General features: G+C 47.5%; 1 protein-coding gene across 3 annotated transcripts; it reads left to right on the forward strand.

Annotated features, from left to right (window-relative positions):
- Positions 1-1,453: 1,453 nt before the first annotated feature.
- LOC142587466 (uncharacterized) lies at positions 1,454-57,107 on the forward strand. 3 transcript variants are annotated; one of them, XM_075698510.1, is made up of 5 exons: positions 1,454-1,594; positions 37,424-37,566; positions 37,656-37,738; positions 47,826-47,912; positions 56,574-57,107. In XM_075698510.1, the coding sequence occupies exons 2-5, from the start codon at positions 37,512-37,514 to the stop codon at positions 56,595-56,597; spliced, it is 249 nt and encodes an 82-aa protein (XP_075554625.1). In that variant the 5' UTR covers positions 1,454-1,594; positions 37,424-37,511; the 3' UTR covers positions 56,598-57,107. The 3 variants fall into 3 exon arrangements, with proteins under 3 accessions (XP_075554625.1, XP_075554624.1, XP_075554623.1); XM_075698509.1 differs by lacking the exon at positions 1,454-1,594 and adding an exon at positions 1,668-1,727; XM_075698508.1 differs by lacking the exon at positions 1,454-1,594 and adding an exon at positions 9,613-9,800.
- The last annotated feature ends 14,982 nt before the right edge of the window (positions 57,108-72,089 follow it).

Consider the following 72,089-nt stretch of genomic DNA (forward strand, 5'->3'; position numbering starts at 1 on the left):
ATTATTCACAGGATATTGTGTTCACTGCTCACAGATAGTTACTCTCTTTTGGTCATGAGATTTGGAACTAGTGTCACACCTCTTTCGTTTGAAAAGGGTATACACGTACTTTTGGGACGTTTATTTCAAACCCATTCACATCCGCCTATTAATACAATTTTCTAGCGGAAGCTGCACCTGTTGTTTGCAGATTTGTTGCGTGCAGTTTTCAGTTACAGCTGATAGTGATTAGCTTGTCAGGCAACACCCCACGGACTGTACAACCTCTGTCACCTATGATAGCCACACCACCGGATGACACGGCAGTGTCCTCGCGGTCTTTAAGAAAAATAGCATATCCTGGAAGAAAATTTATTTGCCTATGTTTGAGGTGCGTTTCTTGAATGCAGAATACACTGGGACTTAATTTGCGAATGAGCTCTTTAACGTCTTTAACGTCCTCAAGATTGCGAAGCAAACCTCTAACTTCCCGTGCACTATTTGAGTGTCCAGGATAAAATAGTTTTCTGCCATTTGTTTTAAAAAGAAAGTTACCTTACAGAGCGCTTTGCGGGCCCTGTGATGCGGAGTTTCTCTGTTTTGCAGCAGTTGAGAGATTCACACCGCTGCTTAGGAGCTGGCGGTGCCGTCTGGCTGCGTGTTGTGTCCATCGCCTCATAGAGTTTCTCACTATATTACCTAGAGGGACATATGGCGCTGATGCGCTGTGGTGTGCGTGGGAATGCCGGTATATTGTGACTTGGAATTGACATCCTTCTCGGAGAGCCAGGACAGCTTGAAGACGCGCCTGGCAAGCACCGTTCCGTCTGTTACAATCATTCATTGCCTACTAAAACAGCATGAAAAAACTGTTTTAGCTTTATTATTGCACAAGAACATGTTTTGGTTAACTATGAGGACTTGTTATTGCATGTACAATTATATTAAACGTAAAAAGTACCAGCGGGCTGCTAAAATTTCAGGAAGGACGACTGGATTCGCGCTCGTTTAGGAACAGTTTGTCGTATGTTCTTGCTTTTCTTCGCTTGGTTATGCATTGTAGGAGAATAAACTTCGTTGGAAGATGTAATATGCCTGAATGGAAACATTTTATGAAGATTTTACTTTGTGAACGCGGTATTTGTGTTGCCGTTTCCAAGTTTTCTACGAAGCCTTTTACAACACCAGCCAACAACAAAAGCCTCGCAGACACATATACCGTCATTCCCATGGCGACACAAGGCCCCTTAGGAAACTCCCTTAGACAATGGCGCCAGATTTTCCTCTAGGCGTTATAGAGAGAAACTCTATGCATCGCCTCTTGTAATGCGCTGGATACACGCTCTTGCTAGGTAGGAGCTCTGCTCGACGTGAAGGCCTCGACACGTCAGACAAGACCTTTGAGGTCATTAGCCCGGAGGTCGACGATTCCTTTTGCCGGGGCTGCGGAACAGCGCTACCTGCAGCCTTTAGGGGGGCGGATGCCGTCGCTGGCGGCTCACTGCTTGTGGGCCGGACTGCCACCGGAAGCCATTGTGTAGCTGCCCCCTGACGTGCCACATCGGCAAAGTTGTTCTTTGGTAGGTACGGTACCCGCCTGCAAGCTTCCCTAAAGGTAATGTTTTTCTTTACTTTGATCCCCGAAATTTCTTTTTTTCTTTTTTCCATGACGGGCAGGACCACGAGTAAGCGGCATGCTCCCCATGACTGTTCGCGCAGCGGAGAGAGTTCTCACAGTGTTCAGGAGTGTTCGTGAGCACTGCATTTTGCATTAGTTTGGCAGCCCTTGCAGTTGCGTGAACTGTGACCGAATCGCTGTGCATTTGAATCATTGTAGATTGTGCGTGACCTACTCTCTGACACGGATCTTTGCACAACATGCCTCGATTGTCTCTGGCAGCAGACCTGAACGGAAGATGATAATAAGGTTCTTTGACTGGCTTTATTTCCCGTCGCGCCTCGTCTTAATTTGTTTGAAATTGATCACATCTTGCTCTTTCCAACCTTCCAAAAGTCCGGCCTCTGTCAGCTCCACCAGGTCGTCATCAGAAATAACGTTGGGGATGGTGTTCATAGTTGTGTGTGGAATCACGATAACTGAAATGTTCCCGAAAAAGACAACGTTGTGTCGCTATTCATGATATCTTTACAGCGAAGCTGTATATAGCTAGCGGATTCGTCCGTCCGTCTACCGCCTGCACGCCGAAAACTCCTCCGGCGCAACCCCATGCGCATGAGACAAAGAAGAGAGGCTCGCGACTGGCAGCGCCAGTAGTGGCGTCATTGCTCTCTATCGCAGACGAGTAATGATGATGATGTGTGGTGTTTTGTGGCGCAAGGGCCAGGTTTGGCCAAAGAGCGCCATGACAAATGGTAGTGTTAACGATGTATTATGGAAGATGTGATTTGGCTGTAAAGTGGCCTAAAAATAGTCGCTGTAAAGTGCGTAAAATCTACGTGCTATAAAATTATGGCGATGATTAATGACGAAGACTGTGAAGATTAAAATCCATCGTAAAAGAATGATGCATTGTTTAAAGTATGCGAGACGTTAAATTGCTAACAGCACTACAGCCTCGCCAGAGCCCTTGAACCACAAGGGCCTAGAGGCATGTGCTTATTCAAAATGATTATCGCAGCGGCATCCTCTGAAGAGAGGAAGCGCTACGAACGTGTGGGGCTAATAACATGCAACACAACATCTTTCAAAAAACCTAAGACGGCGTTGGTGTCAAAGAGTGGTTCTGGACCAAGTAATATAACAGGATGAAGGGGGATGTGGTGCCTGTATGCTAAGAGAAAATGTTTTTTCTTTCGGGTTCGGCTTCCCGACACTCCAGTAGGACGTGGAGGACGGTCAGCCTCTCCCCGCATCTACCACAGGTTGGAGGCTCGTTTCCCGTAAGTAAGAAGTTATGGGTGCCAAAAGTGTGTCCTATTCTTAGACGGCAGAATAGGACATCTGTCCGGCGGGATTTTGTTACAGGAGGCCAGAAACCTAATTGTGGCTTTATTACATGCAGTTTATTATTTATTTCTTCGTCCCACATGCGTTGCCAGTGGTTTCGTAGTTTCCTTCTTAAGAAAGTCTTCAGGTCTGTGACAGGGACCAAAGCAGTAGAGTTAACTGCATGCGATGAGATTGATGTGGCCATCTGGTCGGCTAGAACGTTTCTCTCGATGCCCCTATGTCCAGGCACCCAGCATATGATCACATGTTGGTTAAATATATATGCTTTGCACAGTGCGGAGTAGAGTTCAATAAATACTGGATTTTTGTGATTACAGAAAGACATCAAGGCCTTCACAACACTGAGGGAGTCCGTATATATAACTGATTTCGGGAGTTGTGATTTGTTTATATGCTTTACGGCCGAGAGCAGTGCGTAGGCCTCAGCCGTAAAGATACTAGTTTCCGGGTGCAGTACGTCGGATTCCGAGAAGGATGGACCGACGGCTGCATAGGACACCCCCTCGCGCGATTTCGATGCGTCTGTGTAGAACTCGGTGCAAGCATACTTGTACTGGAGTTCCCGGAAATGCATTTGGATTTGGATATCTGGAGCATGCTTTGTGACTTGCACAAAAGATATATCGCATTGTATGAGCTGCCACTCCCAAGGAGGTAGCAGCTGGCTAGATGCATTTGGCGAAGCTCGAGGAGTGGAACGTGCATTTCATTACTAAGCTCCCTCACTCGAAGCGAGAAAGGCTTTCTTACGAGGGGCGATTATGGAAAAGTGTAGTGCAGGTCATATCGTTAACAGTGTTAAAACATGGATGTTGATGATTGGATTGTATTTTAAGGAAATATGTAAGGCTGATATAAGTTCTCTGTAGAAGGAGGGACCATTCATTTGATTCCGCGTATAAGCTTTGAATCGGGCTCGTTCTGAAAGCGCCAGTGCCTAACCGGATACCTAGATGGTGAACAGGATCTAGCATCTTTAGCGCGCTCGGGGCGGCAGAGTGATAAATAACGGCGCCATAGTCTAGTCGCGATCGAATCAGACTTTTATAGAGATTCATTAAGCACTTCCTGTCACTACCCCATGTAGTCTGGGATAGAAGTTTGATTATGTTCATTGTTTTTAGACATTCTTCTTTAAGATTTTTAATGTGGGGGACGAAAGTGAGTCTGTAGTCAAGTATGACACCTAGAAATATGTGTTCTTTGTTAACAGGTATCTGTTGTCCATGCAGTTCTATGCAAGGATCTGGGATAAGTCCTCTCTTTCTTGTAAAAAGAACACAAGAGCTTTTGTTAGGATTGATCTTAAATCCATTCCTGTCTGCCCACATTGACACTTTGTTCAGGCCATGCTGTACCTGTCTCTCGCAGACTGCGAGGTTACAAGATCTGAAAGCTATTTGAATGTCGTCCACGTAAACAGAGTAAAAGATGGCGGGTGGTAGTGACGCACGAAGCGTGTTCATCTTCACGATAAAGAGCGTGCAGCTAAGCACGCCTCCCTGGGGTACACCAGTTTCTTGTATGAAAGGACGTGACAGTACATTGCCGACTTTTACCCGGAATGTACGATTGGACAAGTAGTTTTTTATTATGTTTAGCATATTGCCATGAATGCCCATTTCTGACAAGTCTCTTAAGATGCCGTAGCGCCACGTTGTGTCATAGGCCTTCTCCATGTCGAGGAATATGGATAAGAAAAACTACTTGTCTACAAATGCGTCCCGGATATTTGCTTCTACACGTACAAGATGGTCAGTTGTTGAGCGCCCTTCTCGGAAGCCGCACTGATAAGGATCAAGCATTTTGCTCTGTTCAAGGAAAAAGATGAGTCGCCGATTTATCATTTTTTCAAACACCTTACAAATGCAACTTGTGAGGGCTATTGGGCGGTAACTTGCCACTGAGGAAGGGTCTTTTCCTTGTTTCAAAACAGGGACCACAATGGCTTCCTTCCACGCGATAGGAAGGTACCCTGCATCCCAGATGGTGTTGAAAAGTGTGAGTAGTGTAACTTGCGTATCGGTGTGTAAATTTTTGAGCATTTCATACATGATTCGATCCGATCCTGGTGCGGAGCTCTTGCATGCGCTCAAGGCAGCTCTCAATTCAGCAATACTAAAAGGACGGTTGTAAGGCTCATTCTCTCAACTTTTTCTTGTTAATGGCTTACGTTCTTCTGTTTCTTTGTATTTGACGAAGGATTGTGTGTAATTTGTTGGACTTGACACGCTCTCAAAATATTCCCCAAGTGAGTCTGCCTGGTCTTCCAGTGTATCTCCCTGCGTGTTTACCAGGGGGAGTGAATGTGTTTGCCGCCCTCCAATCCTATTTACTCTGTTCCAGGCTTTGGCCTCATCCCTAAACGAGTTAATACTTGATAAAAACATGTGCCAGCTTTCTCTTCACGCCTGCCGGCGGGTTCGCCTGCCTTGGGACTTTATTTTTTTAAAGTTCATAAGATTGTCTGCAGTGGGAGAAGCGCGTAGCAACGCCCACGCCTTGTTCTGATTCTTACGGGCGATCCTACATTCGCTGTTCCACCACGGCACACGTCGTTTGCATGCCAGACCACTCACTTCGGGTATGCATTTTGATGCGGCATCTATTATGAATGATGTAAGATATTCCACAGCAGCATCAATTTCTAAAGAAGACATGTCGGCCCATGAGATGTTAGTGAGAGTTCGAAAATTCTCCCAGTCGGCTGTGTCTATCTTCCACCTAGGAGCTTGCGGAGGATATTCGTTTTCTTTAGATGTTCTTATCAGTATAAGGAAGTGGTCGCTCCCGTAAGGATTGTTCGTTACTTCCAATTCGAGTTCGGGCAGTATGGACGGGGAAACTATGCTAAGATCTATTGAAGAAAAGGTTCTGTTTGCTAGGGAGTAATACGTGGGTTTTTTCTTATTCAGTAAGCACGCACCTGAAGAAAAGAGGAACTGTTCAACGAGACGACCCCGCGCGTCTGTACGAGAGTCGCCCCACAGGGAGCTGTGCGCATTGAAATCGCCGAGAACAACATAAGGTTCTGGCAATTGATCTATATAGGATTGAAATTCTTGTTTTGTTAATTTGTAATGTGGGGGTATGTAAAGAGAGCTAATGGTGATGAGTTTGTTTAGGAGAACATCTCGAACCGCCACTGCTTCGAGAGGCGTTTGTAGCTGTAAAAGTTGACACGCAATGCTCTTATGGATAACAATGGCGACACCGCCCGGTGATGCAACAGCATCATCGCGATCTTTGCGAAAAGTTATGTACTGTCGGAGAAAGTTTGTGTGTTTGGATTTTAAGTGTGTTTCCTGTAAACACAGCACATTTGGATTGTGTTGGTGGATTAGTTCTTGTACATCATCAAGGTTTCTAAGGAGACCTCTGACGTTCCATTGTATGATTTGTGCATCCATATTTAATGTAAATTAGTGCTGTGTGTACGGAAACGGAAAGATGCCTTAGGTTACAGAGCCCTTTCGAGGCCCTGTAATAGGTGTTTTGCTCTTTCTGAAGCGTTCGAGCGATTCTCGACGCTCCTTAGGCGTTTGGTGCGCCTTGGGGACAGGTGCAGTGTCCATTGCCTCTTGTGAGGCTCCGGACACGTGCTCTTGCGAGCGAGAGGTTTTCAGGGGGAGTCCCGCCTTGGAGGGCAAGACCCCTGCGCCCACCAGCCCGGAGGTCGATGGGGCTCCCTGAGGGATTTGGCTGTGCTGGCCGTTGCCAGCGCTGGAGGGGGCCTCGGAGGTTGGGGCAGCCTCGGCTGCGCCCACCTTCAGTGTCGATGGCTCCGTCTGCTCGGTTGGCGGAGCAGCGCTAGCTGCAACCACCGTGGGGGCAGATGGCGTGACTGCCGACTCACTGACTGTGGGTCGGACAGCCGCCGGAGGCCGTTGTGACGCTGCTCCCTGACGCGCCACATCGGCAAAGGTTTTCTTTGGCAGGTATGCTACCCGCCTTCGTGCCTCTTTGAACGATATATTCTCTTTTACTTTTATAGTCACAATTTCTTTTTCCTTCTTCCAGGAGGGGCACGACCGCGAGTACGCGGCGTGGTCCCCGTCACAGTTTACACAGTGTAGAGAGTTCTTACATGCTTCAGTGGCGTGTTCAAGGGCACTGCATTTGGCGCATGTTTGGCGGCCTCGGCAGCTCTGCGAGCTGTGGCCAAAATGTTGGCATTTGAAACATCTCAAGGGATTCGGCACATACGGTCTTATACGAAGCTTGATGTACCCGGCCTCGATTGACTCGGGCAGGGCACTGGAGTTGAAGGTGAGTATTAGGTGTTTGGTCGCAATTTCTTTTCCGTCTCGCCTCATCTTGATTCTTCTGACATTTATGACATTCTGTTCGCTGAAGCCCTCCAAGAGCTCAGCCTCAGTCAGCTCCAATAAATCATCATCGGAGACTACGCCACGGGTAGCATTCATGGTACGATGAGGAGTTACTGTTACTTTGGCGTCACCAAATGAAACTAGATTGGGTAGATTTTCATATTGTTTCTGGTTGCGGAGCTCCAAGAGGAGATCGCCGCTTGCCATCCTGGATGCTTTATAACCTGTACCAAAAACTTGGGTAAGAGACTTGGACACGAGGAATGGAGAGATTGTTCGCACGGGTTTGCCTGGTGTTTCAGAGTGCACTACATGGAAACGAGGAAAAGTTTCTTTTTGGCGGGCAAAAAATTCAAAGACATCATCGGTGCGCCCCCTCTTGAGGGAGCGATCAGGTAATGGGGGGAAAGAAGAAGCCATAAGAGATTGTGATTTCGGCAGTAACGCCAGCCACCCACCGTGGAGTCCTACAAGGGGACGCTGCAGGATCCGTAAAACACGGCCTGCAAACGCCAGCAGTACGTTACCACTATAACCAAATACGAAATAACCTAGGTTGGCTATTCACACAAGGTTAACCCTTGCTGCCTGGAAAAATTGGAAGTAAGTGGAAGCTAGGAGAAGACAGGAAAGATAAAAAGTGAGAAAGACGAAGATTAGAGGAAGAGAGAGACAGGAAAAGGCAACTACCGATTTCCCCCGGGTGGGTCAGTCCGGGGGTGCCGTCTACGTGAAGCCGAGGCCAAAGGGGTGTGTTGCCGCCGCCGAGGGGCCGTAAAGGTCCAAACACCCGGCATTGGCTCAACCCCCCGGATCCCCTTTTCCCCGGACACGGCTAAGCCGCGCACGGCTACACGCGGGAGGGTCCCGCCCTCGTGTGCTCGGGTCCGTGGTGTCGCAACACACCAAACGCCTGCTGACGCAGACGCCCCTGCGGGGTCGCAGATGAGTACCCGCGCAGCAGTGTCTCTCCGGCTCCGAAATGGGTAGTCCACGCGTCATACTTTCTCCTGAGCAGTAGGCAGGTTTCGGTTTAAAATACCGCGAGCCGACCGGAAACGAGCTCGTCTACACCATGCCGACGCTGCAGGCCGTGCACCAGAACAGGCCCGTGCAGCTGAGAACAAGCAGCGACCGCGCACCGAGGTTCCTGCAGCCTACCAAGCCCTTGTTTAATCAACCGTGGGGTTTAATCGAGTGATAAACAACAGGGCCGCACGTTGCAGCTTCGTTGGTTAACCATCTCTACGGAGTGCTTGGGCGGCAATTTTCTTATCCTGCAGGTATGAAAGAAGTTCGCCAGTCGCTAGATTCGTATGTTTGTCATCGGGGCCTGTGGCATCACTTAGACATTTCGCGACAAGGAAAGCTCATATGACTCTCACGCTCTTTTCTGGTTTTTCAGAGTGTACCACATCGTAGTTGGGAAAGTTTTCTCCGTGGTGGCCCAATATTGAAATATCTCGGTACGCCCTCGTTTGTGAGGGCGACCAGAGAGTATCCAAAAGGAATTTTGCATAAAGAGTCTTCATCGTTCGGAGGCAATGCTAGCCACCCACCATGGAGTCCAACAAGGGGACACTACAGAAAGTGCAAAACACATCCTGCAAGGATCAGCTCTACGTTACTGCTATAAGCAAATATGGTTTATCCAAGGTTAGCTACTCACAAAAGGTTGAACATTGGCGCCCAGAAAATCAGAAGTAATAGGTTGTGTGTAGGAGACAGGAAAAATAGAAAGTGAGAGGAGAGACCAAGAGTGTACAGGAGGACAGGAAAAAAAAACGACTGCTCATTTCCTCCAAGTGGGCCGGTCTGCAGGAGCCGGCAATGTGAAGCAGAGGCCAAAGAAGTGTGTTGCCTCCGCGGGGGGCATTAAAGGACCGTGCACCCAGCATCGGCTCAATCTTCAAGATGCACTTTTCTCCAGACACAGCTAAGCCGCGCACGGCTGCACGCGCGAGGGTGACGCCCTCATGTGCTCGGGTATGTGGTGTCGCTGCACACCGAACGCATGCCCACGTAGACGACCCTGCGGAGTATTTAATGATTGGGCACATTCGAATAGAACACTTCAATGTGCGCGATTTATATTCTATTTTTTAGAGAACGAGATGTTCAAGAGCCACTGCAAAGCGCAAGAAAATGTGCCCACGAGAAAGAGAAACTAAAGAAGCCCAACTGCCGAGCTGGCATTTCGGCATTTGATCTTTATCTTCTAAAATGTCGGGTCGCTGTCCTCAAGCGACTGTGCTTCATGGGCTGGTAGCAAAAGTTCAAAAGTTGAGGGCTTTTATGCTTAACTTTTTTCAGTACACGTCTTCGCAGAAACAACACACCGAAAAAGCTTTAAAATTCTGCAATTGATTTGCAAGCAATATCAAAGGCGTTCTCGAGCAAGTATGCTGGCGCTCAGATTTTGTACAGCCCTTATCCTCGTTTTCTTGAGCGTCAGGAAAACATATTCGTTTAACATCAAGGACCTGCGTGATGGTTGTAACACCACTGATCTCAAAAGGGTAAGCGAACTCGCCACTATATATATTTTTTTCATTTGAAAGTCCTATTAGTATTATAATGAAATGCAATAACCAAGTTGCACTCAACAGTCTCTACTTCTTCCGGCGCTTTGCAGGATGTACACTTGAGGGCATTGTGGCAGTCAGAGAAAGAGCGCAGATAATTCAGGCCAGCCCTCGCAGACACACGTACGGCTTTGCCATAGGTGGATAAAGGCAGCATAACAAAAGGTATTGAGGTGCTAAGGGAAATAACTACATAGCCAGCAATTTAATTCGTAGATCTAGCACATAAATAGAAAAAAAAACAACGCCTGCGAAATGGCTAAGTAGTCGGCCATGAATCATGAAACCGGCGAAACTAACAAGCCAGGTCCAGTCGGCTAAGCTGTGACCGTTAAAGAGGCAAAAACTGCTACATATCACTAAGCTGAATATCGAAATAATTAGGAAGCAAAAGATGAAAACGTAAAGAGTTTAAACTCGCAAAGAAGGGTACTGGGCATTGGCAGGAACAAGATGTATGCAGGCCAGGCACAACAGATAGTGCAAATATATTAGTAAGTTAGCAGGACGTGTTACTGGGGAAGTTAGTTCATACTAAGCAATTTTAGAACAAGTTTCTATATATGGGCTGTCATTGTAAACGGAATGAACAATCGAGTTAGCGCTCTCCTTCCCTTTCTATTTCTATTTTGCGTTAAGTGGCCGTAAGTTTTATGGTCTCAAATTGTTCAGTTATCGGTAAGTAGCGTGATCATTTACGCAGCAAAGAACTTATAAAGTATTTAATACAGCAGCCAGGCCCGGCACAAAGCCGCGATTAAAGCAGTTTGCAGAAAATGATTTAAATCCCCATCAATAATTAGCGTTCAGCTAAGAACTATCATGCGAGATCTGTTGCCGAGAAGAGCACAGATAGTAAATATTGTAAGTCGGAATTTTTCAATGATGGCGCAAGCAGTAGGGCTTGAGAACATCTGCGAGGGAAGTACGCAACGCCATTCTGCGAAGCCGTTGCCATTTTACTACTGTTTAACTAGGCTATCGGTCTTAGGTCATACATAATAGGCCTGTGAAGTAGGTTATTGATGTAATTGCACCCGTTATAGCGCACCATCGACGACCTTGGTCTCTTTTTCCACCGTAACACGACTCCTGGAAGAAAAAGCACCACCTAAGTGCTTCAAACGGGGCCGTCGATAATCAACGTTCTTAGACATATTTCAGTTTCACATCTCCGCTCGGGAGATGGCCGAAGTGGTGGTCACGCGAACTAGCGGCGCTGCGATCGCGTCTTTCGTCACTTTTTGTTTCGTTCCTGATAGAAGTTATTCCATTTCTGGTAGATTTCTGGTTTCCATTTTGAGAAGTAGTTATTTCATAGTTCTTAATTTTGAGCCTCTTTGTGAAAATTTGTCATATCTGAGCTAGGTATTGTAAATGCGTTTCTGGTAATGAACTTGAAACTTGACTTCTGCTTTCACTTCTGGTTTCATGTTGGTTGCACTGCATCGTCTGCCGTTATCCTTCTCCGTTTTGTAGGTGTTGTGTGATGCGTCGTGATTTGCTCTCTTGAAAACCTTATTGAAGAAGCGTTTCCGCGTCTCATGACAGCAAAAATCTCCCTATGCCATGCTGTTTTCCCCGGCTGCACCAGCGGCCTGAGACACGATGCCGCTGGTCACCATTTTTTGGCACTGCCGCAAGACGCTGGAGAGTTTAAAAGTTGGGAACGCATGCTACACCTAAAAGACAAACGCCTCACAAACAAATCAAAAGTGTGTGAACCCCACTTTGAGGACGGCAACATTTTTAACTACTACAAGCATGTTGTGGGCAACAAAGAAATATTGATTCCCCGCGGAAAATGGATGCTTGTTCCCGGCCCACTTCTTCGGCTCTTTCCTGGGCTGCCTGAGCACATCTCAAAGCCAAAAAATGTGAAGCGAAAGCGACGTCCACCAAAACAACGAGCGCAAGTGCCGGCAAGTACATCGGGCGAAGCTTGTAGTGACAGCGCTTCAACTTCAAACCTGCTGTTGGGCTTGGAAGAAGGAACTTGAGAAATATTGACACGTGTACTTATATTTATAGTGCGACTGCGTTTCGCCGCCTAACAAATGTTATCGCACAGCGCGGGACGCGTCTGCATGTATCCGAAGTTTCTGGAAAGTTATCGATGCTTTTATCCGCTGTCTGTTGTCGCCGAACCTTGTGTTGTCTGATTTCATCGCCTGACGCGAATGGTGTATAACTTTGTAGAAGGCACGCGGGTCCCATCGATTAGTCTGGAACATTCGACGACTGCTGTATAAAAGCCGACGCGCTTGACCCGCTGATCAGATTTTCGACGATCGCCGACTGTGTTTGCCGCTATCGTTGTGCTATAAGTGTAGCCTGTTTTGTGGGCACAGGTTCGCCCAATAAAATTTAGCTTTGTCGTTCACAGTATTGCTACTGTGTTCTTCAACGTCACCACCACGTGACATCTGGTGGAGGTGTTAGTGCGTTCATGTACCGAACGCCCCCGCAAAGCCGCGTTCCAAGCCCGAAGCCCGAGGACAAAACCAACATCGCCCAAGACCACCATGCTAGCCGCAGACTGCAAGGACTGCCCCCAGAGCACGGACTTCTACCTGAGTCGACAAAGGAGATCGTGGTCAAAACAACCCCAATGGCTGCCCCAGCGTCCCCCGTTATCCTACAACAACCTCGGGACCCACCGGCCTTCCACGGAGCAGCGACTGAAGACCCAGAATCCTGGCTGGAGACCTACGAATGAATCGCGACTTTTAACAACTGGGACTCCGACGACAAGCTGCGGCATGTATACTTAGCCTTAGAATGCCTTAGAAGATGCCGCCAGAACGTGGTTTGAGAACCGGGAGTCGACCTTGACGACATGGGACCTCTTCCGTAGCGGCCCCCTGCGCACCTTTACGAGCGTCGTGCGCAAGGAAAGGGCCGAAGCCATGCTGGACGCCCGAGTGCAGCTACCTAACGAGAACGTTGCCATCTTCACGGAAGAAATGAACCGTCTTTGCCGCCACGCCAACCCGGATATGCCCGAGGAGAAGAAAGTCCGCCTTCTCATGCGTGGTGTGAAGGAAGAACTTTTCGGCGCAATGGTACGAAGCCCACCGAAGACCGTAGAAGAGTTCCTTCGCGAGGCCACCAGCATCGAGAAGACACTCGAAATGCGGAACCGGCAATTCAACCGCCGTACAAGCTCTACCCACTACGCAGGAATTCAATCACTGGCCACGGACGATCTGCGCGAGACCATCAGGGCCATTGTGCGCGAAGAAGTGCGCAAGGTCTTCCCTCCGTCGCAGCCTCAAGTGGCCTCGATCGCCGACATTGTGAAAGAAGAGGTGCACCGATCGCTTGGAGTTCCTGAGGTGCAACCAGAATCACCACAGCCCCAGCCGGAAGCGATGACCTGCGCCGCCCTCGCACGCCGTCAAGGCACCGCTCCGCGACCGTACCAGGGCCCTGTAACGCCGCAATTCCGTCGTCCGCCGCCGCCGCCACCAGCACGCCCACCCGTCGCCCACCGCACCTACGTGAGGAAGACGGACATTTGGCGAGCCCCCGACCACCGCCCGCTCTGCTATCACTGCGGAGAAGCCCGCCATGTTTACCGCCGATGCCCACACCGCGACTTGAGACTGAAAGGGTTCGCCGTCAACGCGCCGCTTTCACAGCTTGGCGAGTGCCCACGTGACATCGCCGATTACCTCGCCGCTACTCAGTGGAGCCCTCGACGGCCGTCCCGTTCGCCGTCACCTGGCCGCTACCTGTCGCCGCAGCGCCGACCATACACCAGCCCTGCCCGGGGCCACTCTACGAGCCCATATCCGGAAAACTAAAAGCAGCAACCGATGGAGGTGCGGTTGCTGTTCGTCGAACTGACGAAGATCCTCCGCCGCCGACGAAGACGACGAAGACACCATCCCGACGACATAATAACGACACGCCGCCGTCCCGACGAAGTCTGGGCGACGTTCCAGCTTCAGTTCAACACGACGCAGCCGTGATCCGACGCCGAGACCTAACTGCAACGCCAGACTAAAAACCACCGACCTCGACGTGCTTCTCGACGGCCACGCAGTCACCGCTTTAGTGGACACAGCAGCCGATTACTCCGTCATGAGTGGACCCATCGCCGCGCAGTTGAAGAAAGTTAAAACTGCATGGGAAGGCCCTCAAATTCGAACCGCTGGAGGACACCTCATCACGCCGACTGGAAACTGCACGGAAAGAATAACCATTCATGACAGGACTTACCCTGCTACCTTCGTTATCCTCCAACAGTGTTCACGAGACGTCATTCTCGGTATGGACTTCCTGAACCAACACGGCGCAATCATCGACCTGAAGTCGAAGTCAATAACGCTGTCGGAAGATAAAGCGATACTGCCGGAGAGCCCTCGTATTCACCACGTCTTGTGTGTGCTCGAAGACCAAGTGAGCATCCCGCCTCGTTCCAGCATTATTTCGGTCGGCACCGAAATACCCGCTGCCGTAGAAGGTGTCATCGAAGGCGACCAACGTCTACTGCTAGACCGTGAAATTTGCGTCACAAGAGGGATCGTTCGACTGCATGGAGGTAAAACTGAAGTATTGCTGACAAACTTCATCCAGGAGTTCAAGCACATCAACAAGGGCACGACGATCGCGTATATCGAGGAAATTCTGGAAACCAGTAATGCGTTTGTCCTCTTGGATTCGGCCGCATCTACCCCGACGACCATGGTTCCCGAACCAGACTACCACATTAATCCAGGTCTCCCCGTGATTAAGCAACAGCAGCTCAGAAGTCTGCTCCGACGATACACAGGCTGCTTTTCGACGTCGTCGAGGATTCGAAAAACACCAGTCGCCAAGCATCGCATAATCACCGACGAGTACGCTCCACCACTCCGCCAGAGCCCTTGCCGAGTTGCGCCGCGAGAACGCGAGGCTATAAGAGGACAAGCCGACTAAATGCTGCGCGACGACATCATCCAACCGTCGAAGAGCCCGTGGGCATCCCCTGTTGTCCTGGTGAAGAAAAAGGACGGCACCTTACGTTTCTGCGTCGATTATCGTCGTCTGAACAAGATCACGAAGAAGGACGTATACCCCCTCCCACGGATAGACGACGCATTGCATCGGCTCTGCAACGCTAAATACTTCTCCTCGATGGACCTCAAGTCCGGCTATTGGGAAATAGAGGTCGACGAAAGAGATCGCGAATAGACCGCCTTCATTACCCCAGATGGCCTCTACGAGTTCAAGTTTATGCCATTTGGACTGTGCTCGGCGCCTGCAACGTTCCAGCGCGTGATGGACACGGTTTTAGCAGGATTGAAACCTGTCTCGTTTACTTGGATGACGTCGTTGTATTCGCCGGAAATTTCGACGATCACCTTAGGCGGCTTGCCACAGTACTAGAGGCCATCAAGTCATCAGGGCTCACTTCGAAGCCAGAAAAGTGCCGCTTCGCTTACGATGAGCTTCTGTTCCTAGGCCACGTCATCAGCAAGTCTGGAGTCCGCAGAAGACAGCTGCCATCGCAAAGTTCCTGCAGCCTATCGACAAGAAGGCAGTGCGTAGATTTCTTGGCATGTGTGCCTACTACAGGCGATTCGTCAAGGACTTTTCACGCATCGCTGAGCCGCTGACACAGCTAACTAAATGTGACGTCGAGTTCAAGTGGGAAACGACGCAGGCCGACGCATTTCAAGAACTAAAACGACGCATGCAGTCGCCGCCCGTACTTGCGCACTTCGACGAGCACGCCGATACCGAAATCTACACTGACGCCAGTAGCCTAGGCCTCGGTGCCGTCCTAGTCCAGAGAAGATGGATATGAACACGTGATAGCTTACGCTAGCCGGTCTTTGTCAAAAGCGGAAGGCAATTATTCTACAACCGAAAAGGAATGCCTCGCCATCGTTTGGGCTACAGCGAAATTTCGCCCTTACCTATATGGCAGGCCATTCAAAGTGGTCAGCGACCATCACGTATTGTGTTGGCTAGCTAACTTAAAGGACCCTTCAGGACGGCTGGCACGGTGGAGCCTCAGACTACAAGAATACGACATCACTGTAACATACAAGTCTGGACGAAAACACTCAGATGCTCATTGCCTATCACGCGCCCCCATTGACCCGCAGCCGCAAGATGACGAGGATGACGACGCTTTCCTTGGAATAATAAGCGCACAAGACTTCGCCGAACAGCAACGAGGAGACCCGGAGCTAAAAGTCTTTAGTCGAGCATTTGGAAGGGCACACCGACGTTGTCCCTAGGGCATTTAAGCGTGGACTATCTTCGTTCGCGCTTCAAAACAACCTACTCGTGAAGAACTTCTCGCCAGTCCGCACCAGCTACCTTCTTGTTGTTCCGTCGGCGCTGCCTCCAGAAGTACTGCACGCCCTACATGACGATCCGACCGCTGGGCACCTCGGTTTCTCCCGGACGCTATCGAGGATGCAAGAAAGGTATTACTGGCCGCACCTAACCGCCGATGTCGCCCGTTACGTCAAGACATGCCGAGACTGTCAGCGACGCAAGACACCACCGACAAGGCCAGCGGGATTACTACAGCCGATCAAGCCTCCTTACCGACCTTTTCAGCAGATCGGGATGGACTTCTTGGGACCGTTTCCGACATCAACTTCCGGAAATAAGTGGATCGTCGTGGCCACGGACTATCTCACCCGCTTCGCTGAAACTAAAGCTCTACCGAAAGGAAGTGCAGCCGAAGTGGCGAAATTTTTCTTCGAGAACATCCTGCTGCGACATGGTGCTCCAGAAGTCCTCATCACCGACAGAGAAACGGCTTTTACAGCAGAGCTCACACAAGCCATTCTGCAATACAGCAAGACAAGTCACAGGAGGACAACTGCCTACCATCCGCAGACGAATGGTGTCATGGAGCGCCTGAACAAGACCCTCGCCGACATGCTAGCAAGTAAGTCGACGTCGAGCACAAGACGTGGGATGCGGTCCTGCCGTACGTAACATTCGCTTACAACACGGCGATGCAAGAAACAACTCGGATCACGCCATTTAAGCTGGTTTACGGCAGGAACCCGACGACTACGCTCGACGCCATGCTGCCGCACGTCACTGACGAGGAAAATCTTGACGTCGCTACCTATCTCCAGCGTGCCGAAGAAGCTCGACAGCTCGCCCGCCTACGGATAAAGAACCAGCAGCGTACCGACAGCCGACACTACAACCTGCGACGACGCTTCGTCGAGTACTAGCCCGGCGACCGTGTTTGGGTATGGACCCCGATACGCCGACGAGGACTGAATGAGAAACTATTGCGACGATATTTCGGACCCTACAAGGTCATCCGACGTATTGGCGCACTGGACTATGAGGTCGTACCAGACGACATTTCGCATTCACAGCGGCGCCGCGTACCATCTGAAGTGGTCCACGTGGTGCGTCTTAAACCCTTTTACGGACGCTGACGAAGTTCCTTATTTTGTTGTTTTCTTTGCTACGAGGGCTTTCCTTTATTACTTTAGTTTGTTTGCAGCATCGGGTCGATGCTTTTTAAGAGGGGGAGGGGGGGTATTGACACGTGTACTGATATTTATCGGGCGACTACGTTTGGCCGCCTAACAAATGTTATCGCACAGCGCGGGACGCGTCTGCATGTATCCGAAGTTTCTGGAAAGTTATCGATGCTTCTATCCGCTGTCTGTTGTCGCCGAACCTTGTGTTATCTGATTTCATCGCGTGACGCGAATGGTGTATAACTTTGTGGAAGGCACGCGGGTCCTAACGATTAGTCTGGAACATTCGACGACTGCTGTATAAAAGCCGACGCGCTTCACCCGCTGATCAGATTTTCGACGATCGCCGACTGTGTTCGCCACTATCGTTGTGCTATAAGTGCAGCCTGTTTTGTGGGCACAGGTTCGCCCAATAAAATTTAGTTTTGTCGTTCACAGTATTGCTACTGTGTTCTTCAACGTCACCACCACGTGACAATATGCCCTACACACTTGGCGCTCCACGAGCTCACGAACGTGACCCTGCTTTCTGCGCTCTGGCAGTTCGAAATTGTTGAGGAGGACGCAAGACAGAAGCGATGCGGAGTATTTTATATGGGGCAACTGGTAGCCGGGCATCTGCGAGTAATGAAAACTGCTGTGCTTGAAGAGGATGATACTTTCTGCATAAACGGCTACAGCAAAATTCACAAGAGGCTATAGTATTTCGAGCTGCGACTAGCATTGCAAGTGTGGAAAGAATGCTGAGAGAAGCAGACAGCTTGAACATATGTGCGGGCGTGAAAGCAGGCCAGTGTGACACGGCGACATCAGATAATATGCACCACAAGCAGTGCAATGTACTTACAAAGCAACTAGTCTGCGCGCGTTGTCTCCGTCTACAGAGGAAACTTCGACTAAGCATTAAGGCTCCGAGCGCAACGCTCAACCGATATCAGAAACTACGCAATGTGAAGAAGAGGCTGCTTAGGGCAGCTGCTACATATCAAAAGCAAAAGAATGAAATTTTGGCTCTGAAGAAAAGGCTTTCTGAAATGCCCGATAACAGAATCGAGGGAGCGTTGGCCGAACTTCCTTGCATTTATGACTGCGTTTAAACAGTTGAAAGCAGTCTCCGTGTGGCGCGCGGTGCAATGCGGACTGGTTTCTGAATTGTTTAATGCTGAGGATAGCGAGCCCTCGAGCATATAAGCTTCTATCTGACATGAATATGCTGCCCTTGCCCTCCCTGAGCCGTCTCACACAAATTCTGAAAGGGATACCATGCAAGTAGGGTTTCAATCTTCTCTGTCTGGAAGCTATTGGAAAACAGCTCAGCAACATAGCAGATGGGAAGAAATTCGGCACACTGATTTTGGATGAAATTAAGTTACGCCAGGCGTACAATTTCAACAAGTCAACCTTCAAACTTGGTGGTTTTGTGGACTACGGTGGTATTTCAAGTGAAAGAACTGACCAACTTGCAGATCATGCGCTCGTGCTGATGTTCGTACCACTTCTGGAGAGCTGGGTGCAACCGATTGCCACCTTTGCCACGAAAGGTGCTGCGCCTGGCAGGATTTTAGCAGAGCTGCTGTTGCAAGAAGTAATGCAATTGCATAAACATGGTGCTATGGTGATCGCCGTAGTCAATGACGGAGCTGGCAGCAATCGCTCGATGTGGCAGCAGATGAGAATCAGCGGCAGCGTAACCTCACCTTCTCACACAAGATTCCACATCCATGCCTGCCTGAGCGCGCGTACCTTAATTTCCCGTGCGATGTGCCACATGCCCTGAAGTGTGTACGCAACCATTTGCTAAAGCACAAATGTGGACAGGTGAGCTAGCGTAGTTTATTTCATATATAACCTGTGCTGATTGGCGTCGATGACTCGCTGACAGAGCAGGTGCAAGCAGCCAGAAAGAGGGCAAAATTGATTTGAGCAAAAGTTGTTCAAAATTACTTTTTTGCGCACAAAAGTAAATAAAAAGTGTCACTGTGTTTGTTGTTTGCTTTGTTCGTCAAAAAGGAAATAAATTAAGCTTTGACCTAAATATGTTCATAGTATTTAACTTCGTCCTTGCCACTGCTCGCACATCACTTCCAACGCATTTGCACGTCCCATAATATCTGCGGACAACTATAAAACCTACATGTGTCAATTAAATTTATTAGGCGAAGAAGCGTTGACAGGATTGATCAATTCACCACAGCGTTGTCTCAAGCGACTGCTGGGCGTGATGCGTTAATGTCCCTACGTCTGCACAGGCGCTCGCCGTCTTTAATTAATACACATCTTAAGAATAAGCAGCAAAAAACAAACCCCCGCTCAAGGGAGCACCGTAGCGCTTTTATAGAGAAAAAGTTGGTTGAAAAGCGGAATCGCACTGCACGAGCGCTCATTTGCGGTGCAGTTGCAGCCTCTAAAGACTAGCTAGACATGTCATTCAAAGGTCCTTGGCATAAAATATTGTTCGGGCAGCCAAAACACAATCGTCAAAGAGCGAACGGCCCAGGCCAGATGGAGAAAACGACCCACCGCAGAGACGACATCGCAGGAGTAGACGATGCGCGCTGCGTGAGAGATAGGTCACTGCAGCGCCGATAGTGTGAAGTCCCCGTTACTTACGTGCGGCAGGTTTGTCACAAAACTCAGACTGCGTATCTAAACTAGATTTACCGACGGATATGCGCCTACAGGCCTGCTGGTGCAAACGACGCGTCGCAGCAGGAGCAGACGACGCGCGGCGCATGACGAAAGACTCGACTGCAGCGCCGGTAGTTTAAGTGACACCCGTTGCGGCCACGTCGGCCAATGGTCTCGCATAGGGAGCTGCGAAACTGAAGTATGTCTAAGAACGTTGGTAGATAATGGCATAGTAAGGCTTAAGCCGACAGACGTGTACGACGTCAGGTGATGTGGAAGCGGGTGGCATGACGGAGGTCTCGGGGATTATCTCGTAAGTGACACTGGTCACTTGACGTAGAACACGGTGAGGGCCTTTGTAGCACCTCTCGCAGAACACCACTTGGCGGAAAGGAGACTAAAGGAGCACGAGAGAGCCTGGTGAAAAATATGTGTCACGATGGCGGCGATTGTCAGCGTGCCGTTGAGATTCCTGTGAGGCCGACAGACGAGTACGGGGAAGCTGACGCGCATGGTCAGCGTGGGCGATGCTGTCGCGGGCATACTCAGTCCTCGAATCCTGTATCAAAGGGAGTGAAGTGGCCAATGGTAATACAAGGTCACGACCGAACAGTAAGTAAAAGAGGGAATACCGAGCAGTATCGTGGGGTGACGATTTATAGGCCAACGTGACATAAGAGAGCGCCACATCCTAGTCCTTGTGGTCGGGTGTAACGTATTTCGATAGCATGTCATTAATGGTCCGATTAAGACCCTCAGTAAGTCCGTTGGTCTGGGGATGATAGGAGGTAAGCAGTTTGTGCTTGGTAGAGCATGAGCGTATGATATCGGCGATGACTTGGGAGAGGAAAGTGCGGCCGCGGCCAGTAAAGAGCTGTCGCGGGGCGCCATGTACTCAAATGATATCCCGGAGTGTGAAATCTGCGACGTCGGTTGCGCAGATCACGGGAAGTGCCCGAGTGATGGCATAGCGCGTCGCGTAATCAGTAGAGACAGCGATCCACCTATTGCCGGAGCGGGACTCGGGGAAACGGCCAAGGAGATCCGAACCCAAGCGAGTGAATGGCTCAGATGAAATGTCGATCGACTGTAAGTAACCGGCAGGAGGCGTTGCTGGCTTCTTACGATGTTGACAGGGCTTGCAAGCACCTACATAGCGCCGTACGGAGTGTGCGAGGAGGGACCAGTAGAAGCGGGGGCGCACGCTGTCGTAAGCGCGAGCAAACCCAAGGTGTCTGGCACTTGGGGCGTCATGAAGCTCCTGAAGCACGGTCGTGTGGAGGTGTTGAAGAACGATAAGGAGAAGGGGAGGACCGTCAGGATGAAAACTGCGTCGGTACAATATCCCGTCGTTGATAACGTACCACCGTAACGATGCATCAGTATGAGCAGATTGTTTCTGTCAGTGAGGGTCTTCAATGTAGCGTCATGGCGTTGCTGGTTGGCCATGTCCAAAAGCTGGGAAATGGAAAGAACACTTGCGGAAGCGTTCATGTCGGCGTTGGCGGGCGCGTGTACAGGGCAACGGGACAAGCAGTCGACGCCCTTGTGTAGGCGACCAGACCTATACACCACCATACAGGAATGCTCTTGTAGCCGAAAAGCCCATCGTCGAAGCCTTCCTGTGGGATCTTTTAAAGACGAAAGACAACAGAGAGCGTGGTGGTCCATTAGAATAGGAAAGGGCCTGCCGTATAAATAGGGGCGAAATTTCGTCACTGCCCACTCAATGGCCAAACATTCGCGCTCGGTAATACAGTAGTTCCCCTCCGCAGCTGACAAAAGACGGCTAGCGCACGCGATGACAAGTTCATGGCCGTGCTGAACTTGTGGCAAGACGGCACCCATTCCCTGGCCACTGGCATTGGTGCGCACCTCTGTAGGGGTTGAAGTAGCGAAGCGTCCTAGAATGGATGGGGTGGTGAGCATGGTGGCAAGGCGTGAAAAGGCGGTGGGCTGAGAGGATCCACAAGAAAATGGCACAGTTTTGTTCACGAGATCTGTGAGAGGGCGTGCTATAGTGGCAAAATTTTTAACAAAGCGACGGTAGTAAGAGCAAAGGCCTACGAAACTTCGGACATCTTTTGCGGACCCTGGAACAGAGAACTCTTTCACGGAGCGAATTTTCTCTGGGTCTGGTCGGACGCCAGTCGTATTGACGAAATGTCCAAGAACAGTAATCTCATGATGGCCGAAGTTACATTTCTTGGAGTTGAGCTGCAGACCGGCCTTGCGAAAAACGGCAAGTACAGCTGAAAGGCGCTCAATGTGTGTGCTGGTTGAAGGCGAGAACACAATAACGTCATCTAGGTAGCAGAGACAAGTCTACCACTTGAATCCTTGGAGTAATGAGTCCATCATACGCTCAGAGGTAGCCGGAGCCTTGCATAGCCCAAAAGGCATAAAAGTGGTAACGACCATCAGGCGTTATAAAGACGGTCTTTTCACCACCTACATCATCTACAGCGATTTGCCCATATCCGGACCGTAGGCCGATGAACGAAAAATACTGTGCCCCGTATAGGCAATCGAAGGCGTCATCGATACGAGGTAGTGGTTAGACGTCCTTCTTGGTGGTGCGGTTGAGGTGGCCGTAATCAACGCAGAATCTGCATGAGCCGTCCTTCTTTCTGACCAGCACGACATGGGACGCCCAGGGACTTGAAGATGGCACAATCATGTATTTCGCTACCATCTTATCTACTTCCGTTTTGATGACGTGACGCTCCGAAGCTGAAACTCGGTAAGGTCGCCAATGGATGGGTGGATTGTCGCCTGTATGTATACGATGTTTGACAAGTAGCGCCTGGCGTAAGGGTCGGTTGTTCAGGTCGAATCTAACCTTGTAGGAAAGCAATAGGCTGAAGAGCTTTTCAGTCTGCGCAGGAGTGAGATTCGGGGCGATAATTTTCCTATGTCGTTGTCAGTACATTTGGCAGAACGGAAAGGCTCACAGGAAGCGTGAACGGCAAAAGTCTCAAAGCAACTAACTTCTAAAGCAGTGATTGTGGTCAGGGTGATATCTTTAGACAGAACTTTCTTAGCGAGCCCGAAATTCACCACAGGGAAGTACGTGCGATTGTCTCTGACCCTCAGTATTGTATGCGGGACAGTAACGCTGTGGGTGAGCACGATGGCAGTTATGGGAGCGGAGATGTAATCACCAAGGGGAACTGGCGTAACAGGCGACATTTCGATGTATTTCAGGACCTGTGGTGGGAACGTGAACTAAATCAGTCGGTCTTAAGAGAATTTCGTGTGGTGTTGGAGGAACGTCCAGTAGAGGAAGTCTAGGCCTAGGATGAGGTCATGGGGGCATTGGTCAAGTACAGTGAAAAGGACGACAGCACGGCGGCCGGAAATGATCTCACGTGCAGTACACATTCTGACCACGGTTACCGTCCTGCCGTCGGCGATTCGTACGAACCGAATAACGGCAGGGCTAAAAATTTTCTTTAAAAGGCGGCGTAAGCGCCTGGTCATAATTGATATGTGTGCTCCGGTATCTAGGAGGGCTGTGACGGATGTGCCATCAACTTGGACATCAAGAAGGCAGTCTTGTAAAGCGCGTCAATGGAGGATTTTGCAGCGAATCCGACATTGCAGCACCACCTCGAGATGTCGCATTGCGTAGTATTCCTGCTGCAACGGTCATGGGTAGGTCGGCGACGGCGAGCGGTGAAGCTGGGACGAACGTGGCTGGCGACGTTGAGGCGACGGCGAGCGAGCTTAGCGGCGAGTCGAGATAGTAGCGTCGGAAGCGTCGTAGAAGCGACGGGGTGAGGAACTTCGCTGAGAACTTCAATTCCGGAAGGTGTTTTGAGGACGGGACGGCCAACATCTCCGGCAGTGATGAGAAACGTGACCGATTCGGCCGCAGCAGAAACATATCGGGCTGTCGTGAGGTGTACGCCAGTCCGAGGGATTCCTGGTAGTGTAGCGATAATGGACAATGTCAGATGGACTGCGATAGGAGCGAGGCATAGGAGCAGGGCGGGTGTCAGGGTGACTCAAGGAACAGGCGCTGGGTAGACCCATACTAACGATTTCCTGGCGAACCACGGAGTGGATCAGCGACTCAGCAGTGTTGTTCGAAGACATCTGTTGAGGCGAGGCAGGAAACGCCGCTTCAAGTTCGCGGCATATATTTCGGGTTAACTTTTCGCTTGGTGGTGGCGAAATAAATTGTTCGGTGGGGTCGGTACAGGAAGAGGTCGCTGCAGTATTTGGAAGCTGTGTATACAGTGACTCTTCGCCAGCTCGAAACGGCGGCATTCCTTCATGATGGCGTCGACAGCCGATAAGTTTCTGAAGACGGGACGGTTGAATGCGTCGTCCGCGGTGCCTTTGGTAATGTGTCCAACCTTGTTCGCCTCTGGCATGGACGTGTCGATCTTATAACAGAGGGCTAGGACGTCCTGAGTGTAGGAGACATACGACTCGGTAGCAGTTTGGGAACGCGTAGCGAGTTGTTGCTTGGCGGCTAGTTGTCGACCGGTCGGATTGCCAAAAACGTCGGACAGCTTTTTTTTTAACAAGTCCCAGCTGGTTAGCTCTTGTTCGTGGGTGTAAAACTACGTTCGCAGTGTTCCGTCGAGTTTGAACAAGACATTGGCCGGTGTTATGGCCGGATCCCACCTGCTCAACTTGCTGACGCGCTCATGTCTTCAAACATTCTTCTACGTGAAAACCATCGAGGCCGGCGCACTTGCCGGGGTTATGCGGCTGAGGTAGAGCAACGTACTGGGTATGCGTAGTCGGCATTGCACCTGCAGATGCCGTGCCTTCCACTGGAAGCATGGTCCTAGGCTGGGTGATACGGCCGCTGCGGAGCTCCATGGCGAAGACACGTACCGAGCACCTCTAGGAACATGTCACGGCTATAAAACTTTTTACACGGTGTATTTACAAGGTGTATATAAACAGCAGCCGAGAATCCCGAGAGGCTGTCGCAACTTCGTCGTCTTCACCGTCGACGACCTTTTTCTCTTTTTCTACCGTAACAATATTATTCTTTCAATTCTACAGCCGTTTTCCCCTCAATAATGAAGGCTGTACGTGCATTACCGCAACATCGAATAAGCAGCATACAAGGTATCTCTACTGTCGACGAGTGTCAATCCTTCCGGCTTTTCTAAGTGTTGAGAGATAGTATTGTTTACAAGAATTTCTGCTTTTTGCCACAAGCGCAATATTATAAGAAAGTAACAGTATGTAATCGAGAAAATAGATCAAGTAAGCCTGCTTCGTTCGATGTGGGGCAGATGAGGCGCTGGCAATGGCTGGGGCTGAATTCACGGCACGCAGCATTCGGTATGCACCTCTGTACCTACACAGGAGCTTTTACGACAGCCCAACGTGACGGCACGGGGACCAATGCAGTAATAGAGATCTGGGCAAAATGCGCTCATCGCTGTGTTCTCGAACATACAAACACTTTTGGTTCTCTTGGGAAGTCACGAGGCGAGCGGGGGCAATTGCGCGCGTTCGGGCGGCCCTGGTGATCGCCTCAAGTGCATGTTCGCTGGCCTCTGCTGCAGCAGATGGAAGGGATGTGTCCAATGGCAATGTTGGCTCTCGGCCGAACAGCGTAAACAACGGGGGGAATAACAGGCAGTGTCGTGGTGCGAGGAAATATATGCAAATGTCACATAGGGTACTTCAAGGTCAGTATGGTCAGACGAGACATGCTTTGCAAGCATGTCTGTCTGCGTTCGATTCAGGCGCCCCGTGAGACCATTAGTTTATGGAAGGTAAAACGTAGTCAGCTTGGGCGTCGTCGAGCAGAAGTGCAAGATGTCGGTGATTTTATTTGGAAGGGATTTCCGCCCACGGACAGTAAGCAATTTGCGAGGAGCTTCATGTTGTAAAATGACGTCGTGTAAAAAAATCAGCGACATGTGTGGGGCAGTTTGTTGGAAGCGCCCTGGTGCTTGCGTAGCGCGTGGCACAATCTGTCACCACAGCGACCCCTTTGTTGCCAAACGTTGACAGAGGCAAACGGCCAAGTAAGTCCAAGCGAACGCGAAAGAAGGGCTCCGACGGGATGCCGAGTGGTTGAAAGCACCCGACTTGGAGCGTCATTGCTGTTTTTTGGCGCTGGCATTTTTCACACACCACAACGTATTTTCCGAGGGAGCGGGCAAAGCCTGGCCAAAAGAAGCATAAGCGAATCCAGGCGTAAGTGAAGCAGACACAGAGGTGACCGCCGTTTGATAAGTCGTGAAGTTCACGGAAAACATGTGACCAGAAGTACTTAGGAATGCCGAGGAATAGGGCAGGACCATCGAGAGAAACATTGTGGCGGTACGATACACCATCCCAGAGGTGAAACAAGTGAAGGGGTGAATCCTAAAATGACGACTCGAAGCGATCAACGATGGCGCTCAAAGTGGAATCACGGCGTTGCTCGTCGGAAACGTAGAGCATTTGCGAAACGGGAAAAAAAACTATGATTCCATATCGGTGTCAGAGACTACGGATGGCTCATCCAATCAATATCGTGACAAACAATCTGCGTCTTGATGTGGGCTGCACGACCTGTACACAACTATATAGGAATGTTATTGTAGCCGCTGAGTCTACCGACCAAGCCGGCCGGTAGTATCCTTGAGTGACGAAATGCAGTAGAGCATGTTATGGCGCGTCATTACACATAAGTACGTGCCATACAAATAGAGGTGGACTTTGGAAGCCGCCCAGACGAGAGCCAGGCATTAACGCTCTATACTCTAATAGTTGCGGTCCGCTGCTGTGAGCAGGCGGCTAGCGTACGCAATAACCTCTGTTCCTCCTTGGCGATTGGCTATGTCGGCTCCGACACCATGCCCCCGCCATCGGTACGGACCTCTCAGGAATATGAAAGGTGCAAGTGAGCCAGTAGAGGTGGCGTGGTGTGATTGATGGTCAGGTGGGCAAAAGGGGCAACTTGAGCAGGACCCCACATAAACGGCCCATCCTTATTCAGAGGAATAGTAAGTGGTCGGGCAATCGCTGCCAAATCTTTCACGAATTTCCGAAAGCAGGAGCATAGTCGTACAAAACTTCGGACTTCTCTGACATCCTGAGGTAAAGGAAAAGACGTGGAACCACCAATTTTCTCTGCGTCTGCTTGAATAGCGGAAGCGTCGACGAGGTGGCCCAGCACTGTAATCTTCCGATGACCAAGGCGATACTTCGATCAATTTATTTTGAGCTCAGCCTTGCGCAAGACTTGAAGAATAACTGATAAGCGCTCAAGGTATCTCTCAAAAGTTGCCTGTGGCAGATAGAACGATTCCAGTTTATGAGTTGGTGTACTCCAAAAGGTGAACTTTCGCAAAATGTCGATGTTCATAATCGAATAATTACCAAAATTCAATACTAAATTTTTTAACTAATTACCTTATGGGTCATACAGCAATTTACAAATTCTGGCCGTGGAGTTCGCAAGGCGGATCCACTTGCAATGACGACACCACTTTCGAGATATTGGTTTCCAAACTTTGCAGAGAAATGCGTTGGCATTCCACTTACGTTTGTGCTTGAATGCATTAAACGACGTTTTCTTAAGAAACTAACTGAAGCTGTAATGCGTTTCTCCACAAAGTTCTGGAAGTAATGTCTCGAAAGCGATGTCACCCTTAGAATTACTTCTAAGTAGAGCCCCCTCCCGAGCTCCATCGCTAGAATTTGTAAATTACCATATGGGCTATAAGATAATTAGCTAAAAATTTATTTATTCAATTTCTTTATTACGCCGAATACGCATTTCAATTTTTAGGGAAAGTAATGTCCGCCTTCTAGAGCAGACCAGCTCGTGAACTAGAATTGTGCTATCTGCCACAGGACACTTATAAAAAAAATTAAGTACTCGCTGAAACAACCGGCAATTCTATGCATTCCTAAGCTTGAGATAGCGCGATCGAGGCCCGGCCACGGCGATAGCATTTCGCTGTGGGCGAAATGCTAAGTGCTCATTCGTGTTCTGCATTCGTTATAGACATTCGTGGTGAACATTCGTGTATTCATTTCGCGACGTATTGAGGCAATGAACTTGAGGCAAAAATTACCGCACCGACTGGCAGTGGGCCAGTGCCATCAGCGCCTTCACAAAGGGAGGGGCAGTATGGGTGCGCTGGCATGGTGAACAGCAACGGAGCTAGTTGTGGAAAAAGAGAACGACGAACGAGATTGCTTATGACGATAGTTTTTGCTCGCGCACATGAAAATTTCACGAAACATTAGCAATAAAGAGCTTCGCTGTAAAACAAATGCAGCGCTCGTCATTTCAGCCGACAGCTTGAGACTCGAGAGAAGTAGGTCTTCGTCGGGGCGCTCGTGCACAGCATCCGAAAGAAACACGTAATAGGCGTGTAGCAATATTGGACAGGCGATGCAATCTGTCCAGGTCATAGCGGAACTGGTTGTAACGCTTCTTTGCCTAAACACACAAAACGTTGTGGTACCGTCACCGTCATTCCAGTGCCGTCATACATTCTCGTCGTCGGCATCTCACTGTAGTTGTCACACACAATCGCACGCCTTAAATATACAAAGTGGTTCATCTGTCAACGCTTCGCAAAGCTCTAACGAAGTTTTACAGCGAGATACCGCGCAACATGCTTCGCGTAAGATCGATTCCCACAGTGCGTACGATCTGCATATTGTTTTCTTATATTTTTAAGGACTTCATAAATATGCAAAGCTGCACTCACAGATCTTTGTTATAGCTGACGGGTGATCTTCACAAAAAAACTTTCACATTGCATTTTAGAGCACATAGTTATGTAGAATCATTTGGGCACGTATTTATCCTAAATAACAGTGCACGTTCGCAATGCATCAAAAGAATATGTTAAAGACACGAGATGTTAGTAATGGTAAAGCGTTCTTAACATTAGTGACGTTTTCTAAACAGTATATCGATGCCAACCAAGTCAAAATGAAGGAAAATAATGCTGCAAGAAACGTTTCTTCAGAAAATTCACTTTAATGAATATCTTTTGAAGCAACAAACTCATTATTTTCAGCAGTTCATGCACTACTCGCCAATTCCTGAATAAATGAACAGCTTGCTCGTAGTGCTTGACAGGTACTAGCGTCAGAGTTTCCTCTGTTATAGTTCATATTAATTTCTATGTGCCTGACTTGCTACAACACTTGCGGTACCACTTCTGACGTAATCAGAATTGTTTTTTATGTAGCTGTGAAGGCTTTGGGTATAGGTTTTAACGCGACAGAGTGAAGGGCCGCGCGTCGCAGTGAATGCGACGTCGGCGTCTAGCGTCCGGCGTTTTAGAAAAAGTTAATTTCAACAAAAAACGATAAAGACACTGAGTCACAATGGCGGCACAAATCTACCAGGTCGATAACATATACAAAGTAATAAGCATTGTGTACATGGCACGTTTTGACAGAAGTGTACGAGTCCACACTCACTAACATATAGCCATACAGACCTACGGAAACGCACAGTTACACATAAACTAATTGTCACATTACACAAAATGATGTTCAATATGTACAGTGTACACAATGGTTATGCACAATGATGAGGTGACTTTACGTAGATTTGTAACGATGATAGGAGATGTGTATATACAAAGACGTGCATTCATGCGATAGCACAGAGAAATCACGGGTACCTACATACATGTACATTCAGTGGATACTTTTGGTGGCCTGGGTTCAAGAACTAGCCTGGACGAAAATTAAGCCATACGCGTCGCTCAGCCACTGACAGGAAATGGAATGACCACTGCCGAAGGAACTCCTCTTCCCGAAGAAAGAACATCTCCTCTGAAAGAAATGACAGTAGCTCAAAGTAGAGCCGCTCCAAAAGTGGTAACAGAGCGCGATGACGATGTCCCACGTCAACTGCCTCCCACCTGTTAAACCACAGACAAAAGGCCCCCGCAGCAAATAAATGTCGCACGAAGCTGTCACGTGAACAGCTACCAGATGTAATAAACCGGTTAACTCCAAGGCCACTAAAACCAGCATTCTAGGCCCTTCAATACACCCTAGCAATGACGCATGGCAGCTGCATATGCCTGTTGTATTCTTGAAGGGGGCAAACTGAACACAGCGAAGATGGGACTAAGCCCCACCGCTCTAGTCTGTCCCGCGTTGGGAGCACTTGCCACCCTAGACGCCACATGAAGTCGCGTAGGTGGCCAGGCAGAAATGACACCATTATCGCACCCCATGGCACACTATTGGAGCGTGCGCGGCGCGCTGGGGGAACTATAGGAAGCTGTAAGGCTGACATTGTGTCCACAACGCAGTTTTCGAGAACGTCTACATTAGGACATACCTGTTGTACGTGGAGATGAAATGCCACGGCCGAAGAGTAAAATGCAGGAGCGTTCAATACTTGTGGTTCACGATTTAAGTGTACGCCTGATAGCATGTAACGAATTTTTGTACCAAAGAAATAGCAGGCGTGTTTACACGCGGGACACTAATAACGTTGCAGTAGGCGGACCAAAGACGCAGACAAAGCAGCCGGAAGCGCACACACACGGTTGGCAACGCGGACCCATCGCGAGAGCCTGGTTGCCGAAACGCCGCCGGACAGACCAGTTCTGTACTGCCTGACCAGGAGGAACTCAGAAGGGACTCCAATGACCTAGTAGCCCGTAATGGTAGCTGTACAACGTGACAAACCTACCAAACACGGCAGCAAAACACCGACTGTGTTAAGTACCTTCTTTCTAATAAAGAGAAATCATACTCTTGAACATCCTGAATAATTCGCATTACAACTTCAAGAATTGAGAGCCACGCAGAGTCTGATATGCCATCATGGGTGTAATCAAGGCCTAAAATACGTAGAGAATCGTTCATTTGAAGATGGAAAAGGGGGCTTAGGCGCATGTGTGGGGAACTAATGAACAAATAACGACCTTTCTAAAAACTTACCGCAGCACCTGAAATATTTCCCCACTCAGTGAAAATTCGAAGGCTTTTGGATAAACTTTCTTCATTCCTGAGATACAATGTGATGTCATCGGCGAAAGTTGTCACCTTCCCAACACTGCTACCAGGCAATGGGAGACCGCACGAGTAGAGGTCTATGAGCACCGTCATATTGTCACGCGTAACAAACAAGAGTCTATCTATCTGCCAGGGACCGGGATTAATGAAGGCATAAGGCTTCCCAAGGGTTCAGTGACAACTGTGAAGATATTGTAGTCAACATTGGGAAGCGTGATTGGCCTCAATTCTTCCGGATGAACTGATGATGGATCGTGCTTAGGTATGAGTACCATGCGGCCGTCGCGAAAACTATCCGGGAAATCAAAGTTCTCAAAGCAGCGTCTGATAACACATATGAAAGTGGCAACAATATCTTCCCAGAACGTTAAATAAAACTAAATGGGTGACCCGCCCAGCCGCTTTATGGACGTTAATTCTGCCTTGACCTCACCAGCTGATCGTCCTGCACACAGATGGTCAGCTATCTCAGGTGGAACCTGAGGCCGCCCATTAAGCACCGTACGCGATCCTTGAGAACCAGGATCTATTTGCATCGTCATACGCGCCAAGGCAACGTAACAGGAAGTACTCTTGGGACCGCCGAACCGAATTCATTCGGCTGTATAAAAAAGCGAGTTTCTTGCAAAGCGCGGAACTTCAGGATGTGCACAAGGACTACGTCTGCATCGCAAAGCAGAAAATGACATAGGCGACGCTGCGATGACCCGTTGCTAGCTCAGGCTGCCATGACCGCATCAGCGGAGTCAGTTGATTGACCCGAAGGGCAATCGTGGCATTATCCGCCAGTTCTGACAAACGTCGTCTAAGTGAAGGTCCTCCAACTGAACAATGCAGACGCCACTGCACCTTCAGCGCATTTCATGACTCTGGGTCAGATCAAGAAAGAGAGGCGAGCGAGAATCTTTATCAACAAGAGCGCAAGGAGCGATCTCATGTAGAACGCAGTTGTCCAGACGCCAATGTTTTTCTGATGTAGAAGCCGGGAAGCAAATTTCAAGTATAACTGGTCTGCGGTGGGAAACGCAAACAGGAGATGAAGGTTAAGTTATCACATCAGAACGGGTGACATACTGAGCAAAATTGTTTGGCACACAGGCACGGTCTAACATGCTTGACAACGAGCCGGGCCCCCACGTCCAGACGGATGAAGAACCATAAAAAAGTCGATATGCATCCAGCTACGGAAAGTGCTGCATCAGGCTACCCAACTCTCACGCGTTCCAATCATGGCGACCTCAGCACGGGCCTCGCAAACTGCTCGCGTGTCGAAAGCACAATTTAAATTCCCAACAAGCACCGCGTGACGACCGTTCAGCAAACACGCGTCCAGGTCATGAAAAAAATTATTGGACTTAGTGGCCTGCACATGTCCATACATGCACAAAATCCGTGATCTAAATGAAGATAGTACGAAATTAAATGCCAATATCCGCCATGGTCCATCATGAACAACGTGACGATCTCGCAAGAGAGCTCCATTGAAAATAATAATACCGGCTCCTCTAGAGCGTGATGTAGCGAAAGAGAAAAAACGGACTAGGTTGAAAGTGCGTTTCCAGCAAGAACAAGTCCAACGGAGAAAACAGAGTTGTTGCAAACACGAAATGTCACAATTTCTGGCGCGGGCCACGCTGATAATTTCGGCTTGTTTTATAGGACTTCGGAACTCCTGTGCATTTAATGAAAAAGTATTCAGGCTGTCAGCCATATCTATATATATGTCATTAAACGGACCTGGTCATGCCGTTCAAGTCGGCGCCGTAGGAACAAGTGCTGGGGTTATGAGCTACACAAGTCACAAAGCACACGTCCACCCTGCCAAGGAAGGTCGAGGTTTCTCTGGTCGCTGTAACTTGGCGCGGCGATCCGAGGTGTCGTCCGAGCCAGCGGCTGACGCGTTGGCGCGCTTTACGTTTTTTGGGACCGTAATCTCTACGTCCAATCCATCAATACTTGGCGAGAGTACAACGCTACTGTCAACTCAGAAGCTGGAATTGAAGTTGAAGTTTGAAGTTTATTGAATACATAGTGCAGGTAGAAAAATATTGATATTTAGTACAGAAAAAGGTCCCATAGTGTAAACACTGTAGGGGGACCTTTTATAAAGTTAAAAAACATCTATACTACTTAACAGCAAAAAAAGCAGCGAGTTATGCAAATACAAATGCAAATACATAATACAGCAAAAGAATAATACAATGAAAAATATGAAACAATAGGGATAAGGCTTAAGCTGAAGTAGGAAATGAAGCAAAGAGTATTAAAAACCACAGAGTTGAAGATCTGTTTTAAAATACATATTGAGTTAACGGTACTATAGGTTAAACATGAAATTGCGAATCTGATGTTTGAATGACCATATAGAAAAGCACACCTAATGTTAAAAAGCAAAGAATTCCAAAGTTTGCTTAAAAGAAATGCCACTCTTTGTGAACCATAGTAAGTTCGTACCTTAGTGAATATGAAATTGTAATTGCAGGAAGAGCACGTAATATTTGAATTAGCTGTCGGATAAGAACACATTTGAGAAGGTTATTGTCCTTAACTGCTTGGTAAGCAAATGTGCAGACGTTAAATTTGATTAGATTGTCAATATTCAATATGTGCAGTTCCCGGTACAGATCAGCAACATGTCAACGTCGGTTGCTCCAGGTGAGAATGCGAATGGCTTGATTCTGTACATGTTCGAGGGAAGAAAGCTCGCAATGATATCTTTGACGCCAGAAATTAAGCAATACAATATTTTACATGACTGTGAATAAATGCACAATATAAGGTGACCAATGTAGTCAAGTCAAAGTAACATCTACCATTTAGTAATACCCTAATACCATAGGAAGTTTTCCGCTGTAGCTCCTTAATATGCAAATATGCAACAAACAGCTTGCAAATATAATATGAAGGCTGTTTTCTCATGACGATCTTGGTAGCCGTTGGGTTGGGGGATCAATGTTATCGCCGCCAACAACTTCGGTAGCCGGACGCCCATTCGGACGCCACGGCGCCGTGGTTATTGCAGAAGAGCCACCAATCAGACGCGGCGTGGTAAGTGACCTAACTGAGGCGGTGAAGCCAAAGCATATTTCGCGGCTGTACCAAGCATAGAAGTCACAGGGTCAGAGGTTTTAGCCATATTTAAAACCACAGTGCGATCAAGAGGGCTGATAGTAGCAGTCGAAGTGGAGGCGCTATCCGCTACAGCATGCGCGTCCTTCGCTGCTTGGGAGGCCAGTGAACATGGCGTGTTGCGATCAGCCACGTCATCAATAGCACAGTCTTCTTTTTCAGTCGAGGAGGCCAGCGAACATGGCGTGTTGTGGCTGCTCGATCTGCGGGCTCTTTCTATTTGCCAACGCTGGTTGATGCGGTGTCGAGGCAATTTCTTTCCTTGCAGCGTCACGCCCAGCTGGCGCCGGCGGTAAGGGGGGAAAGGCTCTAGCAGCAGCGACTAAGTATGAACGCCGCACAGGGCACACGGCCGTAGGGCGACCATCCCCGCAACGGCGACAACGACGGTCACAACCTTCGTGCTGCCACTGGCACCAGTGCGAACGAAGCGGCGAAAACAGAGCGCCGCGCGGACTCTGTGCCCGTCGCAGATGGCTTTCAAGATAAAGCAGTTCGGCCGCCTGGGCCGGCTGGAGTAGAACGCCGCCCGCCGCCCGCCACCCGCCACCACCCCCCACAACGGAAGGCGGCGTGCTTCCTACCCGCTTTCCACTAAGGCCTGCGCGAAATTGAGCCGTGAACTGCCGGCTTGCCCTCACTCGCGCACACAGCCTACGGCGCGTGAAGACACTTTATAAGGCGCTTATGACTTTATAAGGACTGCGACACCGATGGCAGAAATGCGCCTGGAGGTTCCATTTAATGGCTATCGCAATAAAACCTTATGTGGTTATAGAGTTTCCTCTCTGGTACTTGCAAAACCTAACCAAGTTTATACAAGGTGTGATAATAGCTATCAAAGGCGGCTACACGAATGCACGTTTTGCGTGATTTTTAGAAAACGTCAAACATTGGAAAGCTCAGAACAAAGACCATCTTCGTATCTGAATACTTAATTTAACACTTGTTTGTTTAATTATACCCGTACCTTAAATTGCGGATAAGGGTATTTTAACGAAAAACATGCGCGTAGGGAAAGTCGCGTGCGCCGTTTTCCAGCCATGACGTCGGGTATTTTTGGAAAGGTGGTTGGTAAGATTATCTCTTCGGCGGCAAGTATATGCCTCTCGCCACGTTTCCTGCCACATCTCTTCGAACAGATCGCGAACCAGGCGCATTTTTCTGTTTGTGTAGCAGCTCCTATGGGATCGTTTATTTGGATTGCACAGCTGCTCTTAGTCAGAGCTGCGATTTCCTGCGATCGACTTTGAAGGTGTGATGCCCAAAGGAACAAACGCGAAAACAAGACATCATGGTGAGCCTTGCCCATAAATACTGGTTCCAAGAAAGGAAACACAACTTTGCACGGATGGTCTTAGTCGCAGTTGCAATCTAGAGCAATTGGCCTTGAAGGTGAGGTGCACGAAAAAAGGAAAGCGGAGAGAAGACGCTATGGTGACCCCTGGCCTGAAATTTTGTTTGCAGCAGCTCTGATGCGAACGCTACACGTTCGGAGCAGTTTATTGCTATCTTGTAGTGCACTGCGGGGTTGCTTACATCATGGGGCTGTTTTTCGTCACCCTCTCTGTTGGCTCTATTAAGGGAACATAATCGGCAGGGGCTGTGCCATGGTAATAGGCTCTAGGTCTATAAGGAGATTTTGGATCGAAACGAACCATGAAAAAGAAAAGAGAAGCACCGATTGCGATAACAAATTATGAGATAGCTCTACGAAGTAACGATAGCAGTTTTAGGGGCCTTAAAGACTTGCAAACATTCGCTTACTGACTAAATTAACAATGACAAACTGTGTCAGCGCTACTGAACGAGGACGCAGGAAGAAGCACACAGAGACAGCGCTGTCTTTCTGTGTCTGCTTCATTCTACCTCCATACATCCCTTCCTACGTCCCGTCATTCTACGTCCCAACGTGCTTTAACTAAATTAACGAGCACGGTGTCACGCGCACACAGGCAAACATGAACACATCTCGCTCGATGAGCGGGGAAACGCGCTGTCAAAATGCTGGAGTGAGGAATCCCTGCAGCAGCGAGCGAATTGACCTTTGTGCTTCTTTCGCGCCAACGAGAACAAAACGTTGAAACCCGAGCGGATACGAAGCTACCGGAACTACTCGCACTCTGCAAATCTTGCACATCGCTTTGAAGATGAGGCCCGCGCGGGCGCGCACTTTCGCCACGTCGCAAGTTCCTTTCAAAACACACAAGAGCCGGCAACGTGTCCCTGCGGCGTCCGCCGAAGGCATCTACTACGGCGTCCGCTATTCGCATGCGCAACGCCGTAGTGGACTCCCCGGTTGTCTCCACTCTGTGCGAGGCGGCGGGCAAGGAGGACATCGACGCACGCTAGCAGTCGCCGGAGAAGAACGCCCCTCTTCCCTTGCCTGACCACCTTGACACGTGGGAGCCAGAAGAGGACACGCTTCCGGCCCGCGTTTCTCTGTCGCGCACGCGAGATTGAACCGCGTTCACCAGCTCACCCACACGCGCTTTCACTCGGACATACAGCATACGGCGCGTGGCAACGGGTTTGTCGCCCTTGGACTTTATTCGGAACAAATGAATTTTGAGGACGGCACTGGTTTTGAAGTATTATTTTCGAATGTGAGGGACCGAATAAATGGGCGTTCCGGTTGCTTTCGTGCTTCAACGCAGAAAATAGTGTTTTGTTCAAAAATTCAGTGGAACAGTGCATTTTTACCGCCAGCATCATGGCGCACGTCTCAAAACTGGCGTGGTTAGAATTCATAAATTGCCATGTGTGCCGTAATCAACGAAGGAAATATTTAGTGAATTTCTGGTGATTAGTTGAATATGTAGAATAAGTAATGTTAACCTGTCTGAATAATCGTGCTCAAGGACTAGAAATATTTTCTTTGCAGGAGTGTCGTTTCACAAATTCGGTAACACTAAAAAATGATCACCCTGTATAATACTAAGCACTCGCCTGAAAAAATAGGGCCTGTGTGCCAACGCCAAAGGTGGCCCAGTGTCGCTGCTTTTGAAATAATATGTATTTAGTACACAATGCAATCACTTTCTGTTTTAATAACGGCCTCTGGACAGATATTGAATATAGTGGCATTACATTTTGTCGCAAACTTGTAGATGCATAGCGCCAAACGGCTGCAAGTAATGTGATATCTGTACTTATCTACGATATTTCGGCATTTACCTGTCCCCTATACTTGTCAAGTTAATTTGTGCTCTTCTATTGGGTTAGCTTGCGCCAGCAAACGTACATACTTACTGTAATGTGTGTTTCCTACTTAGGTTAATTACATATTTGAAAAATGCATTCAGTGATTTGCTTAATATAGTAGCGGTACATGGATCTCTGCGATCGGTTTTCCCGCAGTTTTGGAACACAACAGAGCCAATATGGACGGTTATTACAGCGGAAACTGCACAATCTGACCTTTCTTGTCTGGTAGACGTCAAGGAAAATGACACTGGAAGTTACACATATTTTCGAAGATCTCACTACATCTCAAGCACAAAGTGAGTCTTTCACACATGGATATCAGGCGTCTTATGCAGTGTCTGTTCATTTCAGTTTTTCCTTACAATATCCCATTATTATTTTCTAGAGAGAGCAAGACTGTCGAGTTCAAGGGGTATGTTTCTCCAGGAAATAACTTTGATCGAACAGCCATGCTACTTTATTATACAAGTAAGACACCACAACTTCACTATAGTGCCGTTTATGCTGTTCTAGCGAGTATTGTGGCGCAAAAACAAAGCATTTAAGGTCAGCGCTAAGGGGAACGCTTAGGCTAAAACAAAATTAAAAGATTATTTTAAAATAATCTACTTATTTCTGAGGGACCATTATGATCTTGAAGCCTGTGTAAGATTTTCATTTATTTTACACCTTCGTAACCTCGACAAGCTCTATTTCCCTTAGGTCTCCGAATAAAAGTTCCCACTAAAATACCGAATTTTCTGTACCAGTGCTAAAAAAATTTTTTTTCGTTCTCGCATTAGTTCCGAATAAGGCATAAAAAATGAACAGCACATAGAATATCTCCTCAGTTATTGCATTTCGGTGGTTCTTTGCCTAGGAGGAATTTGTGTGAGCGGTATGTGTTAAAAAAAATTATGGGTTTTTACGTACCAAAACCACTTTCTGATTATGAGGCACGCCGTAGTAGAGGACTCCGGAAATTTTGACAACCTGGTGTTCTTCAACGTGCACCTATACGTAAGTACACGGGTGTTTTCGCATTTCGCCCCGAACGAAATGCGCCCGCCCTGGCCGGGATTCGATCCCGCGACCTCGTGCGCAGCAGCCCAACCCCATAGCCACTGAGCAACCACGGCGGGTGCCAGGTATGTGTGCCCGAAAGTCAGCACCAACGTAGTTCTATGAAACTGAGTAACGCAAGCTATCGGGATAGTTGTAGAATATCTTGCGCGAAAGCGCGAAACGTTAGACAGTGAGGCAAGAACACACATGCGTTGCTGTCCTTGGTGAAATCGCATGTAAACAGCGCAAGGAGACACGTACAAGACGAAGGAGGGACACGAGAAGGCGCTGAATATCGACGAACTTTTTTTTTGTCGTGCGCAAATATAGGGGCCGGAGAGCATCACTATCAGACAAAAAATAATAAGCAGAAAGACTGACGTATTAAGTAAGGCCACTTCTTTAGATGGCTAACATGACCGAAGCCGGGACTACACTTTCATCACCCAATCTGATAATATGACAAGCTTCCGTTATCAATCGTGTGAGAGTACGCTTACCCGAACCATTTCCATAGCCTCTTCTGTCTTAGGACATAACTGGAACAAGCGGCGGTGCGCGGAAAGCGCCACAGTCTTGCCTTGTTCCTTCTTGCCCATGTAGGTTTTACTTTGTGCTATTTATACACAATAAATTTATGCCTACTAGCTCAGCTTTTGATGCTCTTACAGTTATTGACGTGTGTAACATTTCCATTCACCAAGTGTTAGTTTTCGTAGATGAGGTACTTATAATTCTATACCTTCTTAACTGGCCTTGTTTCTTTGGTGTTTTTTTTTTACCGCCACGGTGCTTTAGTGGCTGTGGAGCTCCGCTGGTAAGCACAAGGTCGCGGGTTGAATTCCCGGCAGTGTTGATCACACTCACATGAGAGCAAAATGAAGTAACTCCCACGCATAGTGGATTAGTGCACACAAAGGAATCCCAAGGGTTCAAAATTATTCCCGAGTCCCCGCTACGACGTGCTCCTTAATAGGATCAAAGTTTTGGCATGTGAATTCTCTAAAATTTATGTCAATTTCAATTTCTGCCCAACATTTGAAATACTAAAATTATCAGCATTGCTAGCTGATACGGTGTCAATAAGTTATGCTGGTTCACTTTTGCTTTTGCAGTGCGTGAGAGAAGGAACTCGAAAATAATATATTTAGGGGCCTTATCTTCCCAGGCGCAAAGACTGGATGTCGACCCGCTTTTCCTTTGCAAGTGTGAAAATCAGATTGTTTTGGAACAGATGACCATGGGGCGCTGCGTGTCGTTCCCGTTTATTAATAAGAAACCTTGGTGGAAAGTATTGTGTGCTCAAGAATCGTTGAAAAAAAAGGCGTTTCGACCCCACCACGGCAGCCTTGTTCACAGTGAAGGGGATGAAGTCAAGTTTGGTTATACACACTGCATGATGTTAAAAAAAGCATCGGATATATAACTAGGGAGCAGATTGCCTTAGTTTAGATTGTGCGTCGTCTTGCTCTTAAGGGATACCACGTAAAGCCTTGCCGTGTTGTTCTTTTCTTTTCCAATTATCTTCGCGCTGTTCCAGTCAATGTCATCGCCCGTGGAATCTGCGTGTTCAGCTGATGCGTTTGTTGCCACGTGTTCACTGTTGGTATCATAGTCATGCTGTTTAATAATTTTCTCTGAAATCACCTGTTTCACCGATCCGCACGTGTTTCACCGATCCTCAGCGCAAGAATTCCTGTACACGAAACCCGGGAACTTCTCTTCCGTGAGCTTCTCTTTCAGCATCAAAATTGCGTGTCTGATGTTACGAGTAGAGTCATGTGGTACGTCGACATCGTACTACCGAAAGTTTTCAGACAGGCTTTTGGTTACGCCGGGGACATGTGCTAACGGAATCCTTTTCTACTTTTTTTGTCACTTGTGACGCCGGATGAGTTAAGCGACTTTCGACAGTTTGGATAAACGAACCATGTCACGGCCTGTGGTAGCCAGATCAGCCGTTCGGTCCCTAGGGTTGAGCGGAGGTTTTCTGCACGGCGTACAAGTGAGGCGACCACCGACAACTTATTGCAACAAGACGGGCGCAAGGAACTAAAGTGGAGGTACATGCCGGCGCATGTGCCATTTCTGAATATGCTGAACTACATTCTGTCACCGTTGCCTTTTCCCAGAGTGTCTGGAAGGGGCAAGACCACCGCCATGTTCCTGCTCTGCCCTGATCTGGATGGCCGGTTCTATGCTATTGAGACACAAAAGAAATGCACTCAAATCCCTTTTTTCTAATCACAGAGAAGCAAACATCCATGTTCCTAAAGAACATCCTTGGACGTGGTGTCAAGCTGAAGAGGACGCGAGACTCTAGAAACTCAATTTTCAATTTCGCTGCGGTGACTTAAATCAAAGCACCCATCACCGTTCCATGCACCTGGTTAAAGAGGTTCTACTGGAGCTTCTTTTGGCCCACATAGAATTACAGTAATCTGCTGAGGTCTGGAACGTCGATTACTGTTCTTTCTGGGAGAGTTGTGTCTGATTCGAGTGCATCGGTGCAATGTAACAATGAGGTGTGTTGGCGCGCTCGTGAAAAGCAATTTCAATTCGAAGTACACCAATATTTTGTCTTCATCAAGAACAGTGTCGCCAACTTTTTCAGAGAAGTCGTACGAGTTCTGAACGTGCGTTTCACTTCTGCCGGCCAAAGGGGAGATAGTGCGATGAAAGCATATCGAGAGTTCGTGCAGAGGCGAGCCGGTGAAATCTACGATTTGGCGCATCGGGACGTCTGCACTGTGAATCTTCGGTAACCTATACAGAGTGGGCGTGGATTAAAACAGCACAACTATGATGTCAACAGCAATCACGCGGCCAGAAACGCGCTAGTTGAACACGCAGCGTCCACAGGCCATGGCATCCACAGGGACAGTGCGAAGAAAATTGGAAAAGAAGGACGAGACAGCAAGGCTCTACCTGGAAACCCTTCATATCCAGACGACGGCAGAAACACTCAATCGCAAGTGCGGCAACCTGGCCCCGATATACACCCAATGCTTGCTTCACATCATGCACACGTTACCAACCTTCATTTTACTGCCTTCATTATGAACAACGCCTCCGTAGCGGGACCGAAACATCTTTTACTTTCAACGATTGGTCAATGCTAGGTATTTCCCGCTTTCTCTTTTCCCGACCAGCTGGGTTTCCGTAGAGCCCTGGATGTGACCAGAAACCGCCCACACAGAAGGCATTCGGTTCCGCTGAGTGCCTGAAGGGGCCGCGCTTTTTGCTCGCGCTCTCCGCTGATAATCGCACCACTGGGGGCAGCAGATGTCGCAACATAGCCTATAGTAGAACCCGCCTGAGGTGTGCTGGCCGACTTTCTGGGCGTCGCTTTGAAAGCAGCGGCCATTTCAGCAGCTGACAGCTGCTCGCTGGGGTAAGATGAAAGCCCAGAGCAGCAAAACTTTCCTGGGTACTTGCAGGCGCTACACGCCAAAATCACGAGCCATTTGAACAGTCGACAACTGCTCGTTGCGTTAAGATGAAAGGCCAGAGCAGCAACACTCTACTGGCCGCTTGCAGGTGCTAGACTTGGAAAGCATAGGTCATTTGAGCAGCCAACAGCTGTTCGTAAAGGCAAGATGAAATGCCAGAGCAGCGAAGTTCCACTAGCGGCTTCAAGACGTTACATGCCGCTCTGCCATCCGCCGAGCTACGTTGGCAAAACCTCAACCTGAATACTTTTCATTTTTGCAGCGTGCTCCTGCCAATGTTAGAAATCCAGGGAAAACACGGGGAATGCGGGAGATGGAATTGAAGACGATGAGCAACGCTCCTGCTTTCACCTTGTTCTCGTTTTGCTCATGGCAATGTTAGACTCTCTCATATCTGACTGAATTTTATTTCTTGCATTTGACATTGAACCTTTAGTGTGTTTCTTGAAGATTATTGCGACTGGGTAACACGTGTTATCACAGTTTTCATATGGCTTACTATTGTTCTGAGACTTCGCAGAAGTCAGTTTTTTTTTTGCAGGGCTGCGATCAATACCGTAGCATTTTTTTTATATTGCGGCTTAATAACCTCTCACCTGACAGCCTATGTACACCTCAATTACTTTATCTGGAAGACTGCTGCGCTTGAACGTGATCTCTGTGTGTGCGGTTTTTATCTCGTCAATGACCCTTCGGAAGAAGATTCCCTGAACAACTCTAATTCCTTAGCTTCCGAAATATTTGAGTCTGTTATCTTCATAAACCGTATTTTTTTTTCGTTGAGTTCAAAATCGTTGATAAATGCGTGGTCCACGCGTTGCGTGCCCACGCATTTCCCTCCTTACGAACAAGCATTTTATATTCTTGTTTGAATAAAAGTGTCGCTGGTATATGACAGTACATTTTCAAAAGATAAAGAAAAAAGCTGCGTTGGGCTGAAACATCGCGCACGAAGTTCTTGTCAGAGAAAACCACATTGAGCGGTAAAGCGCAGAACAAAACGATCATACTGCTCAGAAAGCCCCAAGAATAAGTCGAAGGAAGCAAGGTCGTTAGCTGCAGGCGATATTGCAACATGTTTCACTTTGTGCTGCATATGTGAGCTACTTCTTTGTTTGCGACACTTCCAAATTTCCACCAGGTTGCAACTTCAACCAGTGAATTGCATAGACAGTATATTTCCAAAATGTATTGTATGGTTCATGTACGTTTCCGCAGAAATATTAGATCGATGTAGCAACAGTGCGCTATGATCATTCACCAATACTCCCAAAGGTAGAAAACAATCTTACAAGAACTCAGCCTGTAAATACCGCTTGACTTTAATGGAATGAGAACTGACATTTATAAATGTAAGCGCGGCCTGGCAGCTAATGCGAAATCTTCTGGCATTTCTCCTAGAGCACAGGCTTCAATGATGACGTCCCTGTTGACCTTTCACCTGCTCGAAGCGAAGCCACATCACACATTCTTTTTAACGCACGTTGAATTTAGGCGAGATCCACTCCAGCACAGCAAAATGTCAGTAGCACTAATAAATCTAGTGCTCTGCTACTTCTAGTTCAACATAAGACGCCAGCTACTGCGAGTGGCAGTGGAAACCCTATGTTCCGGGAAACCTTCAAAAATTGGTTTAGCTTGGTAGTTGCGTACCAAAAACAAAAGGGCTGCACGGAATAGTGAATTTTGTGTATTGCTGCGGCTCCTGATGCCACATTAATTAGGTGAACACTGCTCTAAAGCCATGAAATGCAGACGTGGTCCCGTTTTCATTGCCAAGTGTTTAAAAGGGCCCTGAATCGCTTTTTATCGAACTGGAGCAAATGGATTTGAAGTTAAAAATACAATATTTCAGAAATATTTTGTCGCAAAAAGTACTTCAGTGCGTTCCGAAGAAGCGTAGTTCTTGGCAATGAACGGTCACGTAATACGCATTTCCATGTGTTCCCGTCCCTTTGTTCAACGCCTTGCACAATGAAGGCTACGGAGGAACGGGGCGTGCTTACAGTGATGCGCGTACTAAACATCACAGTGCCGCGCAGTTGAAATTTCATTCTCTATATTCACGTAGACGCGACTACTTCTAACTTTGGCGTATACGACGCGCGAAACGCAGTGATCGCCGTTGTCCTCAGCTACTCGCAGTACGCTCAGACAGCGGACTTGTCGAGGCACACCGCGGTATCTGCGCTACGTGGCTGACCGCAGCTACACGCAACAGTAGTGTGTATGCGCAACGTTCGCCTTGTGAACCACAGGGCTTCAGTGTGCGCTCGCACTCGTATGCTCCAGCCTTCTCGACGTAGGGAGCGCGGACCAGCTTTGTCCTACACCATCGTGACCGACGGATAGTAGCCACATCCGAATTTGCGCATTTTGAAGCGCTATCACGCTTAGTATTATGGGGACACTTGCCGCACGGCGGCACAGCGGTGCCACAATCATCATGATCCGGGAGTGGCTCATGTCCCCAGGCCACGGGCAGCAAGCTTGCAATGGGGAGCGGCGATAAGGACGATGGGTCTCCGTCGTGCCTCTGGACACTAAGGGTTGTTCTCTGCATGCCTCGCGCACTCTGTGTCGTCTCTGAGATCTTCAGCTGGCCACTGGCTCTGAAGCAACGGTCCTCAGCCCACATTTTGCGCCGTTGATGTGGGACCAGCTGGTGGTCGACGGAGACAGACACTAGGGCTTCTGGTTTGTTGATTGGTGGTTTTGGCATTTCGCCGGAAGCTGTTGTGGTAGCTTTCGTGGTAGTACTCATGGCATCTTGTGGCGCGTTACATTTGTGCTTACATATTTTGCGTCTTGTTTGCCTGTTTAGTCTCATTTTCATGGAGATGCGATCTTGGGGACGCAAAGCAGCCTCGCAAGCTTAATAGCGTCATGGAGCCTCGACCGTGGGGGCGGAGGGGGGAGGGGGGGTGTAGTCGCTGAAGCCGGTGAGCAACAAGACGCAATGGTCTCGTCGCCTGTGAGCCAAATTGCAGCATTGTGCCAGATTTTAACGGCTCAGCTCAAGGACATGACCACCGCTTCACGCATAGGTCATGAGCGCGCACAGCCCGTGGCACTGACGAAGCTGTTGTTGGACGTTCATCGTATAGCGACGGTGACGCCTGGAAATTGGTCACTGATGTTCTGCATGATTTGGCCCTTTACAGGACGGTTTCGATTGTCTCGGAGCTTGACTTGCTCGAACGAGTCTTGCCCGTTGCTCTTCGGGGCACCGCGGCACAGCGGCTGTGCCTGCAGCCTCCGTTCTTGTCCTGAGACGAATTCGTCGCGGCATTCCGAGCAGTGTTCCAGCCGGTAGACTACGTCTACCGCATCCGACACTAGCTCGAAGCCTGAACGCCACACCCAGATGAGAGTCTGCAAGAATGTCTTCGGGCCATGCGGGAACATGTTTGGCGGCGGTGCCACCCTCGCTTCAGGCCCATATCTCTTTGACTATTAATTGTCCTCCCTTGAGGAACATGTGGGCTTCGCCCGAGAAATCAAGGAGACACTATTTTTGAAGCAACGCTATGCTCCGCCACCACCTGCTGACGTTGCTCCCGAGCCAGTCTGTGCCTGGAGGGAGACAACCATTGGGCAGTACTATCCTTCTGTCCCCAACCGCGAACGTCCGTGTGGCGGGAACGGATAGAGAACTCGGTCCTCTTGGCCCCATTTCCGGAAACTCTGAGTGGTGGCGGGGGCCCTGCACGACCAGGAATGCCCGCGACGACTTTCCCTCGCCACCACCCTGTTCCACTTTCTGCATCGGGCAACGAAATCCTCTGAACCCCGAGGGTTCCTATCCTGCCACTTATAGGCCGCAGGCACCGAGAGGGTGCAGGCAAGACGCATACCAGGCTGGCTCATGTTCAATGACGGCCTCGACTCAGCGTGTTTCCACCCAGGGAAGCGGCTGCAGCCCCTGGTATGAACGAGCTCCCAAACACCACCAGAGGCCGAAATAACTGAGGGGCAGCAAGTGTTCATCTTTCTGTTTTCCACATAGAGTGCATTAGCTCTGCTAGCTCTTGTCCTGCACCATGTATGAAGGTACATGTTTCCGACACGGAGACATCCGCACTTCTAGATACTGGTGGCAGCACCTCGCTCATTGCAGATGGCATTTTTCATTTTTGCCAGACGCGTAAATTGCAACTCGCACAATGCAATACGCGCTTGAGACCTGCTAACGGAACATTAATATGGGGCATTAATATTGCATTGCAGCTCGAGCTGCAATGCGTCGCAAGCTGTCTCTCACGAGCAAGACATGTCGACATCGTTTTATTTAATTCCCGGCAGTACCCTTGCTACTGGGTCGTGACTTTATCGCTCGTGAAAACATAGTGTTGGACTTGGCAAACGGCGGCTTCTGAGTTACGTGCACTGGTGATTTGCGTCAGATTGCTCCGGCTTCTGTTTCGGTGCACAGCGTTCATAACTCGGCCACGTTTCTCCTTAACTCTGCTTTGCCGTCTAAGGTACTGGAAACTGTCGAGAAATGCACTTTACATTTTGAAGCGCTATTACGCGAAAATCTGCATGTGAATCTAGCCTGGAGCGGCCAGTGGTGAGCGCGCGCTGGCAAGCGTGGCCGTCGTCTCACCTTGGGTTTCGCGTACTGCGAGGCTAGTTGACTGTTGAAAAGTAGTCTAAATTAGAGCGACCCAACGGTTACGTGACTCATAAGCAGGCGGCATATGTTTATTGCATACACGGCTGGCCGCGGCCGAGCATAATCAGGCAATAGTCGGCTTCATCCTCAGCAACGTAATTCTTATCTAAATGGGACAGCATATTCTCGCGCTTTTCAGCCTGTTTATTAAACTGCGCCAATAAATATTCACAGTAATAATACGAAAAAGCACACTGATCTCCGCACCCTTCTTGGCTGATGCCAAAGATTGGCCAAAAACAGCAGCGCACGGGAATCTGCTATAATACGAAATACAGCTTTCACAAATGAGTGAGGTGCACGCTTCTGTTCAAAAGATAGCGTTTCAGAAAGACGACACTCATTAGTGGGAAATTTGAGTCCAGCTTTAATTTCTCTTCATTTCGCGATATATTAGCTGGCGCGGACAATCTGTCTCGTGCGCCACAATGGAAACGGAGAGAAGCATGGCGCAACTGCCTCGCTGATCGGGTGATCGCGAGAGGCAGCGCGTGGGTGACGTGTGGGCGCGTTTCCCAGTAGCTGACGCAGAAAGACATCCGCTCATGAAGCGCTTTGTTTACATATGCGGTATCGGCAGACGCGCTCGACGCATGCCATCGGTGAACAGACGACGATGCACTACAGTGACGCCATCTCGTAGCGGTCGTCGTAGTATAGTCCGCGTTGCGCGGAACTACAACTTTCTTTTCACGCTTTCGCTATGCCTTCCTCCACCGCTTTATTCCTCGTCCTTTCAATGCTACCGCCGTCTTTCATCTCCCGCTGCGCTCCTCATTCGCTCCTTTAGCATATTGTTGTGCCCGTTCGCTCGGTTGCGCCGAGGGAGGACGCCGGCGCGAAAGTCAGGAACGGGCGTCTAAGAACTGCGATCTAAAAGGTGACTTCGCCTTCCGCTTGCATGCTGCACGCGGCGCGAATGACTGGGAAATTTGGCTGAGATGTTTGCATCAACCTATGCTATCCGCGAAGTATGCTTTTCGCCAAGCCCGAATGGTGGTTCAGGGCTCTTTTAATTTCTCGTCACGATAATAATACAGCGCTGCAAAATATTTTTCCCTCACCTCTGGTCAACCCAAGGAAGCCTTCTACACCAATGGCGTTTTACAGCTAGTTATGCGCCTGAGCATGCTGAGACCTTTAATTACTGATTTTTTCAGTACTGGTGATTTTTAAGAGTAGTGCACTTGTTTGTCGCATTTTTCCGCTCGTGAAGAACTGAAAATCAATTTCTGTCATGCGTGGTATATTCCTGTGTATTGTGCATGCCGTGCTCCAGTGCTTTCTCTTATGCGTCCCGCTGAGAAGAGCCAATTCATGAATAAGCATTGCGAGAAGATTGCGTAGTCATCAATCTGCTCTATTTTGGTCGTTATTCCAGATAACACGCCATATGCCAAGGAGGACTTGCTGTACGAAAGTCCCGATAGCAGCTGTGGTGTCGTTAAGTTCTTCCATCATCCCAAAGGTAGGTATTATGGCAAATTTGTCGCTTTGCTAACACTCTAATTTGTTCTCTTTACTCCATTCCGATCACCTTGTACAGCAATGTAACCGCAATACGATCTTGATGACCCAAAAGTCGCAAGCTTGCGACGAAACTGGCGTAGAGCCGAGACCAGAGGAGTGACGCCTGAGGAGTGTCCAAGGAGTGTAAAGGGTTTTGTCTTAGGAAGAGCGGCAGCAGCGAGGTGTAACTGACGCGTCAGCGAGGCTTTGCAACAAACTCATGTAGTTCTGCGGATAAGTGCTCTCGGTACCGCGAAATAGATGCGTCGGTGACGCCATGTCACTGGGCAAGGGTTTGAACGTAATACCGATTTACAACTAGCTTTCACTATTTACACGGCGATTCTTATATAATTCATATTCTTCTGATTTCGTACAATTAGTGCAAAGATATAAGTGCTTACGCGAAATATAAAGCCACTGCGCCGAGTAGTTTTGGTGTGTGTAGCGCGTTAGAGGTTGCGCACTACCGGCTACGGATTGCGACAGCCGATGACGTTGAATTGTCGCTCGCGATGATCACACCGGGACTTGTGAGCTTTGTGAATTAACTAAATCGGAAGAGCCAACCCTGTGTTGACGCTAAAGCAGATAACGTCGACGTACTCGACGGTAAAAATTAATCGGGTAGTAGGCGTAGATTATAATGCGACGGCCTTATATGCCCCATGAAGCGGAAAATGCGGCGTCTGGCGTCAACATTCGATTGTACCAAAATCCACGTGATCGAGTGATGACGTCATGTTCCCGTCGCTACGCCTCCTGCGGCTCGGACTGTGAATTGCCAGGATCAACAACCACGGCCCACGCCCAGGAAAAATTTACTTTGCCCAATTCCAAAATTGCGTTCACCCACGTTCAAAACCGACCTCGCACACTCACAAAATTAACCTGGTCCACGGCAAAATTAGGGTGGCCCACCACCAAAATTTACTTTGCCCAATTCGAACACAGGGCCAAGTCACGAGTATTGCGCGGAAGAGTCATACTGGTTTCGCATTCAATGCACCTAACGAGTCTAAAGGACCTGTGTAACTTTTATCATTGTATTTCGCACATTCCTCTCGATTTTTCATGTTCATTATTCACTAATTTCTTATCTCATTTGTGTCGTACTTCACACGCAATTACGAAGACATCCTCTCATTTAGCGTCGACACTTGGTTAGTCGTTTCAGCGACCACGTGAGCGATCCCGGAGATGTGCAGTCTACAGTCCAATGTGGATAATTTCTCGATAATATTGTCGTGGATTATGACCCTATCGTTAGTTTTACTTACTCTATGAATAATAATAATATCTTCATGTGGGCACTGTCGAGGCCACCTTGCAGACACGATTGCCTCAAGCGTGCTCTGCTTACTCCAACTGCAATTGCTAATTTCTCGAAAGTATACTGTACGGTGGCTTTGCCCCAGTGGTATGTTCACTGTATGCGGTTCAAGTCCATCGTTTTAACCACTCGGCCACGACTGCGAGAAAACTGTGCGGGGGGGGGGGGGGGCACCCTTTAGAGCAGTATAATACGATGTGGTCAATTTTTGACTGCATTGACGCTAATTACGACCCTACTGGTAATTGCACCTACCCTAATACTAATACCCAAATATTCTCTTACTAAAACTTTCATTGTCATACATATTGTGACTCGCCACGGAACTGTGCAAGCGCTGTTTTTTTAGTGTACGTGTTTGGACATACTGCGTTACCAGTTACGCCATACACATGTGACGTCAGCTAAGACATAGTCTTCAAAAAGCAACATGACGCCACCGTCTTGTCGATAACCGAGATGTCCCGGAACAAGAAAGTCCGTTTCTACGCAGAGGCTGCTTCAGGGCTAGTGTTAATGTAAAGAAACATTAAACTTCATAAGAAAGTGCGCATTAATATACATAGCAAAAAGTTTACGTCACATTAGCATGCGCTAAAGAGGATCAAGCCCAAAGCGAGCGCGCTCACGGCAGGTTCATTACATTACTTAACATTTTCATTCTAATGCGCTGTTGCTTCTTGTTGCTTGTTTACTCCCACCAAAGTAGGTTCGACTGCTTAAACTAACTTTACCTTAATTGTTTTGCCATAATTAGCACCATATCTGCTGGATCCGACTCCCACAGAAGATCGTGGGCTCTGGTGACTTAATCAACTGTACTTTAATTAACAGTACCCATTAAGTATATTCGCCTTAAATAATAGTAGGTGTGGTGGGTTCGAGTGTCGACCTTCACGATAATAATTGTAATCGAACATGGAGATATCACCGGTTCACCCACACCTCCATCTTAGATCGTAGGTTCCATAGCTTAATCAACTTCCCGTTAATCAACACCAAAACTCGACCTTCACGATGTCAACTGAAGTCCAACTTGCACCATATCGCCGGTTCGCCCATATCTCCAAGTGGGTTCGACTCCCACAAAGGTCGACGGTTTGCCTCGCACCGGAAGTCGTGGGTTCGAATGCCTTCATAAACTTCATCTTAATAAGCTGTATCTTAAATCACTTCGCCTTAATTAACACGAAAGGTGTAGGTTCTACTCTTGACATTCACGATGCCAATTGGAATCCAACTTGGAGATATGGCCGGTTTGCCCGTATGCCCAAGGTGCTTCGACTCCCATCAGATGTCGACGATTCGACTACGAATGCCCTAATTAACTCGTACGAGTGCGAGTAGTACGAGTGTCCTAATTAACTGTGTTAATGAGCTGTCCCTCAAGATAACTTCGCCTCAATTAACACCGAAGGTCGTGGGTTTGACTTCCACCAAAGGTCGTGTGTGCGAGTGTCCTAAATAAGCATATCCTAATGAACTTTCCATAACTAATGCCAAAGATAATTTTTTTAATTACGGGGTTTTACGTGCCAAAATCACTTTCTTATTATGAGGCACGCCGTAGTGGATGACTCCGGAAATTTCAACCACCTGGGGATCTTTAACGTGCACCTAAATCTAAGTACACGGGTGTTTTCGCATTTCCCCCCCGTCGAAATGAGGCCGCCATGGCCGGGATTCAATCCCGCGATCTCGGGCTCAGCAGCTCAACACCATAGCCACTGAGCAACCACGGAGGGTGCCAAAGATGATGGTTTCGACTCCCACTAAAGCTGAAGCGTTTGGCCACCAGCTATAGTGCCATAATGTCAGACAGTCATATTTTGGTAACGCCCGACGGTAAATTTGTTGTCCCATAAACCGTCCAAGTTTCTGCCGTAATAGAAAGAAACTAGAATCAACGCCATGAAATGACATCAGTTATCGGAAACTCCAGAAAAACGCAGGCGGGCCTCTGCAGCATTAGCGAGTTTTACCATGCTCCGCAACGAAAACGGAGCAATGATGCGCACATCTCCTAAATCGCAAATAAGCAATTCAGATTCATTTTCCCGGGGAGAAGTTGCTACACGTTCGGCAAGTCTTGGGAGTAGGCTAGCTGATATACTTTCACAGTTAGTGTAGAAGTGTGCATGTCTATCCTTTCGTCCATCGTATTTTCTGCTTGATACTTCAAGTGCACTCGTGTTGGATATGTTGCGCGAACGTTTGCAGCTGAGTTCCAACGCGAAACAGCTCTGGGCTAAGCAAAAAGCATTTCGGAAGAATAATTTCCTGCTGAAGGCTTGACGGCTTTCGCAATAGCACACATAAAGCATCGCAGTTCACAGACCGTGGTGACATCATGATCAGCAGAGGTATTGTGAACAAGGACATTCAAATAGTTGCCATGAGTTTTGAGTTATACAGACATGGGGAAGAGCATCAATGAAATTATCTTTAATTGCGTGTTCGGCACGTAGCCTACACTCTAAGAACAGTTTAAACCCTTTTGCGTGCCCCTTCTGCCACACAACAACAATCGTCATCTGCCTTGATACGTTTCCTTTCTTTAACTCTGCGAGCCCGGAACTTTCCAATAACGAACGACACGCGCGTTATCACCATAGAACAGTTTACACCCTTCGGAGTGCCCCTGCTGATAACGCGCGTGCCGTTCGTTACTGGAAAGTTCCGCGCTCGCAGCGTTAAAGAAAGGAAACGCATCAAGGTAGATGACGATTGTTGTTGTGTGGCAGAAGGGGCACGCAAAAGGGTGTAAACTGTTTTTAGAGTGTATGTGTTACTGGCACACCAAAAAGAGGAAGAGAAACACAGACGAGCGAAGATACAAGTAATGTGCAAAAAAATACAGGTGCAAAGTAGATGAGTAGGAAAAGAACATGATCAAAATGAAAAGGAAGTAGAATTGGTAGGTCGCGAATATTATTGGGCCCCAATCGCATCACCTGAGTTCATATCGCTGCCACATTACAGTCGCACCGGGATAGCATAAAGAACTCCGACATAAAGGACTCCGGCAGCAAACAAAACGCGCGTCTGGTTAACCTCCCTGCCTTTACTCTCCTTGATTTCTTTCTTTCTCTCTTTTACTGCGCTAAGCAATTAGGCACTAGCATTCTATGCAACGTCACAAAGAAGCTTATTCGCAGATAAATAAATTTTTTCATTCTCACAGTGCTAGTGTTGGATGTCTGTGACCCCGTTAGTTTTTCATGAACTTTGACAAAAGTTCTGCAGTTTTTCCCTTTCGATATCATAGCGGGTTCACATGTACAACACGTGTTCTGTAGTCCCGGGTATATAGCACGCCATCTAGTCCTGAGTGACTGCATACAACGTTAAGCATGCATCTACAGCGCTCAGAGGTTGGATGTGCCGTCATAGAATACGTTTCTGCCTCAACGAAATCAATGAGCCAGATATTTGCCGAACGAACGAATAACGGTAACTTCACAGCAAAAAAAAATTATGCTTCTTAAGCAACGGTAAGGTGTAATCAACGAAAATAGGCCTGGAGTGTGGCCTGATTCCGGTGACCAGAACCGGTAACACACTCCCTCACCAGAGCAGCACTGGCCACCCTGGTGCAGTACTTGGCCACAACCTCCTATATGAACACGACAATCAAACGCCGGCCCTCAGTCCCCAGCTGCTGCGAAGCAACTGACCACGGCGGCGGTCAGATCTGTGACGCTGCAGAGGGTGCTAAGAATACCTGGCTCCGGACAGGCCGCCATTGGAATCTGAACCTGGCAACGTTTAACGTTAGAACGCTATCCAGTGAGGCGAGTCTAGCAGTGTTATTGGAGGAATTAGAGGGTAGTAAATGGGATATAATTGGGCTCAGTGAGGTTAGGAGGACAAAAGATGCATATACAGTGCTAAAAAGCGGGCATGTACTGTGTTACCGGGGCTTAGCAGAGAGACGAGAACTAGGAGTCGGATTCCTGATTAATAAGGAAATAGCTGATAACATACAGGAATTCTATAGCATTAACGAGAGGGTGGCAGGTCTTGTTGTGAAACTTAATAAGAGGTACAAATTGAAGGTGGTACAAGTCTATGCCCCTACATCCAGTCATGATGACCAGGAAGTCGAAAGCTTCCATGAAGACGTGGAATCGGCGATGGGTAAAGATGGGCGACTTCAATGCCAAGGTAGGCGCGAAGCAGGCTGGAGACAAGGAAGTGGGGGATTATGGCATAGGCACTAGGGATAGCAGGGGAGAGTTATTAATAGAGTTTGCGGAACAGAATAATATGCGTATAATGAATACCTTCTTCCGCAAGCGTGATAGCCGTAAGTGGACCTGGAGGAGCCCGAATGGCGAGACTAGAAATGAAATTGACTTCATACTATGCGCTAACTCTGGCATCATACAAGATGTGGACGTGCTCGGCAAAGTGTGCTGCAGTGACCACAGGATGGTAAGAACTCCAATTAGCCTAGACCTGAGGAGGGAACGGAAGAAACTGGTACATAAGAAGCCCATTAATGAGTTAGCGGTAAGAGGGAAAATAGAGGAATTCCAGATCAAACTACAGAACAGGTATTCGGCTTTAACTCCGGAAGAGGACGTTAGTGTTGAAGCAATGAACGAAAATCTTGTGGGCATCATTAAGGAGTGTGCAATAGAAGTCGGTGGTAACTCCGTTAGACAGGAAACCAGTAAGCTATCGCAGGAGACGAAAGATCTGATCAAGAAACACCAATGTATGAAAGCGTCTAACCCTACAGCTAGAATAGACATGGCAGAACTTTCGAAGTTAATCAACAAGCGTAAGACAGCTGACATCAGGAAGTATAATATGGATAGAATTGAACATGCTTTCAGGAACGGAGGAAGCCTAAAAGCAGTGAAGAAGAAACTAGGAATTCGCAAGAATCAGATGTATGGGTTAAGAGAGAAAGCTGGCAATATCATTACTAATATGGATGAGATAGTTCAAGTGGCTGAGGAGTTCTATAGAGATTTATACAGTACCAATGGCACCCACGACGATAATGGAAGGGAGAATAGTCTAAAGGAATTCGAAATCCCACAGATAACGCCGGTAGAAGTAAAGAAAGCCTTGGGAGCTATGCAAAGGGGGAAGGCAGCTGGGGAGGATCAGGTAACAGCATATTTGTTGAAGGATGGTGGGCAGATTGTTCTAGAGAAACTGGCCACCTTGTATACGCAATGCCTCATGACTTCGAGTGCACCGGAATCTTGGAAAAACGCTAACATAATCTTAATCTATAAGAAAGGGGAGGCCAAAGACTTGAAAAATTATAGACCGATCAGCTTACTGTCCGTTGCCTACAAAGTATTTACTAAGGTAATTGCAAATAGAATCAGGAACACCTTAGACTTCCGTCAATCAAAGGACCAGGCAGGATTCCGTAAAGGCTACTCAACGATAGACTATATTCACACTATCAATCAGGAAATAGAGAAATGTGCGGAATATAACCAACCCTTATATATAGCTTTCATTGATTACGAGAAAGCGTTTGATTCTGCCGAAACCTCAGCAGTCATGGAGGCATTACGGAATCAGGGTGTAGGCGAGCCATATGTAAAAATACTGAAAAATATCTATAGCTGTCCCACAGCCACCGTAGTCCTCCATAAGGAAAGCAACAAAATCCCAATAAAGAAAGGTGTCAGGCAGGGACATACGATCTCTCCAAAGCTCTTCACAGCGTGTTTACAGGAGCTATTCAGAGACCTGGATTGGGAAGAATTGGGGATAAGAGTTAATGGAGAATACCTTAGTAACTTGCGATTCGCTGATGATATTGCCTTGCTTAGTAACTCAGGGGACCAACTGCAATGCATGCTCACTGACCTGGAGGGGCAAAGCCGAAGAGTGGGTCTAAAAATTAATGTGCAGAAAACTATAGTAATGTTTAACAGTCTCGGAAGAGAACAGCAGTTTACAATAGGTAGTGAGGCACTGGAAGTGGTAAGGGTATACATCTACTTAGGACAGGTAGTGACTGCGGATCCGGATCATGAGATTCAAATAATCAGAAGAATAAGAATGGGCTGGGGTGCGTTTGGCAGGCATTCTCAGATCATGAACAGCAGGTTGCCATTATCCCTCAAGAGAAAAGTTTATAACAGCTCTGTCTTACCAGTACTTACGTAAGGGCTGAAACCTGGAGGCTTACGAAAAGGGTTCTACTTAGATTGAAAACGACGCAACGAGCTATGGAAAGAAGAATGATAGGTGTAACGTTAAGGGATAAGAAAAGAGCAGATTGGGTGAGGGAACAAACGTGAGTTAATGATATCTTAGTTGAAATCAAGAAAAAGAAATGTGCATGCGCAGGACACGTAATGAGAATGGAAGATAACCGATGGTCATTAGGATTTACGGAATTGATCCCAAGGAAATGGAAGCGTAGCAGAGGGCGGCAGAAAGTTAGGTGCGCGGATGAGATTAAGAAGGTTGCAGGGACAACATGGCCACAATTAGCACATGACCGGGGTAGTTGGAGAAGTATGGGAGAGGCCTTTGCCCTGCAGTGGGCATAACCAGGCTGATGATGATGATGATGATGATGACGAAAGTACATCTAAAAAGCTAATGCAAGGGGAAAATAGAAACTGAGAAAAGTTCAGAGTGTAGTGCAAACAAAAATCAAGACGGATGAGCCCTACGCATAATTTCGCACGCTTGTAGCACACTTTAGCTTGTCGTCTATGAGATATCATCGAAAACATGAAACAGCTCCTTTCATTATTCAGCTTATACCTGCAAAGTCTTGTTGAGCAATGGGGGAGCACTAGTCCTCGTCGTCCAAACTGTCCAAAGGTGACGTGAGTGCGACGTCGGTCCGTCTGATAAAGAAAGGCCTGTCCTACTTGAGCGTCAAAAGGGCGCCAGCAAGGGAGCGGTGCTTTCTATCAATAGCTGTTACGATGCTACATTTTTTTATGTTTATATAGCAACGATATCAACATTTAAGAGGGGTTTCGGATCTTCAGGAAAATTTTAAATTGACTCTGTGCAATACCTTAAAATAAAAAGTAGATGCATATTGCACCAAAAGCTTGCAAAGAAAGGGCGAAAAGAACAGCGGGCACACGTACACCAGTTCTCGGTTCAATTACATTTAAAAAGATGGCCGAACGTTCTGCTCTGTTGACCTTTGAATATCATTTCAAAAGTTCTCCACGATAGTCGCTAGATGAACTGTACGTATACTAACTTCATTTGCTGGCAAGTGTATAGAAATCAATTCTCAGTGAACCTTCTTACTGTACATATTTTTTTCTTTTGCAGTCTTTAGACTTGACCTACGAGTGAAGAATTCTTCGATAGAAACGGAACCCCAAACTATCTGCTTTCAATATTTTCTTGAAGCATATGACTACTACCGAAACAAGCCTCCGTTCCCGGATATCAAGAATAGGACACTCTATAATTCTTCATGTCAAGCGATACTTCAATCACCCCAAAGTGGATGTTAACTGACATAATCACTATGCTTGAAACAGGAGCCTGGGACTAAAGTTTTTCGGGATTATCATGGCTCTTCATTCTTTTTCGCTATCGTCTTTGGCTTGCGCGATACCGCGTAGATTATGTAGTATTTCGTGCGCCATCGAAACAATTTCTTATTTTCCTTTTTTTAAAGGCGGTTATGTTCTATTTCCTTTCTTTCTGCAAATTTCAGCGTGGTTTCACGGCTCTGACAACCTTGTTCGTTTTATCGTTTTTGTATAAGCTATACTTCCTTAGTTTAATGCATAATTGAAGGGCAATACGAATTAAATACTCCAAAGTACAAGAGTAATTAAAAGCTGAAGCTTTTTTCATCAATGCCTTTTTTTGTTTCTTTCTTTTTCGTGGTCTCCCCAACAAACCTGAGCAACACTCAATGGGACATCACGAATGGAAGGAATGAACAAAGTCTTGCCCATTCTTTCAATTCGTTGTGTTCCATGCACTGTTGCAATGTTTGGCTATCAGATTTGCCAACCGGAAAAACTTTTCATCTCACCTGTTTGGTGATGCGCCTTGCTTGCGCTATGTAATACTGCGCATGGTAAGTAAATAAGCAGGTTATAAATGCTAGTATTTTGCTAGTAGATGTGTTATCGTTTGTTTGCGGTCCAGCCTAACCATACCCTCCTCTAACAGCACTCTTTTCGCAAAATCGAGTGGTGCGTAATGACATAGTTATACCGTCATTGAAGTTGCTTTTAAGATGGCACACGCTAGGGCCTCCCGCGTATCCTCTCCATAGCTGGAAGCCTCTACAAGGGAGAAAGGGAGAAATGAAATTCTGGGGCTCCAAGTGCGAAAACCTTGACATGATTATGAGGCCCAATGTAGGGATACTCCGGAATAATTCTGTCCACCAGGTTTGTTTGTTTCTTTAACGTGTAGCCAATGCACGTTGCAATACATGAAAACCAGAATCGCTCTTCTAAGTAATTTCCGAGTGTGGCTGTCATGAGCTTTTCCAAACTCGTCACAGACTGTAGAACCACTTTGATAATCAGTGGCTGTCGCTGTAAATAACGCAACATTATATTTTAAAAGTATCAATTGCATTTTCTGCAAAACACAAGTCTTTCAATTTTCGCCGGAGACAAAGCAAGCGGTCGATGCTGCGCTACATCTCAGGCCAAAAGATATTTTGCAGTCGCATGATGATGATGATGTGTGGTGTTTTGTGGCGCAAGGGCCAAGTGTGGCCAAAGAGCGCCAGGCCGGTGCTAATGTGTTCGCAATGGAGCTATGATTGACGAATGCAGATGATACGGTGGCTGTATAGGAGCCTAAAAACAATTGCTCTAGTGTGCATAAAAACCTATAGAAGATAAAATTATGCCAATGATTAATGGGCTGTACAATGAACACGAAATACGCATTGTAAGATAATTATCAGATAGTGGCATATCTCATAGATAAAGTTTTTGCAATAAGCACTGCTGCCTGAACAGAGCCCTTGGGATGCAAGGGCCTGGAGGCACGTGCTTTGCAAGACAACCATCGCAGCGGCATCCTCTAAGAAGAGGATGTGCTATGAATTTATGGGGCTAAAACTTGCAAGTCTACATCGTTCAAGAAAGCTATGACTGCTGTGGTGTCAAAGAACGCTTCTTCACCAAGAAACATTGCTGGATGGAGAGGGGTGTGCTGGCGATATACAAGAGGAAAATGTCTCTTTCTCTCAGCTTCGGATTCCCGACACTCCAGGAGTACGTGAAGAACGGTCAGCCTCTCACCACATCTACCACACGTTAGAGGCTCATTTCCTGTCAGTAAAAAATTGTGGGTGCCATAGGTGTGTCCTATCCTGAATCGACAGAATAGGAAATCAGTACGTCGTGTTTTCATTTTCGGGGGCCAGAAACTTAACTTTGGCTTAATCAAGTGAAGCTTATTCTTAGTTTCCATGTCCCATAAGCGTTACCAGTGGCTTCGCAGATTCTTCCGTAAGAGAGGCTTCAGATCTGTAACCGGGACAGCAGCCGTAGGAATAATTGCATGTGAGGTGAGTGATGTAGCCATTTCGTCAGCTAGTACGTTCCCCTCGATGCCTCTATGGCCAGGTACCCAGCATATAATGACATGCTGGCCAGAGATATACGCTCTACAGAGAATGGAATATAGCTCAGTAAGTACAGGGTTTTTGTGTTTACAGAGTGACTTCAATTCTTTTACGACGCTTAAGGAGTCTGTGAATATAATTGTTTTTTGAAGATTTGATTTTCTTATATGTTTCACAGCCGCCAATAGTGCGTGGGCCTCAGCCGTAAATATAGTTGTTTCAGGTTGCAGTACACCGGATTCAGAGAAAGATGGACCAATGGCTGCACAGGACACCCCGCATGCGACTTAGAGGCGTCAGTGTAAAACTCTGCGCACGAGTACTTGTACTGTAGTTCTAAGAAATGCTTTTTAATATGTGTCTATGGCGCATGTTTAGTGATCTCTACAAAGGATGTGTCACACTCTATCAGCTGCCACTGCCATGGTGGCAACAGTTTCGCTGGAGACATAAGACAATATTCAAGCACCGGAACACCCATTTCCTCACTAAGGTTCCTTGCACGCAAAGAGAACGGTCTTCTCGCTGCAGGTCGGTTATTTAAGAGCATGGCATCGGTCATACCGTTTACGCATGAATAAGAGGGGTGTTCAGGGTTTGAAATTACTTTGAGGAAATATGTAAAACTGCTATATGAACTCTGAAGATGGAGTGACCATACGTTTGCCTCTGCATAGAGGCTTTGTACGGGGCTTGTCCTGAAGGCTCCGGTCGCGAGGCGGATTCCTAAATGATGGGCAGGATCCAGCATCTTTAAAGCACTTGGTGTAGCGGACTGATATACTATAGCGCCGTAGTCAAGACGTGAGCCAACAAGACACCTATACAACTTCAAGAGACATTTCCTGTCACTGCCCCATGTTGTACTTGATAGAAGTTTCAATAAGTTCATTGTCTTGAGGCACTTAGCCTTCAAGTATTTAATACGCGGGATGAATGTCAGTTTAGAGTCCAATATAATGCCGAGAAACTTTTGCTCGGCGCGTACCGGTAATCTGCTACCAGACAGCTCAATAGCAGGACATGATACTATTCCTCTCTTATTCGTGAAGAGAACGCATGTACTTTTCTGTGGGCTCAACCTAAAACCGTTTTCTTCAGCCCATTTTGCCACTTTATTTAGGGCATGCTGGACATTTCGTTCGCAGATAGTTAAGTTGCACGATTTAAAACCAAGCTGCACATCATCTACATATACAGAGTATGACATTCTTCGTGGGATAGCCATGCCCAAAGAATTTATTTTCACAATAAAGAGTGTGCAGCTTAGCACACCACTTTGTGGAACCCCAGTTTCCTGGGTGAAAGACCTTGACAAGGCATGGCCCACCCTAGCACGAAATTTGCGGTTAGAAAGGTAACTTTCAATGACACTTAGCATACTCCCGCAGATACCCATAGCGGAAAGGTCTCGAATAATGCCGAAGCGCCATGTGGTGTCGTATGCTCTGTCCAAATCAAGAAATACGGAGAGAAAAAACTGTTTATGTATGAAGGCATCCCTTATATTTGCCTCAATGCGGACAAGGTGATCCACGGTCGATCTGCCTTCTCTGAAACCACACTGGTGAGGATCTAGTAGTCCATTGCTCTCAAGGATACAGATTAGGCGCCGGTTTATCATCTTTTCAAAGAGCTTGCAGAGACAGCTTGTCAAAGCGATAGGTCTGTAACTACAAGGTACGGATGGGTCTTTACGTTGTTTGAGTGTGGGTATTATTATAGCTTCTTTCCAAGAAGATGGAATATATCCAGCGGCCCACATGATATTAAAAAGTGAGAGGAGTGCTTTCTGTGTTTCAGGGTGCAAATACTTGACCATTTCATATATGATACTGTCACCACCTGGTGCTGAGCTGTTACAACAAGCAAGAGAATTTTTGAGCTCAGCTAGACTAAACGGGCGGTTGTAACTTCATAATGGCGACATTTCCGATCAAGGGACTGTCGCTCTGCACGTTCTTTGAACTTGAGGAAGGATTGTGTGTAATGGGATGCACTGGAGATATAGGCAAAATGTTCACCCAGGCAGTCTGCCTGGTCTTCCAGGCCACCTCCTTGAGTACCTAATAAGGGCAGGGGGTTCGTCTCCCGGCCTTTTAGTTTATTTACCCTATTCCACACCTTTGCCTCTTCTTTGTAAGAATTTATCCCAGATATGTACCACTCCCAGCTCTCTCTCTTTGCACGTCGACGTGTTCTCCTGCCTTGTGATTTGACCTGTTTAAAATTAATAAGATTTTCAGCTGTTGGAGAATTGCGAAGCAATCCCCAAGCTTTGTTTTAATTTTTGCGTGCTTCTCGGCATTCTTCATTCCACCAAGGGATGCGACGGTTCTTTGCCCGTCCGTTAAATTGTTTAATGCACTTTGTTGCAGCGTCAATAATAAAACCAGTTAGGTATGCCACAGCATCGTCTATATTAAAATCAGAAATGTAGTCCTCGCCTAAATATGTGAGTTCTCGAAACAGTTCCCAGTTTGCTGATTCGACGTTCCATCGAGGGAAATGGGGCGAGCATGTATCTGGTTTTGTTAGATTTAATGTAATTGGGAAGTGGTCACTCCCATAGGGGTTCTTAAGAACAGACCACTCCAGGTACGGAAATAATGAGCTGGAAGCTATGCTCAAGTCAATGGACGAGTACGTTTGATGTCTAACATTGTAGTCCGCTGGTTCTTTTTTATTCAACAAACATGCACCTGAAGAAAATAGAAAGTTTTCTATCAGGCACCCACGTGCATCGGAGCGCGTGTCGCCCCACAGAGGGCTATTTGCACTTAAATCACCAACGACAATATATGGCGGAGGGAGTTCATCGATGAAGCTTTCAAAGTCTGTTTTAGTAAGGTGACAAGAAGGGGAGACGTACAACGAACTAACCGTTATTATCTTACCAAATAGCACAGCTCGTACTGCAACTGCCTCGAGGGGGGTTCGGAGACTTAATTGCTGACATGCAACACCCTGATCGACTACTATGGCTACACCCCCCGAGCAGGAGAGTGCATCATCACGGTCTTTGCGAAAAGTGGCATATCACCTTAGAAAGCTGGTCTGCGTTAACTTTAGGTATGTCGCTTGAACACACAGCAACTTGGGATTGTGTTTGTGTAGGAGTTCTCGAATGTCGTCGAGGTTATGGAGAAGTCCTCTAACATTCGATTATAGTATTTGTGTATCCATTATGCTATATGTGTAGGGTGCTGTGTGTTTAAGAGACTGTGATTAGTTCACGAGCGCTTTGCAGGCGCCGCGACGGGAGTTTTGTCTTTTCTGGAGCGGTCGAGTGATGCTCGCAGCTCCTTAGGCGCTGGTGGCGCCGTCTGGCTGGTCGTTGTGTCCATCGCCTCTTGCGAGGCGCTGGACACGCGCTCTTCCGAGCGCTTTGTTTGGCGAGAAGGCCTCGGCACGTTGGACGAGGCCTTTGGGGGCACCTGCCCGGAGGTGGATGGCCCCTTCTGCTGGGGTGACGGAGCAGCGCTAGCTGCAACCGCCGCGGGGGCAGGTGGCGTAACTACCGACTCACTGCTTGTGGGTCGGGCAGCTGCCGGGATCCGTTGTGGCGCTGCCCCCTGACGCGCCACATCGGCAAAGCTGTTTGGCAGGTTGGACACCCGCCTACGCGCTTCTTTGAATGAGAGGTTCTCCTTTACTTTAATTGCTACGATTTCTTTCTCTTTTTTCCAGGATGGACAAGACCACGAGTATACCGCGTGGTCCCCATCGCAGTTTACACAGTGTAGAGGTTTATCGCAGGATTCAGTGGGGTGTTCGTGTGCACTGCACTTAGCACAGGTCAATTGGCCTCAGCAGTTTTCCGAGCTGTGGCCGAATCTTTGGCACTTGAAGCAAGGGAGAGGGTTAGGTATGTACTGCCTTACTCGGATCTTAATGTAACCTGCTTCTATTGTTTCTGGTAGTACACTGGAGCCAAATGTGAGAATTAGGTGTTTAGTATCGATTTCTTTACCGTCGCGCCTGTGTCTAATTATTTTTACGTTGATGATATTTTGATCCTTCCGCTCTTCCAAAAGTTCAGCCTCGGTCAGGTTCATTAAGTCGTCTTCAGAGATCACACCACGGATGGTGTTCATGGTGCGGTGTGGGGTCACTGAGACAGGAGTGTCCCCAATAGACACTAGGTTACTTGGTTTTTGGTACTGGTTTTTGTCACGCAGTTCTAGGAGGAGGTCGCCACTTGCTAGCCTAGATGCATTATAGCCTGGGCCAATAGTTTCAGTTAGACATTTGGAAACCAGGAAAGGCGTGATCATTCTCGTTGTCTTTCCAGGTTTCTCAGAATGAATGACTTGATAGCGGGGAAAGTTTTCAGTGGGTCGGCCAAAAAATTTTAATACTTCTTCGGTGCGCCCTCGCTTATGAGGGCGATCAGGGAGTTTTGGAAAGGAATAATCCATAAGGAAATGTTCAGTTTTCTGCAGTAACGGCAGCCGCCCACCATGGAGCCCAACAAGGGGACGCCACAGGTCAGAAACAAGTCCTGCGGACGCCAACTATACGTTTCCGCTATAACCAAATATGTACAACCAAGGTTGATTGCACCACACATGGTTAACCCTTGCTGCCGGGAAGAGCGGAAGTAAAAAAGAAATGAAGAGAAGACAGGAGAGATCAAAAGTTAGAGAGAAAGACGAAGATTGGAGAGAAGTTAGTTAGTTTGGGTTTAATGGCACAAAGGCAACTAAGGCCATGCTGCGCCAGACACAAGACAAAATGAAATGCAACGTTAGAATAGGTAAACCTGTATTACATTATAGTTGGTGTAAATAACCACTTTTTTTTAAAAGTCGAACAGGTTAGAAAATGGCACTAGGGGGTCATCTGCTAGTAATAGGGCAGGGCGTAATGGAGTGTTCAAATTATATAGGCTGTGTAAAAACCTCCGTCTCAGTATGTCGATGTGTGGACATGTTATTAAGATGTGTATGACTGTGAGAGGTTCAAGGCATTTTTCGCAGGTTGGCGGGTTTTCTTTTCGGAGGAGGAAATTGTGCGTCAAATGTGTGTGTCCAATTCGAAGTCGAGACATGATCACCTCGTAGAACCGTTGTTGGTGACTGCATGATTTCCACTCGTTGATTACGGGTTTAATAAGATGTAGCTTGTTTACCGTACATTGGTCCCATTCGTGTTGCCACTTTGACGTTAAGGCCTTCCTAATGGCACGGATACTATCTTTATATGGAAGTGTTGTGTTTATTATGTCTTTGTGCACTGCCATTGATGCGCATCTATCCGCCGCTTCGTTGCCCGGTATACCAACATGACTTGGTACCCAGCAAAACCTAATTGACCTGCCGTATTTGTTTATTGTTATCATGTTTAAGATATCCCTTATCATGGGTTCACATTCTGATTTCAGGTGAAGAGCCTTCAGCGTGCTTAACGAGTCAGTGTATATGATTGAGTTTTCGTGTTTTTCAGCGATGATCTTTTTCACCACAGTCCATAATGCATAGACTTCAGCTGTGTAGACAGAGGCGTGCTGTGGCAAACGAATACTTACTTCCCAATGTTCTGTTGCGGCCCCCACACCCACGTGTTCTTTTGATGATGTATGGCGTTTTATGGCGCAAGGGCCAGTTATGGCCAAAGGGCGCCATGACAAATGTAATGCTTACAGTGCATTGTGAATGGTGTAGACAATGAATTCCTCATGATATATCTGAGATGGCTGTAAAGAGGCCTAAAATCTGTTGCTGTGGATGGCGTAAATTGTGTTGTTGCTAAAATAATGACACGTAGTAGTGCTGTGGGCTATGGCAATGATTAAAGGCATGATGCAATAAAACATAACGTCGACACTTTAGCTTCAAGAATTTCTTTGAGTACAGGGGCTGTTATAGTGCGCTAAAAATTCCCTGGCCAAATTATTTCAAGAGTGTCTGTTTCAGCTAAAAACTCTAAAACTAGTTTCGGATTAAAAAGCGGTTCATTGCTGAGAAAAAATTTCGGGTGAAGAGGAATATTTTGGCGATATGCGGAAATGAAATACTTTTTCCTCTGTGCTTCTATTGCAGGGCATTGAATAAGAACGTGCAGGACTGTGAGATTTTGGCCGCACTTACTACAAGTGGGAGGATACCCCCCAGTCAAGAGGTAAGAGTGAGTGCCGTAAGTGTGTCCTATTCTTAATCGGCAAAGGAGCACTTCGTTATATCGTGATGTTCTCTTCGATACCCAATATCCTAATTTGGGTTTTATCAAGTGCAGTTTATTTGATATCTCAGCATTCCACTGTTGCTGCCAATGGATTTTGAGCTTATGACGCAGGTATGCTTTAAGATCTGTGGCTGGGATGGGTATGTTTATATCCGTGTCAGTAAAAGCTACTGAAGTAGCTTTCTCGTCAGCAGCTTCGTTGCCCTTTATGCCACAGTGGCCAGGTACCCAGCATAGGATGATCGTTTGTTTAGCACTATAAGCTGAGCAAAGCAATGTATACAGTTCGTTAAAGACAGTGTTTTTAAGTTTACGTACGTTCATAAGGGCTCGCACTACACTCAATGAGTCTGTGAATACTATAGCCCTAGTAAGATTCGTTTGCCTGATGTGCTTCACTGCAGAGAGTATTCCATATGCTTCCGCTGTAAAGATACATGTATGTGGGTTCAATGTACCGGATATTAAGAATGCTGGTCCTAGTGCTGCGTAAGCAACCCCAGAAGAAGACTTAGAGGCATCTGTGTAGAATTCAGCAAAAGAATATTTCTCCTGAAGCTCGAGAAAATGTGACCGTATGTGTGCCTCAGGTGCTCGTTTTGATATTTCTGCAAACGACACGTCACACTCGATAGTCTTCCACTCCCAAGGCGGTGGAAGCCGCGTAGTTGCCATTATGACATTCTCTAAAATCGGCGCACCTGTTTCTTCGGACAATGCTTCCAACCGAAGGGACAGAGGAGGTCTAGTGCCTGGGCGGTTACGGTAAAGCCTAGCCGTAGACAGGTCGTAAATAACTGAATGGCATGGATGATGGAAATCTGATTTCACTTTGAGGGCGTATGAGAGACTTAAATATGTTCTTTGAAGATGTAGGGACCATTCGTTAGATTCAACATACAGGCTTTCTACGGGGCTAGTCCTGAACGCACCAGTAGCGAGACGGATACCCAAGTGGTGAACGGAATCGAGCATCTTCAAAGCACTAGGCGTCGCAGAGTTATACACAATGGCTCCGTAGTCAAGGCGTGACCGTATAAGGCTTTTGTACAAGCTCAAGAGGCATCTTCTGTCACTTCCCCAAGATGTGCGGGACAAGAGCTTCAGTAGATTCATTGTCCTCAAGCATTTCATTTTCAGATATCTTAAGTGTGGGATAAAAGTTAGTTTGGAGTCTAAAATGAGGCCTAGAAATTTATGTTCATGACTAACAGATAGCCGTTCTCCATTAAGATCAATAACGGGCTCCGGTATTACCCCTCTCTTATTGGAGAAAAGAATACATGTACTTTTTTCAGGGTTTAGTTTAAAGCCGTTCTCGTCTGCCCACTTAGACAACTTATTCAGGCCAAGCTGCACTTGTCGCTCGCAGATACTAAGATTACATGACTTGTAACCTATTTGGATATCATCCACGTATACGGAATAAAACATTGTACGTGGTATGATAGTATGGAGCGAATTCATTTTTACAAGGAATAAAGTACAGCTCAGCACTCCACCTTGTGGCACACCTGTTTCCTGAGTAAATAGACGAGACAGGACATTACCAACACGAACATGAAATGTGCGGTTGCACAGATAACTTTGAATCACCTTTAGCAAGTTGCCACGGACGCCCATTCCAGCTAGATCACGAAGAATTCCGAAACGCCAAGTTGTATCGTATGCTTTCTCCATGTCTAGAAATACCGATAGGAAAAACTGTTTGTGCACAAAGGCATCCCGGATATTTGTCTCGATACGGACAAGTTGATCTGTTGTGGATCTATGTTCCCTGAAGCCGCACTGCAAGGGATCTAGTATCTTGTTACTTTGAAGAAAATGCACCAAGCGACGGTTAGTAATTTTCTCAAAAAACTTACATAGGCAGCTTGTTAGGGCTATAGGCCTATAGCTGCTGGTCAAAGACGGGTTCTTGCCCTCTTTCAGAATCGGGATTATGAGTGCTTGCTTCCAGGCTGACGGGATGTAGCTGGCAGAGAATATGGCGTTAAAAAGGGAGAGGAGCGTTTTGTGTGCTTCGGGATGCAGATGTTGGATCATCTCGTAAATTATTCGATCGGTGCCAGGGGCTGATTTATTAAAACTATGTAGTGCAGCCTGAAATTCAACCATATTGAAAGGACGGTTGTACGATTCATTGTTCTTTCCTTTTAGGTCCAGAGGCCGTCTCTCAGCTTGTTTCTGGTATCTAAGGAATGCATCGGAGTAATGGATTGGGCTAGAAATGTTTTCAAAATGTGCCCCAAGAGAGTCAGCTTGGTCCTGAAGGGTATTTCCTTGCGTGTTTACTAATGGTAGAGGATGAGTTTGCCGACCTTTGATTTTATTCACCCTGTTCCAGGCTTTTCGTTCGTCAGTATAAGAGTTGATGCTAGAAATATATCTTTGCCAGCTCTCCCTTTTGGCACGGCGCCGCGTTCTTCTACCTTCAGACTTTATTTTCTTGAATATGATCAAATTCTCCGTAGTTGGAGTGTCTCGAAGGTTGTTCCAAGCTTTATTTTGGTTTCTACGCGCTTTCTTGCAGTCATCGTTCCACCATGGAACACGTCGCTTACAGGACGATCCATTTGTTACGGGGATACATACTGACGCTGCATCAACTATGAACGCCGTGAAATATGTCACTGCATCTTCAATAGATAGATTACAGATGTCGTTCCAAGTCAAATGTGTCAGCTCCCTGTATCGTGTCCAATCGGCACAATCGACTTTCCACCGGGAGACATGTGGGGAGCACTCGTCACCTTTTGTTAGTTTTATGACAATGGGGAAATGATCGCTCCCGTAAGGATTCTTAATTACGTTCCACTCCAGATGCGGTAAGAGTAAACTCGATGCGATGCTTAAATCGATAGATGAGAATGTTTTGTTTGCGACACTGTAAAATGTAGGTTCTTTCCCATTAAGCAAGCAAGCATCTGTAGTGAGGAGGAAGTTTTCAACTAAGCGTCCTCTGGCATCACAACGACGGCTTCCCCAAAGGGTGTTGTGTGCATTAAAATCTCCAACGACAATGTAGGGTTCGGGCAGTTCATAGATAAAGGTGTGAAATTCTGTTTTTGAAAGTTGGTAGTTCGGGGGGATGTATACAGAGCTAATTGTGATAAGTTTATTAAACAGTACCGCACGGACTGCAACTGCCTCTAGAGTTGTCTTAAGCTGTAGTTGCCGGCAAGCAACACCCTTATCTACTATTATTGCCACGCCGCCAGACGAGGTGAGGGCGTCATTGCGGTCTTTTCGATAAATGGTATACTGCCGGAGAAAGTTCGTGCGTGAAGGATTAAGATGTGTTTCTTGGACACACAGCACCTTTGGACTGTACTTATGTAAAAGTTCCTTAATGTCGTCTAGGTTGTGGAGTAAACCCCTGACGTTCCATTGTATTATCTGTGTATCCATAATGTATGTGTTTTGTGCTGTGTGTCTAAGAAATATGGATTACATTATCTCACGAGACCTTTCCAGGCCCCGTGAAACGACGTCTCTCTATCTTTCGGGCGCGCTCAAGGGAGCTGCGCCGTTCCTTCGGCGGCTGAGACGCCGGATTTGTATTTGTATCCATCACCTCGTCTGAGGCGGTGGATAGTGCCTGCGCAGCGGGCACGTTCGCGGGGGTGGTGGGCCTATCTGCACGCGCAGTGGCCTGGGGTCCAACAGGCCCGGGGGTCTGCTGGTCCTCCTTTGTGGGGGCCGGTACAGCGCTGGCTGTTCCAGCCGGGGGGGCTGATGGCGTGATCGCCGTCACACTCCGTGTGACTTGGGCGGCCGCCGAAGGATGTAGCGCGGCCCCCCGGCGCGCCACATCGGTGTAGGATGGACTAGATTGATTGATGGAGAAGCGTTTGCGCTCCTCTTGGAAAGAAAGGTTCATTTTCACTTTGATTTCGATGATTTGTTTTTCTTTTTTCCAGGATGGACAAGAACGAGAGTATGCGGGGTGATCCCCTTCACAGTTAGCGCAACGGATGGTGGAATTGCAAGTGTCAGACGAGTGCTCATTTGATGCACATTTTGCACAAGTAGTGCGCCCTCGGCAGCTTTGCGAACCGTGCCCGAACCGCTGACACTTGAAGCATCGGCGTGGGTTAGGAATGTATGGCCTTACACGGAGTTTGCAGTATCCTGTTTCTATTGAGTCTGGTAAGTTGCTAGTTCCAAAAGTGATGATTATATGCCTGGTTGGTATTTCTTTGTTATCGCGCCTTATTTTTATCCTTTGTACCTTGACGACGTTCTGTTCTTGCCATCCTTCTAGCAATTCTTCTTCGTTAAGTTCGATAAGGTCATCTTCCGAGATGACACCGCGCACTGTGTTCATTGACCTGTGTGGGCCCACAGAAACGGGAATGTCTCCAAATGCAACAAGTTTCGAGAGTTTGTCGTATTGTGGCTTGTCGCGAACTTCGAGTAGAAGATCGCCACTTCCCATCTTCGTTACTTTATAACCTGGGCCTATTGCGTCAGTGATAGATTTGGCTACAAGAAATGGTGATATCATTCTGACTGTCTTTGTTTCGTGCTGACTGTGGACAACGTGGTATTTGGGAAAGGACACTTTCGGTTGCATGAAAAAATTGAACTGTTCATCGGTGCGCCCCCTCTTCAGGGAGCGATCAGGTAATGGGGGAAAAGCTTCTGCCATAAAAATTGGAAAATTCGGCGGCGATGGTGGCCACCCACCACGGAGCCCAACAAGGGGACGCTACAGGATTGGAAGCCTGAAGACGCCAGCCATGCATCGCCACTATAACCTACTATAAAGTACCCAAGGTTGGATAATTACACCAGGTTAACCCTTGCCGCCAGGAAATACGGAAGTAAAAGAAGTGAAGAGAAGACAGGAAAGATGCAAATGTGGGAGAGAAAGTCGAAGATTGGAGAGGAGGACAGGAAGAGGCGACTACCGATTTCCCCCGGGTGGGTCAGTCCGGGGGTGCCGTCTATGTGAAGCCGAGGCCGAAGAGGTGTGTTGCCTCCGCCGGGGGGCCTTAAAGGTCCAAACACCCAGCATCGGCTCAACCTCCAGGATCCCCCTTTCCCCAGACACGGCTAAGCCGCGCACGGCTGCACGCGGGAGGGTCCAACCCTCGTGTGCTCGGGTCCGTGGTGTCGCAACACACCAAACGCCTGCTGACGCAGACGCCCCTGCGGGGCCCACGTGTTCTTTTGTTTTAGAGCCATCAGTGTAAAATTCTGTGTAATTTTCATATTTGTCCTGTAGAAAGCGGAATTCTTGTATAATGTATTCTTGTGGGGTGTCTTTTTTCTTTAAATGTGTCAATGTCCAATCACATACCGGTGCGAAAACGTGCCACGGCGGCAAACGCTGTGGTTTTCTCGCAACCTGAAGGACTTCGCGAGGAATGTTATAATCCCGAATATATTCCTCATATTGTAGGACAAGCGGCTTAATCATGTTTGGTTTGTTTGTATAGTGTAAACGTGAGTTACACTGTGTGACAATGCTGAAGCATACGTGTTGTGGTGAGGATTGGATTCTGAGTACGTAAGAAAAAGTTAGTAGCATTCTACGCTGCTGTAGAGGTTCATTACAGTCAACATACAAACTCTGGACAGGCGATGTTCTGTAAGCGCCACTTGCCAGTCGCTGTCCAAGGTTGTGAACTGGATCAAGTCGACGGACGTAGGACTGTCTAGCTGAACCGTTTACAATGCTGCCACAATCTAATATGCTGCCAACCAAAGTACGGTAGATGCGTAGCAGGCATTCACGGTCAGAGCACCAGCGCTTCCGGGACAGGACTTTGAGGATGTTAAGTGCATTGTTTGCTTTTATTTTAAGGCTCTTTAGGTGTGCCAGGAAGTTTAACTTTTTATCAAACAGAACACCCAGAAACTTGTGTTCTTGTTTTACAGGTAATGTAGCTTGTTGTGGCTTAAGGGTGGGTTCTGGTTATAGCCCTCTTTTTTGTGTAAATACAACACTAATAGTTTTTTCACTTGAGAAACGAAAACCATTTTCACACGCCCACTGTGTTAGTATGTAATGAATTTGAATTTGCCGCTCGCAGGATGTCAGGTTGGATGCACGACACGCAATTTGTAGATCATCCACATATAATAAATGCATTATAGAGGATGGGATTATCTTATTGACCGAGTTCATTTTCACCACAAACAATGTTGTGCTTGTCAGGAATATGGATAGGAAAAACTGTTTGTGTACAAATGCTTCACGGATGTTTCCTTCAATACGTACAAGATGATCAGTTGTGGAGCGCCCCTCTCTGAAGCCACACTGATAGGGATCATGCATTTTGTTCTTTTCAAGTAAATGAATGAGTCGCCGAATAATCATTTTTTCAAATACCTTACAAAGGCAACTTGTGAGGGCTATCGCGGGGTAACTTGCCACTAAAGAAGGGTACTTACCTTCTCTCAAAATAGGGACCACAATGGCTTCTTTCCATGCGGTTGGAAGGTACCCTGCATCCCAGATAGTGTTGCAGAGTATAAGTAGTGTAACTTGCGCATCATTGTGTAAGTTTTTGAGCATTTCATACATGATCCTATGAGATCCCGGACAGAGCTCTTCCATGCGCTCAAGGCAGGTCTCAACTCTGCAATACTAAAACGACGGTTGAACAGTTCATTCTGCCCACACTTTCTTATGAGTGGCTTACATTCTTCTATTTCTTTAAATTTCAGAAAGGCTTTTGAATAATTGGTGGAACTTGACACCCTCTCAAACAGCTCCCCAAGTGAGTCTGCCTGATCAAGCAGGGTATCGCCTTCTGTGTTTACCAGAGGGAGTGAGTATCTTTGTCGTCCTTTTATCCTATTCACCCTGTTCCAGAATTTCGCCTCCCCTGTATAAGAGTTTATACCCGATAAAAACTTCTGCCAACTCTCTCTGCTGGCCTGTCGCCGCGTTCTTCTGGCTTGAGACTTTACTTTTTTGAAGATAATAAGATTCTCTGCAGTGGGAGCTGCGCGTAACGATCCCGACGCTTTGTTCTGTTTCCTACGGGCGATCCTACATTCGTTATTCCACCACGGTACACGTCGTTTGCATG

Source organism: Dermacentor variabilis, chromosome 7 (genome assembly GCF_050947875.1).
Source record: "Dermacentor variabilis isolate Ectoservices chromosome 7, ASM5094787v1, whole genome shotgun sequence".
Classification (NCBI taxonomy): Eukaryota; Metazoa; Arthropoda; class Arachnida; order Ixodida; family Ixodidae; genus Dermacentor; species Dermacentor variabilis.

Coding starts and splice junctions, on each gene's coding strand:
- LOC142587466 (XM_075698508.1), top strand. CDS start 9,684: ATGCTGGCGCTCAGATTTTGTACAGCCCTTATCCTCGTTTTCTTGAGC. Junction 9,801..37,423: donor ACACCACTGATCTCAAAAGG/GTAAGCGAACTC, acceptor GTTTTCCCGCAG/TTTTGGAACACAACAGAGCC. Junction 37,567..37,655: donor CACTACATCTCAAGCACAAA/GTGAGTCTTTCA, acceptor ATTATTTTCTAG/AGAGAGCAAGACTGTCGAGT.